Genomic DNA, 60,948 nt, shown 5'->3' on the forward strand with positions numbered 1-60,948 from the left:
AAAGCGGAGAGGCAACCAGAGAGGTGTCCTTTATGGCCAAAGGACTCTGGGCAGGGGGCCTGCAGCGAAGCAGCCGACCCACGCCCGCGGCGGGGAGGGGGCAGCTCAGACGGCTGCGCGGAACCTCGGGGGAAATCCGGGGGGTCCGGGGAGCGCCGGCAGAATGGGGGTCCGGGACTCTAACAAGTTTGCTGGCCTGGCTCTCCCGGGGCTGAGGCGGACAGGCCTATTTCATCCCCAGCCCCTTCTCGGCGCCCGCAGCCCCGCGGAGCCGCCAGAACCGCGGGCCTGGTTGCCTGGCTCGAGTTCTGCCCGCTGGCCCTGCCTCTCCCGCTCCCCCACGTGAGCGCGGCCTGGGGCGCGCAGCACGCGAGGGTGGGGGCGCCGTCTGCTCTCAACCCCTGGGCTCCTCCTTTCTGCCCTCGTATCTGTGGGTAAGGGGCTTCAGGGCGCCCCCTTTGCTCCTGTGAATTGGCACCGGGGACGTCAGTGACCCAGCCGGAGGGCACACACTGAAACACTGGCCCGGGGCTCAGATGCAGGGGGGACGCTATCCACACCTAGACCGAGCTAGAGACACAGAAGTAGTACCGCCAGGCCCCTGGACCCCTTTATACCACCCTGAGCCGGCGGCCCCCTCTCTGGCTCCGCGCGCCCTCTGCTTTCCGGCCATTGGCTGGCAGGAAGGCAGAGCTGGTCGGATTGGCCGGCATCCAGACAGTGATGGATGGCTCCCCGCTGACTGGACCTCGGCCGGGAGGGTGTCTGCTTCGTGGCTCAGTTTGGCAAAGGCGGGACCAGGCAGGATTGGGAGTGGGTTGGTGGATGAGCTGGAGGCCGGGTTAAGGATCAAACTTTCTATGCTCTCAACCTCCCTTTAAACTCTACAGCGGAAAAGAAAAAAATCTTACCCCTGATTTCTCGCAGATACTAATTCCGGAACCTGATGTAGGCAAAATTGAACCATTTACCCAAAGCATTTTGGGCACAACCCTACGGACCTCACTTTCACTCCAAACTGGGCCTCCTTCATTTAATGATGTTCGCGCATTCCTTTCGTTCACTGAAATATTTGAGTGTTTGCCAGGAGCCAGGCAGTAGGGAAAGAAGGGGAGGGAGACTGATAAGCAAGTGATTGAGCCCAGAGGTGGCAGTGGGGTGGGGTGGAGGATTGAAAGGAGAAAAGGGATGACAGATATTTCAAGATAGAAATACCTTTTGTAATCAAATTGTGTTCTTTATTTTGATCTGAGTGGTGTTAAAAATTCAGTTTGTGCTTAAGACTTGTTCTTTCCTGTAGGTAAGTCATAATTCACTACAAAAGAAAAAATAAATTAACCAAATGGCTGCCAGATTTCATTTGTATGGTCCTCATCTGTTTCCTAATCTCTTCCTCATCTCTGTCAACTAAAACTGGAAAATATCTTTGATGAGGATCCACAGAAATGAGAGTTATTGTGAAACATGTGTGGACCTTATATTGTACATACAGACCAGTGCTCTATCCCTCAGAACAGACTCTTTAGTAAGAAAAGCAGTATTGACACAAATAATAATAATAAAAGGAAAATAACATTTCTTTTGAAATAAGTCATTTCAATAGACATTTACTAATTGGCTGTTCCAGTTCATCTTGAAAGCAATTAGAAATGTTGACAGAGGAGACTAGGTTTTGTAGTATTTGGCAGAAAGAAGTTGGAGAAAGAGACACCGTAAAGGGAGAAATCGTGTAAGCAAAGCAAAGTGGAAGAGAATCTGTCTAGGGAACTGCAGGTAGGCACATGTAGCTGGAATGGAGGATGCGAATCTCTGTGGGGAGGCCTGGATGTGTTGAGACTTGAAACTCCTCACTAAACAGGTTGTGACGGGATCCAGGGCATGCTAACTAATTAGTGCCATTTACTGAGTTGACTAATCTGTGCTCCTTAGCAATCCTACTGTCTTCAAAACAGGCTTACCAAGTAGATGCTGTTAGACTTATTTTTACAACTGAGGGCCCAGGAATTGGGATAGTTTGCCTCAGGGCACAGGTTAGATTTAAACCCAGGCTGGTCTGACACCATTGCCCACTGCTCTTAGACCACAGAGTTTGCTTTGTATTCTGAAGGTGAGGGGGAGCCATTAAAGACTTTGAAGCAGTTAAGTGATACCAGCTCAGTATTTTGAGCAAAGAACTCTGCCAGCAATATGGAATGCTTATCGAAGAGGGAAATAAGAATTTAGGGTTAGACCCACAGAAGGCAGTCATTTTCATTATAGTCCCTTTCCATCCTTTATCTAAGCAGTGCCAACCAGCTTGATTGCACATCTTGTCACCAAACAGCTTGCAAAAATCAAGTCCACTCAGAGTTTGAAGAGTTAGTGCTTTTGAATTAATTTAGATAATTGCAGGCAATCATTCCACAAAAGGGCTTCCAAAAGGACCGTTTTGTTAGGGAAAATGATTTAACATTTATGTTATGAATAGTGTATTAAAAAGTAATAAACTGAAAAAAAAAAAAAAAAAAGTAATAAACTGGACTTCCCTGGTGGTCCAGTGGTTAAAAATCTGCCTGCCAATACAGAGGACACGGGTTCGATCCCTGGTCTGAGAAGATTCCCCCATACCGCAGGCCAACTAAGCCCGTGTACCACGAGAGCTGAGCCGATGTGCTCTAGAGCCAGTGCTCCACAATAAGAGAAGCTGCTGGAGTGAGAAGCCTGGCACCACAACTAGACAATAGCCCCTGCTTTCTGCAACTAGAGAAAGCCCACGCAGCAACCCAGACCCAGCACAGCCAAAATAAAACAAATAAATAATAAAAAATTTAAAGTAATAAACCAGTTATTACCAGTGGGAAGAGGAAAAGGCGGAGGAGCAAAATAGGGGTAGATGATTAATAGGTACAAATTACTATGTATAAAATAAATAAGCCTCAAAGATATATTGTACAGCACAGGGAATACAGCCAATATTTTATAATAACTATAAATGGAGTATAATCTTTAAAAGTTGTGAATCACTATGTTGTACTCCTGAAACTTCTGTAATATTATACATCAACTATACCTCAATAAAAAAATTTAAAAGTAATAAATCCACTTAATAGCTTATGTATTTGGTGACCTCTTACCCTCACCTACACCCACTCTAAAAACAGACATATAACTAATGAAAGAAAAAGAAATGTCATGAGAGATCTGATTCCTTTTGACCAGACCCACAATTTCTCTTTATCCAACATCTGACTTTTTTTTATTGAACTTTTTATTTTGTATTGGAGCATAGTCAGTTAACTATGATATGATGGTTTCAGATGAGCAGCAAAGGGACTCAGCCATACATATACATGTATCCATTCTCACCCAAACTCCCTTCCATCCAGGCTTCCACAAACATTGAGCAGAGTTCCCTGTATTACACAATAGGTCCTTGACGGTTATTCATTTTAAATATAGCAGTGTCAGTCTGTACCTGTCCATCCCAAACTCCCTAACTATCCCTTCCCCCCATCCTTCCCTCTGGCAACCTTTTAAGTTCATTCTCTAAGTCTGTGAGACTGTTTCTGCTTTGTAAATAAGTTTGTTTGCATCAAGTCTTTTTAGATTCCACATTTAACATCATGTCATAAAATGCTTCTGCTTCTTCGTCCAGACACCTGATTTTTAAGGCATTGAAAATACGCATCTTACTCTCCTGGCTACAATGAGCCCTCATCCAGGGAAACCTGAGGATGGAAGAAAACTCTGAAAGTCATGGAGGCAATGTCCCTGCCTCCAGGCAACTGCTTCTTAGTGATTGACAGGGATTCCTGGGGGGGTATGTTGGGGACATATGGGGACATATGTGGAGACATGGGTTCACTGACAGAATGATTGAAAGAGACCGGCCTCAGCTGCTCTGAGTCTCGATGGATTAGGGATCATCCCAATCCTTCCAGCTTCCCTGGTGGCTCAGCTGGTAAAGAATCTGCCTGCAAGTCAGGAGACCCAGTTAGATCCTGGGTTGGGAAGATCCCCTGGAGAAAGGAATGGTAACCCAGTATTCTTGCCTGAAAAACTCCATGGACAGAGAAGCCTGGTAGACTACGATTCATGGGTTGCAGAGTCGGACACCTAACACACACACACTACCCCTTCAGAGTATCCAGCCGCATGTTCAGAAGGTTAGAGGTCTCCTGGAACAGTCTCTCCTGAGAACTGGCTCACAAAGTCCAGAATTCAGAACTTGGTTATGGGGAAGCGGATGAGATTTTTTTTTTTTTTTTAGTTCTACCACTTTATTGCTACCAACCCATCTCCCTCCACCCTCATGCACACATGCTCCGTCATGTAATCCCATGGGCTTCAGCCCGCCAGGCTCCTCTGTCCATGGACTTTTCCAGGCAAGAATACTGGAGTGGGTTGCCATTTCCTTCTCCAGGATGAGATTTTTTAAAACATTGAAAACCAAAAAATAGCTGTGTTCTCTGAATGACTGCAAGGAGAATGGACTCTCACAGGTCTGTCCAGAAGATGGCGCCGTAAGACCAACTTCACATCCTTCCTTCCGGGCCCCGGGGATCAAGATGAGGCCTTTGGAAAGGCCGGCAGGAACCAACCAGATCTAGCTGAGCTCTGGAGTCCATTCCTAGAGATGCCCTCGACCACAGAGCAGAACCTGGCCCCTATCGGTGGGGTGGGCGGACCTTGGAGGGAAGAGAGGGTGAGAGACCCTGGGAACTAGGGGCAGTTATGCTGAGAAAACAGGGCCCATGATGAATACAGTGTCCACAAAACCAGACCTCCCTTCCAACACTCCAGATTTGACTCCATTCCCTAGATAGCCGGACTGGAAGTTGGGGGAGGGGGCTAGAGGACTCCGGCACTGAAGAAAGCCTAAACTTTGAGATAGGAAAAGGAAGTTGGGTGATTCTGGGAGAACAAATTACAGCTGAGGAAAGTGAAGCTCAAAGGATGATTTAGTCAATGTCACACAGCTGAGTGACAGAGCTGGGACAGCAGTAAGTGTTCCCTGAAACGCTGCTTACCTCTCCATGTCCCTGTGCTCTCTGCAGAGCCTCAGAATCTAACATTTATACACAGAATTCCCACAACAAGGAGTGCCTTCTTGGGCAATTAAAACAAAATAAAACAAAACAGGGTTTCTGGATTCAAAACCCCAATACACTTTTTCTTTGCACATTTTCAACCAGATTTATTGAGGTATAATCTACACACACTGAAATTCACAAATTTTAAGTCTACATTTCAGTGAGTATTGACACCTGTCTGTAGGTAGGCTGTACAGTTTCTAAGTATAATAACTCCAACTCCAGCGAATTCCCTCCAATAGTGGTTTTATTTTTACTTTTTAAATTTTTTGGCTGTGCCGTGGGGCATGTGGGATCTTAGTTCCCTTACCAGAGATCAAACCCACGCACCCTGCATTGGCAGGTTGGAGTCCTAATCACTGGACCACCAGAGAAATCCCCAGTAGTGGTTTTTTTTTTATATATAATGAAATTAATAAATGAGTGTCATCAACTTTGTTTCCTTTCAAACAAAGGAAGGAGAATTTATATACAAAATACAAGCTAGCTCCTCGTACAGGTTTCTTTAACTAGGACTCAAGTAAATAACTCACATTTGTCAGGTTCTGTAAAAGAATTGTTTACTTCACATATGTAATTTATTTTGCAATCCCAACCTCTGTGAGGTATACAGGTGTGTCAGCCTTGCTTGACAGGTGGGGGAACTGAAGCTGCTCTCTGGTCCTGGGAGCAGAAGCAGAGAGGTCAGAAACCTGTGGGCTTCACTTTCAGTAAAGTTCTCTCTTCTGAAAGAGCACTGCCCCGGACCCAGTGGGCCTGCCTACCTGTTTGCTCCCCAGTGAACCCAGAATGTTTGCTGGAGCCAGCAAGATGGGGTGTGACTGACAAAATGGCCAGGATCCGGCTAATGGGTGTGTGGGTGGGTGTGTGAGTGGAGGAAGGAGATGAACAGACACACCTCCCTAGATTCCAGGAGAAGCTTTGGGGGCAACATTGAAGTGAATCAGAGAAGGTAAGAGCCCGGGAAAGCCTTACAGAACAGAGCCATCAGCCCCCATCCTCCTCCTAATGAGGATTAGGATATAGGGCATCTTCTTGTATGCCACAAGGATGAAACACAAGTGTTTAGGAAGGCTGTAGAAGCATGCCAGGATGCTAGCCCAGGCACACAATGAATTTCTGGGACCTGAGAGTAATACTACTCCATCCTGAAAAATTGAAAGAAAAAAAGTGTGGGTCTCTAGCTTTGAACATCTTTTATCCTCGGGGTACGTTTGGAGTCTCCTTTAAGTTCTAGCTGTATAAGTTGAGAGAAGCCTAGGTGTAGCTGGCGGGAAAGAGACAAAGAGGGCCTAGGAAGGCAAGAAGGAAGTAGCAGGGGAGAGACAGGGGCCTGGGGCTGAGAGACAGCCCAAGACTTGGTAAGGCTCTTGTCTGCCCTGCCTCCTGTGTGCATAAGCACCCCCTCCAAGAAGGGGCCCTCCAGAGGAGGCTTAGCTTAAAGCTGAGTCCCTGGGCAGCAGCAGAGAAGGGGGGTTTGGGGTGTCCCAGTGCAGATCAGCTCAAGGGAACTATTTGTAGAGTCCCAAACTCAGAGTCAACTGTGTACAGGTTACTTAGAGCTCTGGGTGACCAGAGAGATAAGGAGTTTCCCTGATGACAGTCTTTTCTCTTCCTTCTCTTTCTGACTCTCTTCTTCCTTCCACTCTCCTTAAACCTACAGAATCTCTTAGGCAGCTGGGATCAACATAAGCTAGGGACTGATCCGTGTACAAGGGAAATCGGGGCGCCTGGAAACAGCAGAACCTGGGAGAGGAATCTGTGTACAGGGCAAATGAGGGGAGCCTGAAAACAGCTGAATCTAGGGAAATGGAACTGCTTAGTGAGAGAGCAAGGGGGTTCTGGAAACTGCCGAACCCAGGGAGGCCAATTTGTGTACCGGAGAAACATGGGGGAACCTGGAAACAGCAGGATCTGGAGAGAGAGTTCGTGTACAGGGGGCAGACAGAGAGAGAAGCCTGAAAACAGTTGAATCTGGGGAGGTAGATTTGTGTGCAGGGGGAGCAAGGGGAGACTGGAAACCATACAATCTGGGGAGACACAGTAGTGTACAGTGGAAGCCAGGGCAGTCTGAGAACAGGGGCTCTCTGGGGAGGGATCTGTGTGGGATTACAGTTGGGGGGTGGGAGTGGGTGGAACCTAGGGGATCTGATGAGGCAGATGGGGGCGGGGACACAGGCAAGCACAGGAGTGTCAAGAAGGTGGTCGTGTGGAGTGGGGGGCATGATGAGACCCCTTTCCGAGTAGCTTTGAGTTAGATGCCTTTGTAGCCCCTTCTAGACAGGGCAGGGCAAGGGAGCAGATCTCCAATGCGGATTCAAGATTTCACATGGCAAGAAGAGACGGGTCTTTGTGGACAGTTGCTGCCCTGGTCCTAAATGAGCAAAGCCTGGAATTTCCTAGGGGAGCCAAGGCGGGTAGAGGGGGTGGGATGAGCCAGTTGAATAAGCTGCCTTGCCCCCCATCTTCCCCACCCTTCTCTGAGAGGGACAGGCCTCTTTCTCCCTGTCCACCAACCAGCCTGACCTCTTCCCCCGACCGGTTCACTTCTGAGTGACAGACAGACAATGATAGAACTGCAGACAATCGACTGAGGGAGGGCCCACAAAAGCTCCCTTGCCACCCCCCACCCCCCAGAGGGGCCCTGAGCTAGCAAGCCGACGGGAACTGTCACTTCAGTGGAGCGCCTTCAGGTGACAGGCCTTCAGGAGACAGGGTGACGTCGGGCTTAGAAGGGCCTGAGATTTTTGGGATTCTGCCTGTGCCTCTTGGAAACCAGTTTCCCAGGCAGTGGCCTCTGCAAGGGGAAAGGGAGGGGCCACAGAGGCCTCACAGCAGAAAGCGAAGCCGCGTCCACTGTTAGCTGTGGGATCTCGGGCCGGTTATGCTCTCTGTCCAGGTCTCGGTTTTCTCGCCTGTGAAATAAAGGATTGGGCTCCATCTTTGAAGGCCCCATGACTTGAATGTGGATTCCTGGTAGACTCGAGAGAGAGCAGAGAAAGAGCCCAAAGTAGCATTTCTCCTCATTCGTTGGCGCTGCTCAGGACTTCATAGCAAACACACCAGGCGAGGGGCTTGGGGGGGAGACTGGCATTTTGGATGCTGTGGGAGTGTTGGAGCGAGCTTTCCCAGGCCTAGATGAGGACTTTAACACTTCTTATCACTCTGAGGGGCCCCTTCCCTTAAAGCAAAATTATTTTTTGCTCTAAGCCCCTTGGATTTCCTGGCTGGTGAGCCAGCCTGGAAGGTGGTATCCTTACCCTGTCCCACATATTCAGCCCTGCTTCCACGCGTGTCCAGCCCCGATGTCCTCTTTTTTCTGTGGCTGCTGTTATTACCCTGTTTGTTCTTAAGCCAAGGATGTTTGGGATCTTGTCACAAGGCTCAAAGTCTCAGGGAGAGGACCCTCCTTGCCCAAATTTGGAGAGAACTCTCCAAATACCCCAAGGTCCTGAGGTCTCACAACTGCCCCTCGCCCACTGCCAAGCCTGAAGAAGGTTCATGTGCACGACCCGCAGGGCTGCCTGCTGGGCATGTCGCTGAGGCACCCATTGACCTACCGACCACCAGTCTGGATGAGTGGAGCGCATACTGGGTACTGATGGGGAGGGGGTGGAAGTAGCATGGGACTAACTCAGGCCAGGCCTGAAGCATTTGAGTAGCAGACACATGCCTCTCCACTCCTCCTCTTAGCCTGAGAAACCAATGGGTTTAACACAGAGGCACAGCTTGGACTGATGCTCTGATTGTTCCAGAAACCCTCCTCACCTCTAATCTGTGCAGCAGAAATTGTTCCTAGCACTTTCAGAATCAGAACGGAAGAGTCTTGCCCAGGTGGAGGTGGACTAGGGTTGCTTGCCTCGTCTCTCTCAGTCCAGGTGACCTGCCTCCGCATACCCAAGAAGGGAGGGGAGGAGGAGTCTCTGGGGGACGTACTGGGAGCTGGACCCCCGGAATCCAGGGCCACCAAAGATGGTCTCAAGTGTACAGAACCTCTTCCCAAGGGGAGCTGGTCATCCCTAAACACAGGAGAGCTCCTCCTCTCTCTCATTTCTCTTTCCTCGGCACTATCAAGGATGTACCCCAGTTTTTAATGAGCCCCAAGGATGTGGAAACTGGAGGGGTAGTGGGCTGGCCAGAGGAGGGTGGGCTCCGCCAGGAGGCAGGGAGGAGGGGGAGGGGATCTGATTAGAATCCGGGCCGTATGGCGAACGCTGCGGAGATGGAGGTAATCAGTGAGCGGGCGAGACAGCATGCTCAGCGACAGCAGGCGGCCGGGCCGTCGCCATGGCAACCGCGGCCTCCGGGGCGCGCGGCTCGGCGCTGCTCCGCGTCCGCTGCGGAACATCTGCTTTGCACTGGGCTGCTGGGAGCCGGGGGGCGCGGGCGCGGCTGCTCCCTCCACCCCGCAAAAAAGAAACAAATTAGGCCAACTGTCCAATGAGGGGCCGCAAATGTATTTATTAATGCGAGGGAAAGGTTGTTCCGGAGCGCAGTTTGATTAATGTTTGAGTCTTCAGCTTGTCAGTCTGGTTTTGTCTCCCGCAAAAGGGGAAAGGGAGGGGAGGGGTGGGGGGCTGGAAGGGGAGTGGGGAGGAGAGAGACAACAAAGCGGGAGGGGATGTTAATAGCCAAATAGGCTCTTTTTCATGTTTCCCTCAGCCTGCCACCCTTGATGGATGGCTCAGACAGAGACCGGAGCGCATCAGGGAGACGCGAGCCCCTCTGGAGAGCTGGGGGAATGGAGGAGAGAGGGGGGCTGCTGGAGCCTGGTTGGGGTCTGCCGGGAGGGGTCTCCCGGAGGGTTGCAAGGAAAGGAATGGCCCCAGGAAACGGGCAACTCCTGGAGAAACCCGAGGAAATTTTCATCAACTGTTTACAAGTCTGTCCTGTTTGCAACCTCGGCCCCCAGACAACACCGGAGGGGGAGGGTAAGGGTGAGGGTGATGTCCCCTCTGGATTGCCTGGAAGGAAGGCAGAGAAGCTTTTGCCCGTCACTTAGGGAGGGGAGAAGGGAAAACGGTTCCACAGCCTTCTTTTCTTTCCTCTGCTGTGCTTTTACCTCCTCCACCGTATTTGCCTTCTTCCTCTTTGCTCCATCTTCCCTCCCTCTCTCTTTGTCTCTCCTCCTATTGTTTCTTTCCTCCATCTTCCCCTCCTCTCTTGGTGACATCAGCTGGCTGTGATAGGGCCTGCCTTGCTGAGATGTCTTCTGTGAACACGGTCTGAACACACACAATGCATCCTATTTTGTCTCCTCTTTTCTGGAGAAGGAACAGAATGCCCCACTGGAACCCCAAAGTTGACCTAAATTATGAGAAAACATAACCCTACTCCTCCGTCCTCCCCACCAAATTCTCCTCAGCCGCAACACAACTAGGAATGCTGGGTGGAAGCTGATAACTGTAGCTTTCTAGCCAGGCCTGGGACTCGGAAACACTGGAGTCGGTCTGTAAATGTAGACTGTTCTGAGGTTTGAGACTTCCTCTTTACTATCCTTGCCAAAAAATAAAAGGAAGAAAGTAGCCCTTGAAAGACCAGGCAAAATTCAAATATGACTTTGCAGCTTATTTTGTCTTCTTTTCATGAAAGGATTGAATGTGTACACCCAAAGAGTTTTGCAAGAGTGAAGTTACTAAACATTAAAAAGCTGTTTGAGCAGATCAGAGCCCCACTTTCCTTGGAAAAAATGTTTGTTTATTATCATCAGCATCAAAAGTATTATTTAAAGTCTTGGGGTGGGAGGGTTACCTTCTTCGTGGCTGTAGCATGGTGGTTGAGAGCCAGGGCTCCAGAATCAAACCATCTGGGTTGAATCCTGGTTATTCTGCTCACTAGCTAGATAACCATGGGCAAATTAGCTTCTCTAAGCCCCAGTTTCTCGTCATTAAAATGGGGATTATAATTGTTCCTAGATCACTGGGTTGTGGAAGGGATAAATTAGATAATAAACATAAAGTGTAGAGCATTGTGTCTGATGGTTATTGTGTGCTCAATGCATGTTTACTGTTATATTATTTGGTTATAGACCCTTTTAAGCAAGCTCCATGATCACCAATACTGAACATGCAGTGTTCCAACTATATACATGGCATTACTTTAACTATAGGGCTTCCCAGGTGGCCCTAGTGGTAAAGAACCTGCCTGCCAAACAGGAGACCTAGGTTCAATCCCTGGGTCAGGAAGATCCCATGGGGAAGGGCATAGCAACCCACTCCACTATTTTTGCCTAGAGAATCCCGTGGACAGAGGAGCCTAGCAAGCTACAGTTCATGCGGTTGCAAAGAGTCGGACACAACTGAAGTAACTTAGCACATACACATGCACATTAAATATAAGAAGATAGGTAAACATGATGTCTATTCTTCAAGGGCTTACAGTCTTTCTTAGGAGAAAGAGTACATACTTTAAATTTACGAGTCATCTAAGGAGTCATGTGCCAAGTGCCAAAAAAAGTAGTATAGATGCCAAATGCTTTCAACACTGAGCTCTGAGAGAAGAGAGAAGAGTTGTGGGATTTGGAGCTTGGGGTCCCCCGAGCCGTGGAGCCCAGGTCTCTAAAGAAGTGACTGATGGAGTGACAGAGTGGGGTGGTGTGGAGAGGGAATGAATGACAAGAGCAAAGACCAGGAAGAAGGCTGTTTGTGGATGAGAGAGTTTGGCTGCATCTAAAATGGAAACTTGAGGAAAGTATTAAGCACGGACTTGTGGGGAAATGTATATACTGTGTGTGTCAGTGTGTGTATGTGTGTGTATATATATATATTTACAGGGAAAATTAATCTAGTGATAGTACATAGAATGAATCAATAGGAAAGAGACTGGAAAGCAGGGAACCAATGAAGTGGGACCTTGACCAGAATGGAGAGGAAAGAGTAAAAATAAGAGGGACTTTCCTCACGGTCCAGTGGTTTAGCATCCACCTTCCAATGCAGGGGCCACTGGTTCCATCCCTGGTCAGGGAACTAAGATCTCACATGCCACAGGGCAGCTAAACCCACACACTGCAACTAGAGAAGTCCACACACCACAATGAAGACCCAGCACAGCCAGAAAAAAAAAAAAAGAGAGGGAGATAAGAGTAAACGTGAGAAATGTGAAGTAGTTTGATGATGGATCTGAAATTAGGAAGACAGACGAGGAGAAGAAGAGCAATGAGGCACTAACCTCTAAGGCTGTGAACCTGGGTGCAAGGGAGGAAATCCACAGAAGCATCATTTGGTCATCATTAACCTGAATTCTGGTCGGAGACCAAGATGAGCAAATCCCGTACAGCATGCTGCCACGGGCTTGTTAACGTGCTTTCATATTTGTTGGGTGTCCATGATGGAGCAAGTAGGTGGGAAGTCAATGTTATCCATCCTCCATCAGTGTGACCACGTTTTGAGTTGTTGGGAATTGATTACCCTGTACATCTTCATTGGTCCACCTACCTCCCTCATGCCTGAACTTAGAGGTTAAGGGTTCATCCCATGGCAAGTATAAATAGCTCTTTTGGGGAGCAAAACCTGGGGCTCAGCAGTCCAGCAGTCCAGGACTTTCAACAAATGGGCCAGGGAGAATGTATCTATTGTATAGGCCTTATTCTCTGGGAGCTAAAACTCTAAGATGGTGTGCAGTTTGACTATCAAGTCAAGAGGCAAATTTATAAGCAAACGTCCTAGGAGTCATTCCTCTCTTTGAGGAAATTTCCTCCCAAGCCATCTCATCAGGTGCCTACACTTGCTACAAATGCTTCCATTGCTTGAAACATTTGTGATGGCTTCATGGGAATTACCTTCAGAGTCTGCAGCACATTTGTTTTGCTCTCCTCAGGGGTACCAGATCGTCATCCTTGGAAGGTGGGCTGTTTTGACTGTTTTTCATAGGCTGGCATTTAAAAAAAAAAAGCTTCCAAAACTGCCTTTAGCAAAATGTCGAAATGAAACCACAGCCTCCTATAAAGAGCTTGGCTACTCAATGATCCCAGACTGGCTCCTGAACCAGGAGTGAAGGGAGGTGGGGGTGGAAATCGCTGTAAAGTACATTGCTGAGGAAGTTGATGTAATTTGAATATGGACTGTGAATTACATAATAGTCTTGCAGCAATGTTAAATTTCTGAATTTTGGCAACTATACTGAAGTTGTTTGTATAAGAGTATGCCTTTGTTCTTGGGAAATACATACCCAAGTAGAGAAAAAGGGACATGAGGTCTCCAACTTCTCTCCAAAACTCAGAGAAATTATGCATATATAAACATGTGGATAGAGAGGAATAAAACAAATGGAGGTGAATGTAAACAGTGGGTGAATCTGGTAAAGGGCAAATGGAAGCTCTTTGTACTATTTTTGATGGTCTTCTGTACTTGAATTTGATCAAAATTAACAGTTACCAGAAAACCAACTACATCCTCCATTTGAAGGAGAGACTCATTTAGATATTGATTCTTTCAAAATAGTCCTCTCAGGAGGCACAGTACTTATCAACACTTCATGGAGGGTGGATGAAGACATGGAAGACAAGCTCATCAGATCTGAGGCTGATACAGAGCTAGTTAATATTTTAGGTGACAGGTTCAGGATCTGAGACCTCAGTAGGATGGGAATATTGGTCCAAAATCAAGCACAGCGGAACACAGTGTTACTCTATCAGTGTTAGTTAAATTGAATTGAGTGAGATGAAATTTTAAGGGTTAAATGGTAGGTTTTCTATTTATCACTAAAAGCATTAACTCAGTAGAAGTGAGGACGACATGGTCTAAGGGTGGCATATCCCCTAACAAATCAATTTATTCAACTGCCATCTCAGTATGCTGATAGGATAGAAAGGTTACTGTGATCGGTAGTGGCCATAAAACATTATAGATTCTGAGCTGCATTAGTAAAAATACAGTATCCAGAACAAGGGAGGTAATAGTCTTTCTCAGGCCTGTGCCCATTGGACTTTAGAGAATCCAGTTTAGGTCTGGGGCAGTATTTATAAAGAAAGGCATTACTAATGAAAAGGGGTACAGAGAAAGAGAATAGTGAGATTTTGAAATGAGAGCAGTTGAGGAAGAGCTGAAGGAATTAGGGATGTTTAAATTCTCAAGAGTTCCTATTGGTTGCCTTCTAGACATTGGATTGGCATCTGAACTGAGGAGGAAAAGTTTACACATTCTCCATTGCTTCACAAGATAAGAATAGGACAGAAGGATGGAAATTACAGGGAGACTTAATGCAAGAAAGAATTTTCTAAATGTTAAAATAGTCTGAAGATGGAAAAGGGTTACCTTGTGAGGCAGTGAGTTCCCTGTCATTGGAAGTATTCAAAGAAATATATTATCAGGGCCACTATAATAAGAATTTTTGCAGCAGGAATGACTCTGGGTTAGATAGACCTTTCTAGTCCCTTGATATCTTAAATTCTAGGTAATCAAGTTTAGAAGAAAACAACCCAGCAACCTCATTATTCTGTGGTCTTTATTACACATTATTCTGTGGTCTTATTTATAGAAACTGCCTGCAAACCCACTGCTTGTATAAGGCTGGGGAAGCTTGGACAAGAAGCCTCCACATTCTGAGTTCTGCGTTTCTACCCCTGCCTCTATTCCAACCCTTCATCTGCACGTTGGTTGCCTCTGCCCAGACTTTCCATAACTGCCTACAGAATGGCATTTCCTTTGAGAGATTTGTAATGATGACAATTTTAGTCATCATTTAGTACCAATCCCCCTGCCTAGGCTGACTCTAGCCCACGTTTCCAATTGCTTTCAGAGACAGTTCCTGTATGTGAGGAATGTAGTGGGAGTCCCAGCACGCCTGCTTCAGGGGGCAGAAAGCAGGGTAGTCTTGAGTTCTCAACCCCAAGTGGACCTAACCCTGTTGGATGGACTGCAAATCTTAAAACCAAAGAAAGGTAGAAAACAGAGATAAGAAATAGGGTCCCCTTCTCTGCTGTAGTCACCCCCCAATTCTTTCCTGTTTTAATCACAGGAAGAATGATTAGTCAGCCGAGGAAGGACAGGGGAAGAAAGCAGATGAGTTTTATCTGGCTGGGGTCTGCCTGACCGCAGCCATGTGACTACCTGGCGGACCTGGGGTCTCCATCATGTCCCTGCCTGTCCACAAGACGGATCAGGCTGCCCTTCTCCTGCCCTCCCCCCGCCTCATTCCAGGAGAGGGTTGCTAGGATAATTATAGCCTACTTGTTTCTCTCCTTCTCCCCAGCTGCTCCGGGGTCTTAGAAATTTTCTTTCTTAGGGGACTGAGAAACTTCTTCAACACTGTAGCAATTTAGAATCTGGAAGATTCTGTCTAGCAGAAATAGTGAAGTTAGTTTCTCAGAAACCATCCCTAATTTTCACCTAGTGTTAATTGGTAATCTCTGGTTCTGCCCTTCATTTGAGAAGCACAGAACCTTCCCCCTGCCCCCCCACGCCCAGGCCTTCTCTGCTATTCACAGAGCTGCTCCCCTCACAGGCGCCAGCTCTCTTATCCAACATCAGCGTAAACAGACCTGGATTTGAATCCTTGTTCTATCCATTGCGAACTCTGTGACCTTGGGCAAGTTGTAAAAATTTCTCAGAGCATCAGTTATTACACTTATAAATGGGAATACTTAAACCTACTTCACAGAATTTTAGTAACAATTTAACCAAATAATGTACCTAAAGTTCTGAGCCAGTCACTGGCCAGATCCTCTGGCTGACATTTGTCTGTGTTCAGTGGACCAAACAAAAGGAGATGGTAAAGGTTAGGGAAACAAAACCAGAAAGGAAACTCAAAGAAGAGATGTTGAAAGGGATGGATCTGCTTAAACATGGGAGGGATGGCAAAGAAGGAGAAAGAAACTTGGGAGAAGGAAAGGAAAAGGAAGGCTCTCTGGAGACTGGCCTGCAGAGAAGGAGGGCAAGTTGGAATGAACAGAGTAAGACAGAGCCGGGGAAAGGGACGGACAGACAGCAGATAGGGGCGGACAGATGGGAAAGGAAGCTATAATGACAAAGACCAGGGGAAAACCCAGCTGGCGTGAGGCAGACAAGAGGTGCTGGAGAAGAGCGACAGAAGGAAAAGAGAAAACAGGGCGGTGATCAGAGTGAGATGGGGAAGTAGGGGCAGGACAGACAGACTGAGAGCGGGTGCGGAAAGCATAAGACAGACAGACAGATGGCAGGGATGAGAGGGTGCCCTGGGTTGCCTGCATTCTGCTGTGTTTACCAGCTAATTGAGTTAAATTGTTGTCAGAGATGTAATTAAAGGGTAGAGAGAGCTCTCTGGCAGGCCTGAAACAGATGGAGGGGGCTTTAATTGGTAATTAAATTCTTCCCTGGCAGCTGAGGAAGGAGCCTGTGCTTCAGCCTCACAAGGCCACGGGTGGCCTTCCCCCCTTCCCGGCCCCTCTCAGGGGCTCTTTGCGGAGGGGGCTGAGCTCCGCACACCAGCAGCCAGGCGGGCAGGGAGGCCCGGTAACTGCAGGAGAGTGCCAAAGCAGCCCCGCCCGCCGGGGCTGGCTCAGCTCCCACGGGCTAATGCGAGCAGACCCACCCCCAGCCTGCCCCTGCTGACCTCCCCGCTCCCACCCACCGATGAATTCCTCCGTGGCCCCAGTTGCTTCACTGGGGATCTCACGGAGAAAGAATGGGCTCTGGCCCTGCATGCGGATTGGCTTGGGAAGGTTCGTTGGTTTAGTCAGGCACCCAGGCAGACCCATCTGTTGGCATGTCTCCCATGAGCCCCTCAGCATCTGCCCCCTCCCCACTGCCCTCCCTTCCAGGAGGCGCTGTGCAAAGATGCTATTCTGCCTGGCACATCACTGTCTGGCGCTGACTCTGCCCCAGCAGTGAATAAGACAGGATGGGATCAGCAGCCTTGATGGGCAGATTGGTTAGACTTTCTAAGATGTGAGCATTTAGACTAATCAGCTTTCAACTCCAAATCTCAGGCTGACCTGCATTTCATTGGAGAAGGCCCCTTGGGATGGCAGATTTCCCTGAAACCCACATGTTCTCTACGTGTTCCACTTCAAAGAAAGAGATAAGTAAAAAGGGAGCAAAGAGGCAAGGCTTTTAAAAAGAAAGCTGAAAGGGAAGTTAGGCAGAAATAAAACCCAGGGTAGACAATGTGGAATTATTGTAAAATGCATGGCTGACTGTGAGACAGTAATACAGTGCTGCTCTTACAAAAGCAAGCTCCGTGCCGGATGCATAAATAAAGAAGCTAGGGGTCATTCTCTCATTATAGCTCAGCTGATCAGACAAAAGTTCTTTGTCTTGCTCTGGACTCCATGGAGCCCAGATAGTCATGGAGGCGCTTGGAGGGGTTTCTGGGAAGGGCCATAGAAATGACAGAAAGCTTTAGCTGTGTGGACATTCACTCGGTCAATTGAGGCCCACTCTGCTGTCTTACCTTCAGCCCCACACATGCTGTTCTCTGCTGAAAACAATGCTCCCCACCCTTCCATCCTCCTTCCTAGACTATCTTAAGGCCACAGCCCTACTCTCATTTCTTCGGAACTCTCTCCCTCACTCCCTCTTCTCAACCCTGACATCTCCCTTGTGCCGCATCCCAATACTGCTAGTTTCGTTTCGTTCTGATTGCCTCACAAGGCTGTAAGTGCAAAGGTCAAGGATCAAGTCCATTTCACTCATCACTGTCTCCCCAGCATCAAACATAGGTCCTGGCGGTTAGTAGGTGCTGAATTAATTTTTGTGGAATGAAGAAATAAATCCAGAACATTCAGCATGCAGGCAAACTCTGAAAGTCATCAGTAAAATTATTACATAGATGAAAGGAAAAGTGAAAGTGTTAGTCGGATCCAACTCCTTGTGACCCCGTGGAATTCTCTGTCCATGGAAATCTCTAGGCAAAAATACTGGAGTGGGTAGCCATTCCCTTCTCCAGGCGATCTTCCTGACCCAGGGATCAAACCTGAGTCTCCTATGTCTCCTGCATTGGCAGGTGGGTTCTTTACCACTAGTGCCACCTGGGGCTTCCCTGATAGTTCAGTTGGTAAAGAATCCACCTGCAATGCAGGAGACCCGGTTCGATTCCTGGGTCAGGATGATCTGCTGGAGAAGGGATAGGCTACCCACTCCAGTATTCTTGGGTTTCCCTGGTGGCTCAGCTGGTGAAGAATCTGTTTGCAATGCGGGAGACCTGGGTTCCATCCCTGGGTTGGGAAGATCCCCTGGAGAAGGGAAAGGCTACCCACTCCAGTATTCTGGCCTGGAGAATTCCATGAACTATATAGTCCATGGGGTCACAAAGAGTCAGACACAACTGAGCGACTTTCACTTCACTTTAGTGCCACCTGGGAAGCCCATTATATAGATGAGAGGGCTAGAAATGCAGCAGAGATTTAGCTTAACTGTGGGAAAGCACTTTAAAAAGATTCCTTTGCTAACGGAGAATGAAGAGATCTCTTTTAGAAAGAGGACAAAGTCTAATTGATGATTCAGCACTGATTGTAGCCCTCCATCTCTACTGCAGCAGCCAAGAGAGAAAACCTCTCGCCCACTGGAGATTTAGAAATCAGTAGGTCTAGGCGTAGGGGCAAGAAATTGTTATTTTAAACATCTTCCCAGGTAATTCTGATGATTTAGAAACCTCTAGATTAAATACCAGATTTCTTTCAGCTATGAACATTTGTTTTTCTTTTGCTTATCCCCACCTTTCCACCCCCACAAAAATGAGTCAGCTGATTCTAATAGGCTGGAAAGCAGGCCAGCTTTGGGAATATTGACTTTTGTATTCGTCATGGAACTTAGGTGAACACAGGGATGAAGCTTGCTTGGCAGGTGCAAGCACTTTCTCCTTCCTGTGTTGCCTCTGTGGCCTGTCACTTAGACTCACGGCATTTAGAGCTGGAACGAATCTCATCCTTCTGGATTGGGGCAAGGTTTGGTGGGGAGAGGGCACTCCTGCTTTAACTAAAGTGATTCTGCTCCTCTCCGTTTTCATACCTGTCACATAAGAGCGCGCTGTTCCGTAGTGTGTTGGTATAAGTTTAACAGCCAGTTCTTACTGGGGTGGTGATAGAGAAGCTCCAATCTGTAGCATTTTCCAGTTTCCATGGTGTAAATACTCCCACCAAAGACCATTTCAAGCTAATGACTGGAAGTCACCCAGCACAAAGTTAGAAATGCACATAACAGGCTCGTAGAGCCCTTGAGTGGTGGTTTAGTCACTAAATCGTGTCTGACTCTTACGATCCCATGGTCTGTAGCCTGCCAGGCTCCTCTGTCCATGAGATTCTCCAGGCAAGAATACTGGAGTGGGTTGCCATTTCTTTCTCCAGGCGATTTTCCCAACCCAGGGGTCAAACCCCAGTCTCCTGCATTGCAGGCTGATTTTCTACCAACTGATCTACCAGGGAAGCCTTTAAGAGCCAGTGCAAATTAGCCAGTCATAGCACTAGCTTTGGGCCTTCTATTAATATTTAAAAGAAGGGAGGGGCTTCCCTGGTGGTCCAGTGGTAAAGAATCTGCCTACCAATGCAGGAAACACGGATTTGATTCCTGATCTGTAAAGATCCCACATACCCTGGAACAACTAAGCCTGTGAATGTCAACTACTGAGTCTGTGCTCTAGCGCTCAGGAGCCACAACTACTGAAGCCCACATGCCCTAGAGCCTGTGCCCTGCAGTAAGAGAAGCCACTGCAATGAGCAACCCGCACGCCACAACCAGAGAGGAGCCCCCTTCACCGCAACTCGAAAAAAGTCCACGCAGCAGCGAAGACCCAGCATGGTCATAAATAAATAAATAAATAAATAAAATGTAATGCATAAAAGAAGTACAAAGACCACTGTCTAGCACTGCCTTTTAAAGATAAAGCAACTGAGGCCCAGAAAAGAGTCATACAGCTAAGCTGAATCAGAGTCCAAGCCTCCTGAGGCTGCACCACAAACCTGCTCAGCCTGAACTAGATAGCTGGGAGGGAAGCCAGAAATCACTGCAGGTGGTCACTCTGGGGACAGACAAGGTCAAAATAGTGGCCAGAGAGTCTTGCAGCCAACTTTTGCTGGATATCTAGTGAAGACTAAGCTTCTCCTTAGTCTTCACGGGGTTATAAACGAACCCCCTCAGACTCAGAGAGCCCTATTTTCAACCAACCTCATCCCTGTCCTCAAGGAGTGAATTTCTCTCCACTCCCCACCAGAATGACACATGAAGCATGTGTCTGACTGACAAGTCAGTCTAACTCCCAAACCTACTGAAAACCTTTGGGGAACATGTCGTGTGTTGAGCAGGGTGGAGGAGGGGCGGGGCAAAGCAAGTGCTTTCAGACAAGTCCAGGAATGATTATTGAAGCAGCTGTTTTATGTTCTTCCTGGGTATGAAGCAAGGAGGGGTGTGGTGCGGTGCCAAGCTAAGGGCCTTGGCCTTCTTGAACCCTGGATTTTAGCTCTGGCTCCGCCACTCCTTGGGTGGGTCTCTTCCCCTTTCTAGCGGTCAGTTTCCCCAGCTGTGGAATGCAAGGTTAGAGCTGATGCTTTCCAGGATCTCCTGCTTTTAAAATTCCATGAATCACTAAGAAGAAAAATGCATAGGAGACCCCCTCCAATGTTTCTTCTCCCTCACCCCCAACCATCATCCTGCTCTTTACCCTGCTTCAAAAGGGCCCATTCCTTACATCTCTGAAGATGCTCCCCACTCTATATAGGGTCTTGCAGCCAACCTTTGCTGGGTATCCAGTGAAGACTAAGCTTCTCCTTGCTCTTCACAGGGTTATAAAAGACCCCCCTCAAACTCAAAGAACCCTATTTTCAACCAACCTCATTCCCATCCACAGGGAGTGAATTTCTCTCCACTCCCCATCAGAATGGCACATGGAGCACCCTCACCCCTTTCTCCAAGTCAGTCTAACCCCCAAACCTACTGTAGGCAATACCCCACAAAGGCTCCCACTCTCCAGTGTCTCTGCACTTGGATAGGAGACTTGGAGTCTCCCGGGACTGCCTTAGGGCTGCCCCAGCCAGGCAGCTGCTCTCCTGTTTCCTAGAGTTTCTTTGTGTCTGTGTTTCTTCCCAAGGAGCGGGGGTCACGACGCCAAAGAGAAAGAATAAGAGGTGGTGGATCCTCTTTTTATTTTCCCAGGCTCTGCCCATCTCTCCCACCTCAAATCTGCTTGCCAGTGGAGGGGAGGGAGGGCAGAGGGAAGTGGCAACAAAATCCTGTGCCCTCCAGGCCTGTATTGCAGCTTCTCCCTCCACGGTTCCTCCACAGAAGGAGCGCAGGTCATACCCAGCAAGGGCCCTTATCGCCAGCCTGGCCCTGCCGCTGCCTGATAGAGCCCAGCCCTCCCCCCGCAGATCTCATTAAGGGGTCGCCGCTTATGCTTCCCAGCCGCCCCCCATCCATCTTTGGCCACGGTTGACAGACTGGGCCCCGGGGCTGATGTCCGGCAGGTGACAGGGTTAATGGCAGAAGAGGGCAGAGGGCAGAGGCCAGCCAGCTCACAGGGGTGGGAGGGCAGCCTGGGGAGGCCCTGGGCCCATTCCAGCTGGGCAGCCCCTCGAATTACAGCACCTGGGGGAGGAATGCGTCCTGGGCCATCCATCCCTGGGGAAGCAAGGTGGACGGTGTCGGCCATCCTGGGAGCAGACGGTGGGAGGAGAGCCGCTTAGCCTGGGAAGAGGAGGAGTAAGAAGCTTATTCAGAGAAAGGGAAGACGGGCTAGCAGGAGAGGAAAGAGAATCTCTATCTATGTGGGCTCAGTGAAAACATTGCTTCCTGGATCCCAGGTCGCTCCTTGGCAAGAAACGCACATCTTGCCAATGTGGTTGGAGTAAGGTGAGTGTTTGGAATGGCTGCCTGTGACCCCCCTTGCTTTCCCTCTCAGCCGCCTGGTACCGTGGCCCAGCACTGTGGTTAGGAGCAGGCTTCTAGAGTCAGAGTGAGTCCAAACCCTGTTTAGACCCTCCCTCTGTGAGGCCGGGTAAGTTACTTAATCTCTCCGAGCCTGATTTTCTCCTACTGTGTAATGTACCCAGCTCCTGTGAGGATGAAATAATGTGATGCATGGAAAACACACAACCTGGTCCACCCTGAGTGTTCAAAAAAATTTTAGTTGCCCTTGGTAGTAAGTAAGAGTATTGTTACAGTATTGCTATCACTTCTGCAGCCTCCTCCATCCCCAGGCTTTTCCCAGGCCTTCTGCCTCGGGAGCTCCCCTCGCGTGACCTCCGGCATGCCCAGGATCACCCACCTCCTGGCCTGCTTTCCTCACTTCCAGGGAGCTCCTGAATGCTGCTTTGGGGGCAGCTGTCCCCCTCACAGCTCCCAGAGGAGAGGCCCTGCAGGGGCAAGGGTTTGTCCCTCCAGGCCTTTGAAGCCTGGGGAGGGGAGGGGTTGCCCTGTGCTCCTGACCTGGGGGGCCAGGCCCAGCCCCCCCACCTCCCACCGTGGGAGGAGAGTCAAGGAACAATGGGCCATGGAGCACTGGCTCCAACGCAGGCCAGCTGGCATTCAGGCGAGGGGTGGGCTGGGTGTGGGAGCTTGCCCTCCCCACAGCAAGCGGAAAGTCCTTCAGCAGAGCTGGTGGTGGCTGGGGTCTCCCCACAGGGGCCCGGGATGTCAAGGTAGGTAGGGAGAAGCAGAGAGGCGTCACTGCCGTGCCACGTCCTGGGTTGAAGTTGTCCAGAGTCCTCCCGGAGGAGGGTGCTGCAAGCCCCTCCTCAGTTCCAGGGGCCCCCTCAAGTACACCCAGATCTCAGGGTGGGCAAAGGCACCAACCAGCACGTCTCTGCCCTCCCTCCTAAGCCTGGATGGAGTGGCTCCCCCGGTGCTGATTACCTCCATTAGGCCCTCAATCTTGCGAGGATAATGCATGGCCCAGGCTGGGCTGGGGGAGGAGGCCCCTCTGGCAGGGGAGCCAGGAGGCCGGATGCAGGGACCTGAGCAGAATACCAAGCAGCCAGCTTGCCTGCCAGCAAACCTGGGCCAGGCCAGGAGAGGCAAGGAAGGGGGATGCGGGGGAGAGAGGAAGGGGGGTCTGTCCCCACTGTCTACAGCCCCTGTCCACCTCTCTACCCTCGTGCCAGCTCCACCAATTACCCATTATGGTTGAACTCCTAGGGCCTAAGGGGGGACTTCTCCTTGGGGGCCTCACCTTCTCCAGGCCCATCAGTCCTTGGTGGTACCAGATCCTGGGTAGCAGGAAACAGCAGCATCTCCCCCCTCAGCTGAACCACAGCTCTGCTCAACTCGAAGGTTCTGAGGATGACCCAGCGAGACCAGAATAAAAAACACCTTTGTAAGAGTGAAGACTCAGACCATGAGAAATCTCCCCTTTCATTGTCAAGTGAAATCAGCTATCACGTGTTCTTCCAAAGGCAGTATTGCCAGGATGCGGCCTGCTCACTGCTAAATCCAGTCCCCTGGGGATGTTGCCAGCTGCTTCTGGTTGCCCATGCCTCTGATCTCAGTTCATCCCACCCCAACTTCTTCTTCTGCCTTCCTTTGGGAAAGCCTTTTATGTCCCGGCGTCTGACCGCTGTGCAGTTGACAGTGCCCTTCCACCGTCAGGGGCGCATCTGAGTCTCCCCACCCGCCCAGGTGGGAGGACGGCTGTTACTGTCTCCAGCAGGCAGCATAGACTGACAGTGAGGGGCTTTGGCCCCGGAGTCAGGCAGATTGAGGCTGCACACCAGTATCCCTGCTTACCAGCTGTGTGACCTCAGGCAAGCTTTTGAATTTCTGAGAACCTGAGTTTCCTCATCTACTAAATGAGGATTAAACCAGTATTATCATACACACTCGGGGGAGAATTCATTAAATAAGACAATACTGGGACTTCCCTGGTGGTTCAGTGGTTAGGCCTCAGCGCTTTCATTGCCAAAGGCCTGGAGTTCAATCCCTGGGTTGGGGAACTAAGATCCCATAAGTGGTGTGGTGCAGCTGAATAATATTGATAATAATATAAGGCATTTAGCACAGTGCCTGGCACATTATACATGCTTAAAAATGGCAAAGAGAAAAAAATAATTTTTAAAAATCCTTATCTGATAGGTGAAGAAATGAGGTCTCAGAAACCGAAAGATTGTGCTGAATCATAGAACTAAAGATGGTGTTAAAGTGAGGCCTCTGGATTCTCAGTCACGTGTTCTCACCACCACCACACCCGATGGGTGCCTTCCTGCCCTGCCTCAGCTGGTTCTTTCTCACCCTCCAGCCCCACCCCTCAGCCAGACTCCCCAAGTTCTCCTGCTCCCAATTTTGGGGCAGCAGGCCCTGCTCCAGCCTCTGAGGTCTCTTTGCGTGTGGAAGGATAGAGTGGAACTGTTTGCAGTAATGGGAGCAGCAGTCAGAACTCAAGGCCCATAATTCACCAGTGATCAGATGTAGGGGAGGTGCCAGGACAGTTATATTAATAACCGTGTCATTAAAAATTTGCAAGTGATGTTCTCATAAAGCTTGAGTTGGTTGGGGTGGTTGGGTTTGTTTATTTATTTATTTTTCCCTGCAGGAGCAAACAGGGCCACCGAGGGAGAACATTAAATTATCTCCTGAAATGATTCCAGTAATAAGTTGGGCGGGTTAGGAGAGCTGTTGGCAGCTCCCATCAGACCTCCTTCAACCTTTCTGAACTCCTATCTTTTACTTGGCCTTGTTTATAAGGGGCCAATGACTCCCTTCTGGCTTAGCTGTGTCCCTTGTTTAGAGCTGCTGTCTATACAGGCAAAATATGCCTTTTTTTCATCAACAAGCAAGTGAAAGTGACCGTATATTATTCCTTGCCAGAAATCACAATGTACTGTATGACATAGAAAAGAGAGGGAACTTGTAGGGACAAAGACTTTGAATATTTGAAATAAGCACTGTTCGGGAAGATCAGGTCCACAGAGACCCAATAATAATGACATCAATAACCCTCATAACTAACATTTATGTAACGTGGACAACAAACTAGTTTCCCTCTGGGCACTTTGCACATGTTAAACCATTTGATCTTCATAACTCTAGGACGTATTATCTCATTCTACACATGAAGTCAGTCTTACAGTTGGTAGGTGGTAGAGCTGGGATTGAGTCCCAGCCATTCTGACTTCCTAGTCTGTGTTTTCACCAGATCCACTGCCTTGAATATTCTTCTCCAGGGATGGGGATTCCTGGCTTGAGCTAAGTAGATCGTTCCTGAAGCCTGAGGACTCCTTCCTGCCTAATAGAGTCACAGCTCTGCTACCCGGAGAACCTCCTCTGAGCCGGAAACTCAGCTAAGGGACATGTTATGTGCGTGATCTCACTTAGCATGTTACCCACGAGGCTGGTGCTATTAGTTTTCCCATCCTACAAATAAGCACATCAAGGCCCACAGGGGTCTAAGCAAGCAAGTACCAGAGTCAAAACCAGGCTGACTGTCCACACCTGGCTGCCCTGTACAGACAGCTTCTCCCACTTCCCACACTAGGATTTTTATGATTCCGATATTCCAGATCAGGTTTGACTAAGCCCCATTGCCAGGAGTTTAACTAATTTCTAAGATGCCCAGATTCCCAGGGGTGGGGTCCCAGGCCAGGCGACCCAGCCTGAGCTGCAAAGACAGGAAGACACAGGGAGTCTTTTAATTTTACATTAAAAGAGAAGGTTCCCTCCCCCATGCCCGTCCTCCCCCTACACCCCCCACATCCCCCGCCTCAGCTCCCTTCCAATCACATTGGAGACCTCAGAGGGGGCTTGACCCCGTCCTCGGGGGAGGTCAGCCGGGGTGACCCCGCCTGTGTGCAGGGTCCCATGAGAGAGGCCCAGCTGCAGGCCCCGGAGGGTTGGAGGCGCACCGGAAACGAGCTCGGGGTCACTGGGGCGGCTAGGCTGAGGGAGGGGCTTCCCTGGCCTTTGTGAGCTGATGGGCAGGGGGAGATTAGTTCCACAGGCAGCCCCTGTGTCTCCAGAGAAAGGGGCTATTATGGAGCGACTCAAAATACAGGGCACAGCCCACCACACCTCCCCTTTTATCGCCATGGAGATGAGGGAGGCTGTGGAGGAGGGAAGGGGGTTAGGAGAGCAAAAGAGGGAGGGAGAAGCCAAGGCAGGTGGAAAGGGAGACATGGCAGGAGGGGAGTAGGAGTGGAAGCCAGTAAGAGGGGAGCGGGCAGGAAGAGAGAGCTCTGAGCCTTTCTCTACCAGGGTAACTGGTGGGATCTCTTTCTCATCACTACCTCTCACATCCTGCCTTCCCCAGGCCATCACAGACACTGCCTGGGGCTACCAGAGCAAAGAAGGACTTGCCCACTACCCTGCCGCTGCTCCTGTGACCTTAGAGGGTGAGGGGTCTGACCATCTGGGATTACATGGCAAGATGGCCACATGGAAGGCAGCTGGTGAACAGCTGCTAGGCCTTGTCCAGCTTCCAGACATACCAAGTGCCCCAGTCATTGACTCTCAGAATTATCCCACCAACCTCCCATCCTCTGCAGTGTCCCCACCAGATACTGACCCAGTGCCAGTCTAAGGTCCTCAGTGATGATGACTGTCTCACCTGTGTCCTGTGGAGCACCTTTGGTTGTCATAAAAGGCTTCCATATACTAGACAGAAACCTGCCTCCCTCTTACCTCCACCCACAGACCTAGTTCTGTCCTCTGGCCTGGACAACCGAATAAGGTAGGCATGTAATAAATATTATAGAAAGGAAGGATAAAAGTCTGATACTTCTTGACATGAAATATTTGGAGAAAGCTGCTGAGAAGGTAATTTCTTTGAAAACAAATAAACAAACACCTCCCCCCAAAAAAATCAGTCCATAGTTTAGAAAAATATCCAAAGCTAACTAGAAGTATTGGGATGGAAAGTGATTCCAGCCTTCAAACACCAGGTGGGCAGAAGACAGGACATTTCAAGAGGCCAGTGTCCAGGGTGCTGCCCTGATGTCAACGCAGGGCCTTTGTATGTTTCAGGAAACTAGGCATTTGGTGACAACCTAGCCCAACAGACAGAGATGGAGCCCAGAGTCAGAATTTGCCTGGGGATTGTAGCTGGTCTTTGGCTCTATGCCTCAATATAGAGGCATAGAGCTGCAAGCTGAGAGCTGGAGAAACATCCTCCATCCCAAATCGGATGCTCTTGAAAAGAGGGGCCAGCTCGTAGCAAGAAGCCTGAGGCCATGCACGCTTGTGTAGAAAGGAAGGGAATGCCCCCTTGGAGAGCTGGAAGTTTCCAGGCAGGAAGATTTGTGATCCCATAGTTTGAAGAGACTCAGGATTCCGGGCTGACTGGGGTTTTCCAATTGGCATGATTACAAGTTCCATCTGGCACTTGGGAGAGCCTGCCTGGGAAGCCTCCAGCCTAAGATCCTTGTTCCAACGTGGGTCAGTCATGAGGCCACACGGGGCAGGGAGAGTAGAAGAGGGACAGGAGGAAGAAGAACATGGGGCTTTCTCGTTACCTTTTGGTTCCTTCCCACACCGGGCCACGTAGAGAGGCCTAGGAAGCAGGCACACAGGCAGACATATGGAACAGGGGCCGTTTGGGTGCGCCGGGCACCAGATATAAGTTGAGGCTGTGGTCATGCTAACAAAGGCCACATTCTATGTTTGATAATAGTTGTTTCAAGATGCCAGTCCTCAGCAGATGTTGGAGACGGCCCTGATTCTTGCATTCGAGAGAAAAAGGAGAGGAATCCTGGGCTCCCTGTTTGAGCCTTAGCTGTCAAGGAAGGTAGGCGTCCCTGCTGTTGTCTCTTCCCATTCAGCACTGGGGCTCCTGCCCAAATGCTCATGTCCAGATTGTATTTATGACTGTTTTAAGAAGGAGTGACAGAGCCTTTTAATATCCCTGACAGCCCGGGATGTTTTAATAGATGGTGGAGCTGGGCTGCAGGAGTCAAGAGAAGAGAGCTGAGTCGCTGAGCGAGCTGTCAGGCCTGGTTTCTATGACAGACCTACTGATCCACTTGACGACGACAAAATAAAATACGGGGCCGTGTCTCTCCTCGGCCCCGTCAGCTTGACAGACAGTCCGTCACCGTTGTATGTCATCTTTCACCTCCTATTCACTCAGGCTTATGGGACCTTCTTTAACGGGGAATTCCTACAGGATTTCCACCCAACCCACCTCCGGAGCATGAGGCCGCCATTCCACTCACCTGGAGTGCTAGGCACCAGTGCCCTTACCCAGTTTTCTGCATTTCAGACAAAACTATTCTACCTCCAGTTCTGCCTCACTTGTTGTTTATTAGAGGTGATTATAGGTGGCTGGTCTTTGGCACAGAATGAGTGGTGGGGATGGTTGTAGAGCAATGTGAATGAACTTAACACCACTGAATGGTGCCCACAAAAAGGGTTAAAATGGTAAATCATACGTTCTGAGCTGGGTCAGATATCAACACACACACTCTCGGATGGGGTAAGAAACAGAGAGGGCCGCCTTGGACCTTTGATCCCTTCTGACTTGGGTGCTGGACTCTGTAAGCTTATAACCTGTATAACCTGTAGCAAGACTATTCCTAGGGTCTCTAGTCCCATAAATGGGGCTTCCCCGGTGGCCCTAGTGGTAAAGAACCTGCCTGCCAGTGCAGGAGACATGAAATGCCAGTTGGATCCCTGGGTTGGGAAGATCACCTGGAGAAGGGCCTGGCAACCCACTCCAGTCTTCTGGCCTGGGAAATCCCATGGACAGAGGAGCCTGGAAGGCTTCTGTCCATGTTCCATCGGGTTGCAAAGAGTCAGATATGACTAAAGTGACTTAGCATGCTCTACTTCCATAAAAACAGTCCCTGACCTCCTGCTTCTTTGCCTCTTCCCGCCTCCCTGGGCCCAAGGGCATTTTCGGAATTGAACTTCTGGAGGTTCCTCAGACACACATTTTCAGCCCCAGGTTTGGGGCTAAAGGCACTGTGGTCACACCAATAGTAGGTCCTGGCAGGGGAGGCCAGGGAGTCCTCACACTTTTGTTGTCGAGGAACAGAAGGCAGCAATCCAGGGCCACTCCCTCATTCTTAGGGCATGGAGTGCTCCCTTTCCTATGTGTTAAGTTGCGCTGAATCTCCCCACCTACCCAATTCGGGGCTCCCCTCCCTCCTACTCCACGAAGGCAACGACGACGCGGGTTAAGGGTCAGACTTCTCCTGGATCCCAGCCCCCGGGGACTGCAGCTACACACCAGCACCTCCCTCCACCTGCATGGCCCAGGGCTCTGCGTTCGAGTCCTCTGCCAGGACAGAGTTAAGGGCTCGGGTTTAATTTGCCCGTTAATCACAGTTAAAAGAAGTAATGAGCGTCTCCCCAAAGCCTGGGTGTTTCTCTGCAGATTAAGCAGCAATTTGCATAGCCCCTTTATTCATCCCCGCCTCCCCCTGCGGGGCGCTTGTCCTTTCAGACACAGCCAAGCGCAGCCTGCAGCGAGGGCTTTGACAAATGGCTTCGCTGCGCGGGGTTTGGGAGAGAAGGAGGGAGGGGAAGGCTGGGAGGGAGAGGGCAGCTCCCGACAGTAATGGATAGCTGGGGCGTTAAATAGTGCAGAACTTTTTATTAGACACACAGGAGAAGTTTAAATATTCACACTGGTTTTCTTTGGAGCCTGGGGGAGGAGAGAGGGGACAGGTATGAGTTTACTCAGGGCCCATGTACCCAGAGGGGTCCTGCTCACCACCTGAGAGGAAGGGCACGTGGAGGACACAAGAGATCTTCGTCAGGGTCAGCTGGCATCCCGGGCTTCTTTGCCCTGGAACAGGCTGAACACCCTCCTGCTGCCCGCCCCTCCCGGCACCGCCCACCCCCGGATTTGCTAGGAACCTGGGAGCGGAGCCTGGGGCCTGATTACTCGGGGTGCTGATCAGCTTGTTCAGAACGCGGCATGTGGGCAGCATTCAGTAAGCAGCGGCAGACCTGGGTCAATGAAGCCATGAAACCTCCAAGAGGTTGAACAGAAGCTCTCTTCTCTGAAGAGACCTCAACCAAACGGGGACAGGACAGACCGGCCCAGAAGCTCCTCAGGGCGGGCACTATCCCTAGACAACTGTGGACCAGACTTAATCTGACCATTGGTTCATTTTAAAACCTAATTAAACCCAATTTTCTTCCCAAACTTCTTTATGGGACTTTGTTTTTTTTTAACTTAATTGTGTACCACATGATCGTTAACACGTCATAAAATGTCATAAATGATCTGACATTTTAGAAGTCAGAGTCAATTGAGAGATCACTAAGACAACTGAAGTTCAGAAAAGTTAAGTTTGAGATTCCAAAGCATGCGTGCTCACTCAGTTGTGTCCAACTCTTTCTGACCCCATGGTCTGCAGCCCTCAGGCTTCTCTGTCCGTGGGATTTTCCAGGCAAAAATCCTGGAGTAGGTTGCCATTTTCTCCTCCAGGGGATCTGCCTGACCCAGGAATCGAACCCAGGTCTCCTGTACTGCAGGCAGATTCTTTACTATCTGAGCCACCAGGGAAGCCTGAGATTCCAAAGGGACAGGCACAAAAGGGAAGGAGGCAAAAATGACCAAAAGCCAGCCCCTGCTCTTAAGCCATTCCGTTTGGGGCTCAGCCCATGGGAAGTCAGTCACGTCGTCGAGAGATGTTCCCTGAATTCAGGACATCTACATACAGCGTCAGGGATGCTGCTGAGGAGGAGGAGGGGAACTCATTCTGTCTGGGAACTGGAAATGAGTGTGGGTCTCATCAATTGGGTCTAAAAGGAGGGCTAAAGGGACCCCAGAAGGGGTTTGGGGTCTTCAGTGGATACCCAGGCTGGAAAGGCAAGTGGACAAAGGTGTCAAGGGCTGCCCTGTGACACTAGGAATCTGGGCGAGCTGAGGGGGCATCCGGGTTTCTAAGTAGGGAAATGATTAGGTCAACAAGGAACATGGAAAAGGTGGATTGGAAGTGAACCAGCAGAGGCTGAGAGCCTGTTGACAGAACAGAGATAGGAGATGAGAGGGATGCAGGGTGGGATGGGGATGCTGATGGGGGTGGTTTGGGATGTGTCGGAATATCCAGGATATATGGAACCAGGACCCGAACGGAAGTTTCTAACCTAAGTCCAGGATGTTTGCATCCACCACCCCTCACAAGCTGCCAGCAGTCTTTCTGCACCAGGTACCCTCTGGGTGTCGCCCATACTCACCACAGCTACCCACTCCGAGGTTGTCTTCCTTTGTCCTCATTTCACTGGTGGAAAAAAATGAGGTGCAGAGAGGTCCAGGGACTCACCCAAGACCACACAGGTGGCAAGAGTGGAGCTGGGATTTTACCTGGACAGTGTAGCTCTAGAGAAGTTGCCAATCACCACTGTTACTGTTATTAGACTGTATGTGTGCACACATTCATGTATGTGTTTGGAGTAGTGGGGAGAGGAAAATAAACAAATGGCAATTAAAAGATGAAACGGGAATTCCCTGGCGGTCCAGGGGCTAGGACTCTCTGCTTTCACTGCTGAGGGCCAAGACCCTGGTCGGGGAACTAAGACCTGGTGGTGACCCAGGCAGGGATAGGACATCTACATACAGCGTCAAGGTGTCAAGGGCTGCCCCGTGCCAAGGGTGCGGGGGGAGATGAAATAGAACTTAGTAACAGGACAGGCAAGTGTAAATGAAAAAGCAGGAAGAGCTGCAGGATCCAAGTTTCTAGGGGAGAAACTGTAAGGAACACCTGGGGAATTAACAAGGGAGACAGACACAACCAAGCAGAATTAACTCCTGTTCCCCTAGGGCCTGGGGTCTGCTTTTTCTTTGGTCCTCCACTCCAGGTCAGTCCTCTGGAGCAGACCATACTCAGAGGAGTGAGATTTTGGTCTCAATGATACAGATCACCCCTGCCCCACACAGGCCCTGGGACACTAGTTCTGGGTGTATAGGACCTATCTCCCTGTCAAGCCCTTAGTCGAGTGGCTGGAACCCAGAGGAGCAATTATTAGCACTCTACTTAACCCACCTTCATGGTCGGCCATCACGGACTGCAGTGCAAAAGGATCCTACACTTTGAGAACCAGACTTGGAAAGGACAGTCTATGCTGGAAGAAAGGCTTCATCTGAACAGAATCATGGTGAGTGGGCTTGATTTGAGTTGCCTGGATTTGGCTGGGTGAAAGGATTTTGGAAAGGTGATGCTTTCCTTATCTGAAGCAGGTCTTAGCTAAACAGTGAGCACCTTAAATCTTCTCTGGAAAGAGGTGGTGCAAAAGCAAACATAAAAGTAGAGTGCTCTTGGCAATACAATTCTCATCTAACGAAGGATTCTGAGTGTGTGATCTGGGCCCATCTCCTCTCTCCCTGAATGTTGTTTTGGGAGTTCCAGAAACCTGACTGCTCAGAACTTGGGTCTTCAAGCTCCACAAGGAGCCTCTTTCCCCCCACCCCCACCTCGCTTCAAAGAAGGAAGTTAGGACTGGAGGAAGCATCCTTAACATTGTTTCACAAACCCAAAATAAGAGCTCACATATGTCCAGCGAGCACGTACGCTGTGCCAGGCACTGTTTTAAGAGCTCTGCAGATGTTAACTCATTTAATCCTCACAACCACCTCTGAGATGAACAGGCAGGAAGCTAAATGCAATCAGAGTGATGTTCTGGGAAATCTGGGAGCAGATCGGAAAGACACAGAGCTGCCCTTCTGCGGGGTCAAACAGCCAGGTGGGCTCTTCAATGCCATTGGGTGGCTGGGGAAAGTAGGACCCAGGAAGCAAAGCACAGGGTCACAAGAAAATAGGGCTAAAGGCTCTGAAGAACAAACCCAATGTTACGGTTCTTTTAAGAAATCAGTTACATGAACCTACAGCTAGATGGGCCTTCACTTCACCAGATAAGCAGTGAAATGGGCCCAATACCCCCTGAGAGACGTCCCCTAGCCACACTGCTTACCAAGGTGACCAAAATCTGCTGAAAAAACCTATTAAACCCACTTCTTGTCTCCTGCGGCCAAACAGCACATCCAACATCCCCTACTGGCCCCAGGCAGGGTGGAGGCCAGCAAGGTGCTCCCGAGGGCAGCAGCAAGAGCTTAGGAGGCCTGAACCCAGCCTGCCATGGTCACATGATCACAGGGTTCTCCCCAAAGCCCAGTGCCTGTGAGCAAAGAGCCTGTGTAACAGCTGCTGATTGGCTGAGGGACATTAGAGTGGGCAAGGGTAGCATGCCTCAGTGAGCTGATGGCGGCCGCAAGGGGTAGGTCAGAAGGCCAGTGGAGCCAGCAGCCAAACAGGTGGGGCAGGACGTGGCTGACATTCTCTCAGAGAGAAAGGACCCCAGAGCTGCAGACAGCTCCCCAGCCAAGCCGTCACAGCGCCTGAGGGTGGGACACGGCCCGCTCAGGCCCCGATGCCCTTCTATTCCAAGGACAGTTGTACCTCGACATTCCACACCAATGTCTTTCCTTTTTCAATTCCTAGACTTCCAATCCCCCCAAAAGGAGGTGAACAGGCAAAGATTGGGGGGAAGCGATGGGCTGACATTAATTGATAGGAGCGGCTTCGAGCAGTTCATGCGGCCTTATCTCTCTCTCCTCTGGATAGCGTGTGTCCGCCGGAGTCCGCGGGGTCGGTGATTAATAGGGGCCATCACTCACTGTCCAGGACGGCTGAAAGGCAGCAGGGAGGGGGCGGCCCTCCCCAGAACTGAGATAACAAGCAGCAGGAATAATGAGTGGTGTCACTCCACTTTTCATTTTGATGGAAAGTCATTACGGGAGTCAACGCCAGCGACAAAGAGCCATGAATCAACTGCTCTGCTATGAAATTAAAATCGAATTGCTGGCCACCCCCAACCCCTACCCTTCCTGGGAAATGGGGATGGGTAGGTGGCCAGGGAGAGGGGTGCTGGCCTGGGGTGGGCTGTACCCAATCACAGAGCAGGCAGTTATGGGTGGGAAGTGGACAGGCAGCTAGCGAAGGTGACAACTCCTGTCTCCACCTTGTTGATCAGACCCTTCCTCCCCAAACCGCATTTTCCCTCTGCCTGGAGGTAAGCTGTGATTAAAAGGAAAATACAGCTTTGCTGGCTCCAACAAGGCTGCCACTTGACTGCTCCCCTTGGGCTTCTGGCCTGAGTGGGGCAGTCTGGGCCTGGCTCTGGAGAGAAAGGGCCCCAGGTGACTCAGCTACCCCAGAGTCCCTTGCTGAACTGTTTGTAGACACTCATCTGTGGGGCCTCCCTGCCACCAGAGGCAAAGAGGAAAAGTCCCCAACCTGCTACCTCAGAGGATCAAGAACCCCATGCAAATGGGCACCCAGCCTCAACCCCAGGCCCAGAGATAGGCACTGTCAGTAGGGAAACAAGAATCTCTTTTATTAAAGTCCAACTACATTAACAAGAAGGGCCGGAAGCTGTGATTTGAGGCTGAGGGGCCACAGGACCATCAAGACAGCCTCCTGCAGAGAGTACAGAGAGTGCCGAGGTCACCCTCCGGGTGACAGTTCCATCACAGGGCCTTCCTGCCTCCAGTCGGCTTAGTCTCTCACCAGGAAGGGCCCCGCGCTGTCCCTCCTCCATCCTGAATGCTGAGAAGATGGGCAGGAAGAACAACGGCAGTAGGTCACAGAGAGGTTCCCATCAGGTTCACGGGGCGCCCATGGTACCTCTTGGAAATGTCGGCTTCAATCTGAAAGACAGTGATACTGAGTGGGCGGGAGGCAGAAGGCAAAGGGGCCTTGTTCTGCGGAAACTGGGCAGGTTTGCCTCTCTGGTCTCACCAACTTCTGCAGCTCCTTTGTCTTCTCCAGCAGCAGATCCAGCTTGGGCTCCAGAACCGCCTGCTCCTGGAGGGCTTCCTGTTGCTTCTGCACCATCAGTTCTTTCTTCAAAGCCAGCAGCTGGGACTGCTTCAGCTTCTGCTGGAGGAGCTCAGTCACTCGGTCCACATACCTGGGCAGGGCATTCACGTAAGTGTTCAGTGTCTCTGGGCAGCCTGGGTGTCCCCATCCAACTGCTGCAACAGGGGAGGCTCGGTCTCTGTCAGCCTCTCAGCCTCCACATCCTTCAGTCCTTCCTTATATGGAATGCCACTCCCACTTCCCCATCCTACCCAGGAAGCAGATTTTGCCTGCACATTTCAAGCCACCCCATCTTGCCCCAAAGAGAACCTCCAACCCCAGTTGGGGTGGTGCAGTTATGGAAGCATGGATGAGGCCCAAGGGGTCACGGAGAGGAAGGAACAAGGAGGCAGGGCCACCCAAGATGGCAGAGCCCTGCAACATGCCCTGGAACAGCCCAACATCAGGTGGAAAGCCAGACCTTGGTGAGGCCAGGATCATAAACAGGTGCTGCATTCGAAGATTGGTGAGCCGGCCAATCAGATCCTGCAGTGCCGACACCATGGCGAGCATCTTTGCCTTGGTCTGGCCCTGCAGGATGGCTGGAGCCAGCTGGAACTGGCTCACAGACAGGATGTCTGCCTCCTCACTCATCTCCACTGCTCTCTGGGACAAGAAGATTTCTAGCTGAGGACGGAAGAGGATTTAGTTCAAACTGAGAAAAGAACTCAGAAGCTAGGCCCTCAGCCTGTTCAAAATATAGAATAAGGTAAGGGTTGGATTCTGGAGGAGGGACAGTGGGGACTGCCTGGTGTGGTACAGTCCATGAGGTCGTATAGAGCTGGACATGACTTAGCAAATGAACAGGGCTTCCCTGGTAGCTCAGACTGTAAAGAGTCTGCTTGCAATGCAGGAGACCCACATTCGAACTCTGGGTCAGGAAGAGTGCCTGGAGAAAGGAACGGCAACCCACTCCAGTATTCTTGCTTGGAGAATTCCATGGACAGAGGAGACTGGTGAGCTACAGTTCATGGGGTCACAAAGTCAGACACGACTGAATGACTAACACACCCCTAGTGAATGAACAACAACGGAGGAGCAGTTATTTCCTCCAAGCATTTTTATTGCTAGAAACTCACCAACTATAAGGTGGGAGTTTGGGGCAGCCTCCACCATCAACTTTCAGTCCCTCATTGCTGTCTCAGGCCTTACCTAGCCCAGGAACACTCCCTCCTCCTCCCAGGCTATGGATCAGATAACTACAAAGCGATTCAAGGGGTTCTCTCTGCTCAACGAAGTTATTTTCTCTCCATGGGAAAAATGAGATTCAGGGAACAGGAATCCATGTTTGAGAAGCCCTAGATTAAGAAAAGGCTAGGAAGAAATCTGAGAACCAGCCAAATATCTTGTCACTTTTATTCAACCATGGAAACCTGAATTAGACTGGTGCGGACAAGATGTTCCATGAGCCCCAACCCTGCCAGCAGGCCTGAGAAGTGGACACACTCAGAAATTAACAAAGGCAGGCCCCCAGCTTCCCAGTCCCACAAAGAAGGTCCAAGAACACCAGCTTTTTACTGTGGGCTGCCAGACACCTCAGCCACAGAGATGACATGAAACACAAATGAGAACGTGGTGCTCCAAACCTCCAACAGCTCCCAGTTCCCTTCAGCTTTCTGAGCTCTTCTACTCCCCCAGCTCCCCTGCTCGGCCTGCTTGTCCATCACGTGTGCCGGACACACTTCTGCCTCAAAGCTTCTGTGCTGCTCCCCCTGCCTGGAAGACTTATTCTGCCGGACATGGGCTTGGCTCTCTCTGGATCCCCTGCAGGTTTTGGCTGACTGGTCACCTTTGCAACAAGGCCTTCTTGACCACCAACATAAAAACACAGGCCTTAAAAAAAAAATAAAAACAAACAAACAGGCCTTCCCAGCAACCCCATCTCCCTTTCCAGCTCTTCTCCATGGCACTATGTTAACACCTAACATGCTGAATATTTAACCTGTTTGCCTTGTTTCTTGCCTGTGTTCCCCACTAGACTACAAGCTCCACGAGGTCAAGGATTCTGTCTTGTTTTCTGCTGTCTCCTCAGACAGCGCCAGGGGTTTAGGAAGGATGATAAACATGATGAACACTGTTGACTGAATACGTGCTCACTCGCTTCAGCTGTGTCCAACTCTTTGCGACCCTATGGGCTGTAGCCAGGCTCCTCTGTCCATGGGATTCTCCAGGCAAGAATACTGGAGTGGGCTGTCATGCCCTCCTCCAAGGGATCTTCCCGACTCAAGGATCAAACCCATGTCTCCTGCGGCTCCTGCATTGCAGGTGGGTTCTTTATCACTGAACCACCGGGGAAGCCCACTGAATGAATGGAATGAATGGGAAGCATACCAATGCTCCAGAGTGAATGGGAGTGCCCCTGCTCCAGAACACTGACAGCACTCGGCATCCTTCACACAAACAGGAGGGTCAGGTCAGGTGGCTAGAGCAATACCGCCTATGCTGGTGGGGCCTCCCCGCACATCACCCAGAGACAAAAGTACCTCCATGAGCTCATCAATGAACTGATTCCGGGTCTCAGGGTATTCAAGAAGTGTCAGAGCATCCGGGCCCCTGGCAACACCTTCGGGAGCTGCCAGGAAGAGAGAGAAGTGATAAAGTGGCTAAAGACTATACAAGAAGACCATTGGTTTGAGAAGTCCTCGTGCATTAATATGGACACAGACACTACACTAAAGCCACTTCCTGTTCCAACCCAAGAAGGAAGGGTCACCCTTTCCCATTTGTTGCAGCCCTAATCAGGCACCAAGAGCCAACTGCAGTCTGTGAGGAGGACCACAGAGCTGAGTTCCAAAGAACCAAGAGTTCCTTCACTTTGGTGGGCATCAAGTCTCATCCTGCACTGCCCTCTAGTGGCTCAGTCACAGCCTCTCGGCTTGTGGGGAAGCGGGGGCCAGGTCAGCCCTCTTGGAACATCCCAGACAAAGGCTGACCCACATTCAATATCCAAAGCACTGAGAGTTTCTAGGCTTCATTTTAAGAACTCTTCTCTATCCACTACACTCACATCATCAACAAGATTTTGAAAAAAACAGGTAACTGTATGAGAAGAAGAGCCTTGGCAGTGTACTTTTTCTTTGCTTCTTCAGACACAGGGGTACCCTCTGCCAGGGTTGCAGGGAGCGACACACTCACCCTGGGTTCCGGCTTCCAGCACGGTGATCTGCAGAGCAGTGGCATCGTCTCCCCAGTCTATCTCATCACCCCCAGCTTCCTGGGTGGAGAGCAAAGAACCCCTGCAGTGTTGGGAGAACTTTCCCCAGCAAAGGGAGCCAGAATAAACTACAGCCCTCAGGAAGCTCAATGATGGCACGTTTCAACTATATGAAGGACCTGCAGCCCTGATGGAGGTGGCAAAGATGGCAGTGTGGGCCCATGCATATAGGTACCACCTGCCTACACCCCCACACCTGCCCCAAACACCAAGAGGTCTAAACTCTGACATGTCACTTTGGAAATTCTGCCTCCCCCCAAACTATATGTGGTCCAAGAGCTATGAACTTCAAGTGATGTCTTTAAAGAGAGAGAGAGAAAACTTTTTTTTTCCTTTTGCCACACTGAAAGGCACCCGGGATCTCAGTTTCCTGACCAGGGACTGAACCCTTGCCCCTTGCAGTGGAAGTGCGGTGTCTTAACCACTGGACCACTAGGAAATTCCCAACATGTTTCTTATCACCAAAACAGCAATCACAGAAAGTCCTCAAGAGAGACGGACCGAGAGAGCATCCCAACCTTTGAATCCGATTCCAGGGAGATGCCCCAGTCAATTCCAGCAGTCTGGGCAGAGATGCCAGAGTCAGCCCCTTCAGACGCCACCTCCACCCCAAAGTCACCCCAGTCAATCTAGAAGGGAAAAAAGTATTAGCTCAAGGAAGATGGGTGAGAAAAAGGGGCCTGCCTTCCTCTAGGTCTCAGCAGGGAACACTGGCACTCTGTTTAAACATGATGGCCTCCAAGCTTCCCAAAGGAGAGTCTGTCTTCAGAGAGCTCAGGGGACTGAAGGGTTCCCAGTTCAAAGCTGACCAGCCTCCTGGGCCTCTTCAGTGCTTATCTACCCTGCGGTCTCAAGAACGCCAGAAAAACGGAGTAGGGCCTTCTGGGCCGTTCCACCTGCAGTCTCCCTCACAGGAACACCCCTTTCTTCCCTCTGGACTCTGAGTTCAAAGGGGACGGGGGAGGACTGAACCGTGTATGAGGGGAGGAAGCGGCTCTCACTCGGCCTGTCTTACCGCGTCTTCTTCCACCTGCTCAGGGGGCTCCTCAAGGTGTGGCCTCTCCACTACCGAGGGCTCCGTGCCCGTCCTCCACTCGTACACCGTGCAGTTCCCCCGCGTCTGCACAAACCGCAGCATCGGCAGCACCTGCTCTGTGGGGCTGCAATGGAGCGTGCCACTGACCCTCCTGCTGCCCACTTGTGAGGCCAGGCCCAGGGCTGGGCCCGGCACTCAAGCGTCACGTGGGGAAAGTACAAGTGGGTAAGAGAGCGCAGCCGGGGAAGTAGCTCAGTGGTCCCCGCCCCCCTCCACCGGGGAGAAGCCGGGGCCCTCAATACCTTTCACACACGAACCCCACACAGGCCTGGTACAGGTCAATGGCTTCGCCCAGGGTCTGGGCTGCTGTCCCGATATCGGCCAGCTGACTGGGTAGGTCCTTCACCAGGGCCAGTAGTTCTCTTCGGACATTGTCCCCCTAGAGAGGATCCACGAGGTGGGCTCAGACAGAAGTGGTGGGAAGTGGAGTCCAGCGGATTAAAGAAAATGCCTGAAGATTCAAGATGGGCAAGAAACTGGCCCAAGAAGGGCCCAAGTGGCAGAGAAGGAAAGCCCGCCCCAGAAGCAAAGGCACTGGGCCCAGGAAGACAGACCGAGGCCCCAGGCATGTGTCCCCCCCGCTGCGGGAGAGCCGGCCTGCTCACCGTGAGGCCGTACTGCTTGCACGAGTGGTAGAACTGCTCCCTCATCTCGGCAGCCCCCGCCTGGCCCTCTTCCTCCTTGCGGCTGTATTCCTGCTGCAGCTGCTGGCACTTGGCGATCTGCTTCTTCAGGGAGGGGATCTCATAGCTGACGTTCCGAACCAGGAGGCTGGAGAGCTCCACTGAGAAGGATGGGCCCAGGAAGTTCACTCCAGACCCCCACCTCTACGGCAGGCCTGCCCCAAGGACGTGCGCAAATATACCCTAGCCTGGAGGCGAAGAGCATGGGGTCGACCTCCCAGTTCCTCCCCTTCCTGGCTGTGGAACCCAAGACAGTCATTTAAGCTCTCCAGTCTCCAACTATAAGACAGGGGTAGTAATATTTATCATGAGAATTAAGAGAATCCATATAAAACACAAGTATAATTCCTTGCATTTCATAAGTACTAATATTTGGTCAATATTAGCTATTATAATTATTTACACTGTTAGCAAATACAACCCAAACTACAGTCAGCCTTTTAGTTATTCTCTCAGGCACTTGATACAGGCCCCAGGTCAACCTGTGCCTCTTCTGCCCAGTGGAGCAGAGGGGTGCCAGGGGCGCTAGTCATCAAGAGGTAACTGGCAGAAGACCCATAAGCACCCGTCCAAATGCCCACAACCTGCCTGCTGGTCATCCTCCTCCCAATACTCATTGAAATTTATTTTCCCACCTCACAAACCTCTACACACCAGCCTCTTCCCCTACATGAACTGTACCTCCTAGAAGTCCAGTGTCTCAAAATTCGAGGAGGGAGCCCCCCCGTGGACACTGGGACTCCCAGGTTGGGCCCCTTACCTAGGTAGGTGTTGTCCTTCTCATATAGGGCTACGATCTCCTGCCAATCCTAAGAAAAGAAATAGGAAGTGAGCCAGGAGAGCAGCCACATCCCAGCTCAATCCCGCAACAGGGGACGCTCTCCCAGTCTCTGCATCCTCACCCTCCTTCATAATGCTGGCTGGACCACCCACTTTAAGAAGATGGTGCCAACGAGCAATTCCCAAAGCAAATGTAAACCCAGGGGTAGAGGTCACAAAGAGTTGGACACAACAGAGCGACTGATACTTTCGCTTTCAGGATCTACTTTTGGCATAAACTATGGGGACAGAGAGAAAGTTGAGGAAATATTACATGGGGGCATCTCCACTGGATCCTCAGCGAGATCAGACAGCCTCTGACCCCCTGGACTGGATGCCTCCAGCTGCGCGTTACCACCGTCACCCACACTTGCCTTCATTCTCTGTGAAGAGTACCGGCCGAAAATATTTTTTGTGGAGGCTTCAGTGCCTTTGAGAAGCTCCACAATTCTTAGGCAGTGGAAGTAGTGAATGTCTGGAAAGCAAAGAAAAACAAAGACTTTGGAAATAACAGTCTCTAACCCACCACTGCGGCCACCGCATATGGCTGACTCATGTATATGCCAGTAACTTTAGAGGGCACAGCTCTCCCCTTCATCATTTTGTGTTGAAATAAACCAGCATCTATACCCCAAATAAAAGCCTCTTTTTCTTTAGAGGACAGTCCTATATCTAAAGAAAAGGGAACAGCTCAGCAGATATATACCACCCCAGGAAAGAGGGGGGTCCAATAATGCAGCCCTGAAGCACTCACAGGATCCAGAGAGCAGCTGGGCGATCTCTTGGCTCTCTGGCATGTCCTGGATGGCGGCGTTGATCTTCTCTCGGATGGTCAATACCAGACTCTGCCATTTCAGGGTGCAGTGCCTTCTGTCTACCAGCCAGTCTGTAGCAGAAACCCAAATCATAGCATTCCCATGGCCAAAATTCCATCACTGATTCAAGTGAAATATGCTAAGGCATTGGCTAAAAGTTGTACTCATATTGGTTAAGGTGTGGGGGTCACAGGAAGATGGGAATGAAGACAGGCTCAAAGGGATACCTGGGGCTAAACAGATTCCAGCAACCTAACTTTATCCATAATGTGACTTTTATAAAGTAACTGCCTCAACACAGGGTAAAGTAAAGCTTTCAATTGGTTCTGACATCAAAGTGCCACTTTGGACCACTCTAAATTCTCCATCATATTTTTGCTTCCACAGACAACTATATCTTTCTTACTGACAGAGGATGCCATTCAATTTCTACTTTCTCAGGGCTGGGATTAACCATGACAATGAAAATACAAGATGGTTATACCAAATACCAGATGAAAGAACTGCAAAGCCCCTAAGGACTAAATAACACTGGTCTACTCTTACCAGTGTAGCACCATCCTGCACACGTGAATACCAATGTGACTGACCTCCTGGATTCTGGGCCAGACCTGCTTTGAGTTGAGGGTATAGGTGAATGAGAACCATGTACATTTCCTCATAGGAGAAGGCTAAGATCTAGACTTTGTGGTCAGCTGGTCCTGGCTCTAATTACCAACTTTCTTGGGCAAGTCTCTCAACCTCTCTGTGCCTCAGTTTCTCTACATGTAAAATGGGGATGATAAATATACTGAGTACAAAGGCTAACACTGAACGCTGTGCCTGGCACATGGCAAGGGCTCAATAAATTGTAGTGATCTTCATTTTCATAATGTTAAGCACATAAAACAGCACTTGGTATAGAATAAACCCTCAATAAATGGTTGTGTTTTTATTGGTCCTTTTCGGGACCAATACAAGCATATACATCAAGAGTGTACATGTCCTGAAGAGCTAGGACAAATCCGAAATGAAGTTAAAGATGCTCCACTAAGTGGCCACCTTGCCCTTGTTAATAAATCTGCTAACTGGTCAAATGCTGGGAGCCCACATTAGTTATGAGTTATATTCCCATTGCTGCACTCCACTAAAATCTTCAAAAACAAAAATTATGTAGATGTCACAGAAATAGAAGCAAAGGGATGACATAGTCAAACCGACGTCATCTTAATGATACAACTGGCATCAAAACAATTAACTCAAAGACCATTTAAAAATCCAGGAGCTGTGCACTGCCCTAGAGGGGTCAGAGTGAAGAGGCCCTTCCCTGGCTCTGACTGGAGAGGAGGTATAGACCCGATACAGACAGCAGGGAGATGGCCTGGCCACTAAAAGGCTTTCTTTTCAACTGGACCTACGTGCCTTTTCCTCCTAAAATCAAAGGAAAAAATAAAAAGGAAGAAAGTTTTTTTTTTCCAGCATAATACAATAGTGGAACCTGACAGACTTAGGTTCTAACTTCAGATCCGCCATCCAGCAGCTGATCAGCTTTAAGGTAAGCCTTCAACTCTCCTCTGTCCCTCAAAGATATGATTGACAACATGTTATATACGTTAAAATAGAAAACACAGGTCAAGTATAGAGTCTCTGCATGGTTCCTTCCCGATCCTTTTACTGAGGCAGGTCCAGCCACAGATGGGAGCACAGAACAAGAGTGGTCGGCGCTTCCGCTGTGGGTGACGAGGGCAAGGAGGCCAGGTCTCCCCTTGACAGCTAGTTGAGCGGGGGCGCCCCTCCTACCGAGTAGCTTGCTGGTCTGGATGTCGATGGGCACGTGCTGATGGTCCTGGAGGGAAGCACGGCGGGGAAAGGTGCATGAGTGCGGCGAGCGGACAAGCCACTCGCGCGCTCCCTTCATCGCCCCAACCGCCACCCTGAGGGGCCAGCGCAACGGGCGGGGGAGGGCCGTTCCCCCGGAGGGAGCCTGAGGAAGCAAGTCAGGAAAGGACCGGCTGAACTCAGCCCAGGGGTCCCAGGGCAGCCCCCCATTTCCCCAGCTGCTGTTCCCCCACCTGCATCTTTCCTTCACTTCCGTTTCCGGCCTCCGACCGGGACCCGCCCCGCCTATCACTAATCCAGTGCTGTTGTGGCTGAGCCTCGGGTTAGGCACAGACGGGTCTTCTCTGGCCACGTCACCGCCTTCCTCAGAGCCAATCGGGGCGCGCGCTCCATCCCGGGCCTCAAGCCCCACCCACCCCGGGGTTCCGAGTGGCTGAGCCGGGGAAGGGCGGGAGAAGAGAAGCCAGCCAATGGGAGACGCGAGGCGGGCTCAAGACCTGGCAGGAGCCGGAGCTCCAGGAAAGGGCTGCAGCGGCGGCGGGATCCCGGCAGGCGGCGCTCTGGAGCTGGTCCCAGTCGCTTCCGGCCAGGCAGGCGCGGAGCCCTCTGCTTAAAGATTAACGAGTCTGCGAACAGGGTCCTAGCGCCCACTGAGAAACTTAGAGGTCCTTGATGTTGTTTAGACGCTCCGTCGTATCCGACTCTTTACGACACCATGAATAGGAGCACTCCAGGCTTCCCTGTCGTTCACCATCCCCCGGAGTTTGCTCAGACTCATATCCATTGATTCGGTGATGCCATCCAACGATTCCAACGATCTCATCCTCTGTTGCCCCCTTCTCCTCCTGCCCCCAATCTTTCCCAGCATCAGGGTCTTTTCCAGTGAGTCAACTCTTCCCGTCATGTGGCCAAAGTATTGGAGCTTCAGCATCAGTCCTTCCAGTGAATAGTAAGGGTTGACTTCCTTTAGGATTGACTGGTTTGATCTTGCAGTCCAAGAGACTCTCAAGAAGAGTCTTTTTAGGAACGCCCTCTTTGCCTCGCTTTACCGTGGATCATGGTTTAAAAGTCTTTTGTGGCACTTTCGTCACACATTACCTTCTCACTGAATTTATGTAATAGACAAGTGTTGAACACCTGCTACGTGTTATGTGATTAGGGCAGGGATCGGGAGGGAGGAGGGTCAAAGGAGGCATCCCAAAGATAACACCTAAATTGAGTGTTAAAAGAAGAGTTGCAGAAAGAGGAGTAGTGGGAGTGGTGTTCCGGGTGGAGTAGACTGTACAAAGCTTTACAGGCTTTGCAACGAGGTGCAGGGAACAACAGGCAGGCAAGACTAGCAAGATAACTGCAGGAGTCCAGTGTATAATTAAAATGCCCCTGTTAAAAATTATGAACTGGACTTCCCTGATGTTGCAGTGGATAGGAATCCAGCTGATACTGCAGGGGACCTGGATTTGATCCCTGGTCTGGGAAGACGCCACATGCCTCAGAGCAACTAACCCGTGTGTCACAATTACTGGGCCTGTGCTCTAGAGCCCGGGAGCCACAACCACTGAGCCTGTGTGCCTAGAGCCTGTGCTTCACAAGAGAAGCTACCACAATGAGAAGCCCCTGCCCCACAACTGGAGAGAGTAGCCACCACTCTCTGAAGCTAGAGAAAGCCTGTGTGCAGCAACAAAGACCCAGTGCAACCAAATAAATAAATAAACTGCATAGATCTCACACTTACGGAGCCGGCCCTTCAGATAGGCCAGCCTCTGTGCTGTGAAATGTTTGAGGGGGTGGCTGGAGAAGGGACTGTAAAGGCAGAAGGGTGGTATCATATCATATCATCTCGGGAAGGAACTTGGACTTCACCCCTGCAGGGAGAGAGGAACCACTGGAGGGTTTCAAGGCTTTGAGGCTTGAGGCAAAGAGGGACCTGTACAAACTGACTGCAGAGAAGATGGATTCGTGGGAGGTAAGGCTGAAGGCATGGAGTCTGTTAAAAGGTTATTACGCAAGAGTTAGAGCTTGACCTGACACAGAGGCATGAGGAGAAAGAGAAGGACTGGATATCAGAGATAGTTTGGAGGAAAATGGACAGGACTTGGCAGTTGGTTGACTGTGTGGGTGGGGAGTGGGACAACAGGATGACACATAGGTGATTGAGTGGGAGTGCCCCACCTAATTCAGGGATGCAGGATGCTGAGCAGGGGGTGAGGAGGAGGGCATCTCAGCTTTGAACTTGTGGGGTTGGTGGCCCAGGGAAACTCCCTGTGATAAGTTTGCAGGAGGCACTTGGGTCTGCAGCTCTGGAGTTCAGGGGGCTGGAGATACAGCTTTGGAGAGCTGTAGGCTGACTCATCTGCAGTCCAGGTTGTGGCTGAAGCTGAGGGAGAGCATGAGATGGGTCCAGAAGTACAGAGGAGAGAGGGTGAGAGGAGAGAGGGTGGACAGGGGATCTCACAGGGCTGGATGTGCCATTTTGCACCCTTCCCCTTCCAGGTTGTTAGCTCCTCCAGGAGGCTCTGCTTGAGTCTTTCTAAGTGACGCCCCCCCCCCCCCCCCAACAGCCACCTCTGCCCAGCACATCACTTGGGGCTTAGTAAATTTTTTATTGAACTGTGTGATGTGATAGGGCAGTGAGAAGACCTAGATTCCTGCCCAATGAGATCTTGGACCATTTTGATAAGCTCTCTGCCAGCCACGGTTTCCTCAACATGGAGATAAAACATCCTGACCATCTCAGGGTATTTCTATTTACAAGCTTAAATAAACAAACACACTAGATGTAATGTAACTCTTTATAGTTTAAAACATGCTTTCATAGATTTTTTTTTCTCGTTATTTGCAAACTCTCTGTGTGTGTCTATGAAACATTAATCATTATTGTTATAAAAGGGGTTGAAAGTCTTTCATAAAAATGGCTCATAGGGCAGAACTAAGGGCCTCTTCAGGGCTCTCTCATGGGAATTTGGCTCCCATCTTCAAGTCCTGACTCAGACTATAGGAATGGCTGGAGCTTCCCCATGATTAAACAAACTTACTGGGTTCCAACTATGTGTTCCCGGTTCCCTGGGACATCCCAAGAAGCATGGCCCTGCCCCACCCTCAAGGTGCATCTCTCCTCCTTGAACCAACAGGTAGGGCAGGGCAGGATGAGTCTGGAAGGCCCAGCCCTGGTAAGGTGGTCGAGGCAGAGACCACCAGCACTTCACCCCCACCCCCTCACTGCACCCCAGGTGACTCATGCGGAAAGAAGGGTGTTTGAGAACAGCTCTGCCCGGGTGCTAGCGTCAGGGTGGTGGTGTAGGGGTGCAGATTTTGCGCAGTATCTGCACCGTTTGTCCTTTTCTGAGGCTATCGAGAGGCTTAGGGCCGATGGGCAGGTAAGCACACAGGTGGTCTGGCCTCTAGGGCATCGAGATCCTTAGGGCTCTCATCCTCTGGAAAGTGGCAGGGAGAGGCTGTGAGAGGCTCTGACTGTGAATCTCAATTCTCTGCTGATTTAGCAGGTGGGGTGCTGTCGGGGGAGGGGTAGCACTTAGGAAGGTGAGGAAAAAGACAGGAGGCCTGTGGAGGCTTTTGACAGGAAAACACAGGGCCCCGGGGTGCTGTCTGTGCAGGCTGCCTTGCCATCCTTTGTTGTTAGCTTGCTTATTAAGTGATAGTCTGTGCCGTGTGCCAGTGTAGATCTAAATGTTTTACAAGCCTTATCTAATTTGATCCTTCCAAACAACCTTATAATCTGGGTACTGTTATTAGCCAGGTTTTAAAGGCAAGGGAGCCAAAGCTCAGGTAATTAAGTAACTTGTCCAAGATCATAGAGCTGGTAGTTGGTGAGGCTGGGATCCAAACCCAGGCCTGTCTGGCTCCCCAGCCCGAATTCTTGTTCTCCGTGGGATGCGGCTTCTCCGGCAGCCCTGCCTGCTGCATTCACGCAGCTCGGCCACTACAGCCTCAGGCCTCTTCCTCCCTCCTCTTCGGCCTGATTCCCACTTTCTCCCCTGATGTTGTGTCAGACAGTCAGCACCCCCACCCTGGCAATTCCTGGCCTTTACCAAAGTTCTTTCTTACCACACCCCATTCTGGGCAAGAAGGTCCATTACTTATGTTCTTGCAATATCTATAAAAGGAAGGCTTACCCTTGACATTCAAATAATCCATTTATTTTATCTACCATATGTTTATGAGTTTATGGTCCTTGTGTTATGTGTGTTTGCTCACAGCAACACTGACTGTGTTGTGTGTCTCTGTGTGTGTGTGTGTGTGTTTATGTGGTGTATCTGCCTGCTGGGCTGGAGGCTCTGAAAACACAGCGTTCTCAGCTGGGCCTCTTGCTGGTTGCAGTGTAATCTCTGGGTTGGTTTTTGCAGCCTGTCTCCCTAGCTAGTCAGTGAGCACCTTGTGGGCAAGGAGTACAGGCCTGTTCATCTCTGTGCCCCAGCCCCTGGTATGACCCTGACACCGAGTGTCAGGTGCTTAATGGATGCTTGTGAAGGAAGGAAAGAGAAGATGCCGCAGGTGCAGTAAGGTATTTAGTGATGAGTGGGGAGCATGATCACTTGGTCTGGGGGGAGGGCTGTGCATTCCCCAGGTCTTTTCTTCACCCCTCCCCCTACAGCTCAGGACTTGGAGTCACTTGGAGCTGGAGGGAGGAATTTGAGGCGAAGATATTAGGGCTGGTTAACTTCCTAAGTTAAGCATAAGCCAGAAGGCCCATGAGGTGCCAGTCACCTGGGTGGTGCTCTGGGACCCATGATAAACCCTGGCCACCAAGCCTTCTCCTTCCCTTCACCTTTGTTAGTCGTCTAAGGGAAAATAACTCACCGGGTAATTTCATGAATTGGGTTCAAGGGGTCATCTTCGGAGGATTGCCCCTGCTTTTCATGGTCTCTTCATCCCCATCATGGCAGGTGGAGGGAATCTGCTCTTTCACGGGGAGGAAAAGCAAGTCCATTGCCAAGCCTCTCACCTCTTAGCCTCCCTTCCCATTCTGTTCAGTGTTAGTTACCCTCTATTTGTCAAGCACTATTTGCCAAGATGGGCCTTCCAGGTGGCTCCGTGGTAAAGAATCCTCCTGTCAGTGCAAGAGAGTCGGGAGACGTGGGTTCAGTCCCTGGATCAGGAAGATCCCCTGAAGTAGGAAATGGCAACCCACTCCAGTATTCTTGCCTGGAAAATTCCATGGACGGAGGACCCTGGAGGACTACAGTCCATGGAGTCACAAAGAGTCAGATGTGACTGAGTGACTGAATACATTTGCCAAGGTGTTGGAGACTTTAACATGAAGACACGGTCTCAGCCCTTAAAGAAAATGACTATGATAATGTGAGAGGCCCACCACATTCTAAACCTCATGACAGCATGTCCAGAGCCTAACTCTGTGCTCATAGACAGTAAGTGCTTAAAAAATCCATACAGACAAAATAAGAGGGATGCTTAGAGGGTTAAGGAAACAGAAAAGGGGGAGTATCCATCTCAACTGGGGGGTAAAGGCATGAGAGGGGGATGGAAAACCATCAGAGCAGACTCCTGGGAGAAGTAATGCTTGAGCTGAGTCTGGTAGGATGGGAATGAATTGTGGTAGAAGGGAGAGGAGGAGAGGCATGTTAAGTGATGGGTGTCCTTCTAGGAAGAGGGAGTAAGTAACATGGATAAAACACATAGGTGAGAGGCAGCATGGCTGTTCCACAAGAAGTCTTTTGTGGGATATTTATGGGAAGAGAAATCAGCTTGAAGAGACTGGCAAGATGAGACCACGAGGAACACTCAGGTCCCTGACAAAGGGTTGAAATTTTATCCTGTAGATCAGATTTCCCAACCAATAGGCAGCTGATATCTGTCAAGCTATAGAGTTGTGCAAAGAGCCCAAGAATCCATACAAGCAGTTGTATTATTTTAGTGCTAGAAGGACAACAGTGGGCAGGTGGAGAAGTTTTTCTGTGTTGAGAAAGGATCTTTTTGGAGAACAGGAAACCCAAATGGCCAACACATGTGTGAAAAGACTCTCAGTCTTACTAGAAACTCAGTGTATGGTTAGCTGGGGCTGCTTTAACAACTTATCACCAAACAGATGCTATAAAGGGCTTCCCTGGTGGCTCAGATGGTAAAAAATCCACCTGTAATGCAGAAGACCTGGGTTCGATCCCCGGTTGGGAAGATCCTCTGGAGGAGGGCATGGCAACCCACTCCAGTATTCTTGCCTGGAAAATCCCTGTGGACAGAGGAGCCTGGTGGGCAGTCCATGGGGTCACAAAGAGTCAGACACGACTGAGTGACTAAGCACTGCACTGCACTTCAGGTGCTTTAAAATAACAGAAATGGGGACTTCCCTGGTATTCCAGGGCTAAGATTCTGGGCTCCCAGTGCAGGGCCCCGGGCTCAAACTTTGTTCAGGGAACTAGATCCCGCATGCTGCAACTAAAAATACTGCATGATGCAACTAAGACCCAGCACAGCCAAATAAATAAATAAGTAAATATTGAAAAAAAGAATAAGGACTTCCCTGGTGGTCCAGTGTTAAGAATCTGCCTGCCAATGCAGGGGACATGGGTTTGATCCCCCATTTGGGAAGACTCCACATGCCTTGGAGCAACTAATTCCATGCGCCACAACTACTGAGCCCAAGCTTTAGAGCCTGTGAACTGCAACTACCAAAAGCCCTCACCCTGCAGCTACTGAAGCCCGTGTGCCTAGAGCCCATGCTCCCCAACAAGAGAAGTCACCGCAACAGGAAGCCTGGGCACCGCCTCTGCTCATTGCAACTGGGAAAGCCCACACAAAGCAGTGAGGACCCAGTGCAGCTAAAAATAAATGGATAAAATAAAATAAAATTTTAAAATAAATTAGAAATGTATTCTCTTACAGTTGTGGAGTCCTGAAGTCTAACATCAAGGTGTCAGCAAGGCTGATTCCTTCCACAGGCTCTGAGGGACAATCTGTTCCTGCCGCTCACCCAGCTTCTGGTGGCTGCAGACAATCCTTGCTCTTCCTTGAGTGGCAGCTGCATCACTGCGTTCTCTGCTCGTGTCATCGCGTGGCGTTCTCCCTTCATGTCTCTCCTCCTGTAAGGACACTAGTCCTTGGATTTAAGGCCCACCCTAATCTAGTATGTTCTCAGCTTAACTAATTATGTCTGCAAACACCCTATTTCCAAATAAGGTCACACTTCGGGATTCCAGGTGGACCTGAGTTTGGGGGACACTTCAGTCCAGTGCACTAGAGCATGCTAAGTTGCTTCAGTTGTGTTCGACTCTTTGCGAACCCATGGACTGTAGACTGCTAGGCTCCTCTGTCCATGGAATTTTCCAGGCAAGAATTCAGGAGTGACTTGTGATGTCCTTCTCCAGGGGATCTTCCTGACCCAGGGACCAAACCCACATCTCTTATGTCTTCTGCATTGGCAGGCAGGTTCTTTACCACCTGGGAAGCCGCAATCCAGTGTTCTAGGGAAAGGCAAATATATAAGACACAAAAATGATGACTTCACTTCCATCACACTGGCAAAAATGTTAATGTCTCTATCCTGGGTTGTGTTCTCCAGAGTGGGTGAAGTTTAGGGGACAGGATGCTTACTGGGGATCACTTACTATGAGAGGAACCAGACAGACGTAGGATTGGGCAGAGAGAGAAATCCAGCTGTAACGCAGGCCTTGCAGAACTTCCGTCAGTTTGGTGAAGTGAATACGGCCCCTCCACGTGTCCTTCATGGGGCTGAAGTGGCTGGACCTTACATCCCTAGAAGGGCAGACCCTTGGGAGAGATGCTCTCTGCAGCTGAGGTGGACCTTGAAGAACCAGACAGCTGGAGGCCATCAGCTGAGGAAGCGGTAAGTCCTTCCTCGCAGGATATTCTGGTTGCACACACTCACTACCACAGTCTGACAGTACAGAAATGGTCAAAATGAAGAGTGTGGTAGGACAAAAAACTCATCTTCCAGTCCCCCGCCCCCCGCCAAGATCTCCACATCAAATCACTTGAACCTATGGATATGACTTTGTTTGAAAAAAGAGTCTTGGCAGATGTGATTAAGTAAGGTCATCCTGGATTATCTGGGTGGACCCTACATACTCTCCCAAGTATTCTTTTTTTTTTGGCTGTGCTGGGTCTTTGTTGCTGCCCCTGGACTTTCTCTAGTTTCAGAAATCAGGGGCTTCCCTCTAGCTATGATGCACAGGCTTCTTTGTGTGGTGGCTTCTCTTGTTTCAGAGAACCGGCTCTAGGGTCTGGGCTTCAGCAGGTGTGGCACACAGACTTAGCTGCTTCATGGGAATCTGGGAATCCAACCTGTGTCCTTTGCAATAGCCAGTGAATTCTTAACCATTGGGCCACCAGGGAAGTCCCTCTCCCAAGTACTCTTATAAAAAGAGAGAGAGAGAGATTGGACAACATGGAAGAGGGGAAGGTGACCTGAGGATGGAGACAGAGAAGGGAGTGATGTGGCTGCAAGCCAGGGAATGCCTACAGGCACCAGAAGCTGGAGGAGGCAAGGAACGGACTGTCCCTGGAGACTCAAGAGTGATCATGACCCTGCTAAGAACTTGGTCTTCGCCATTGAAACTGATTTTGGGATTCTGACCTCCAGAAATTTTAGAGAATACATTTCTGTTGTTTACATCTATCGAGTCTGTAGTAATGTGTTACAGCAGCCATGGAATTAATTAGCCAGGGAACTAATACAAAGAGTAATAGGAAAATTGCTGGTGGGGATGCAAGTTGGTGAGCCCACTCGGAGGCTCTATCTTAGGGTGCAGTGAGGATTCAGCGTTCTAAGTATTTGCACAGTCCACATGAATACTGGCTGCTTATATTCCCACTGCCCACTGAGGTCTCCTGGAAGGAGAGCAACGGCAGCCCCTCCAGTGGCAACCTCAACACCCCCCTCAGACCTGCCTTGCCCTCTTCCCGGCTGCACCTGCTATAGCTTCTGGAGACCAGTCTATGGCCTTGTCCCACTTGCCTCTCAACCAGGCTGGCCACCCCCAGACTCTCTCATCTCCTGGCCTTCCAAGGGAAGGGGAGTGCTGAGGAGGATGGCAGGCCCTCCCTTCTCCCTGCTTTGGGAAATAAATATCCCTGGAGCCTAGATCTACCCTCTGGGCAGAGGTCAACAAACTAGGAATGATCCTTCAGGCCAGATTAGATCTGCAACCCAACGGGGCCCCCTGGCTATGTGTCTAACAGGGCACCAAGGTCCTTGAGACTCCCTTAGGTGTATTTTAACTTGCTTGACCCAACAAGGATGCATTTCTGAAAACTTGCGCATTTCATGTTCGTGTTTGAAATATCACACTTGAACCTAGTTTTAAGAAGGTGTGTTAAAAGGTGGAAAATTCTAGAAAACAATACACCAGCCTTGTGGGGGTGATCTGTTTAAGGGATAGTCATAGTTTATAGCCTTATCTCAAACTCTCCTCCCAACCCTGCTCCTCCCAGAAATAAACCTACTAAAGGTCAGGGGTTGGGCCTAACTTCCCAGGCTGGTCCCTCCCAGGATGGGGAGCTGGGGCGGGCCTCTGCTCCTGTACCTGGCCCTGCTGGCCTTCTCTGAAGGGCAGGTCACGTAGGCATCCGCTTAAATCCCACCCACTGGGGTGCCTCCTCCAGAGTGGAGCTGAGAGAACAGAATTCTGCCCCCTCTGGATCCCACACATCAGAAAGGCCTGGATTTTGAAGCAGGGTGGTGTGGGGTGAGACGGGGGAAGGGAGTGAGTGTTTTCAGCACAAGCCCCTTCCTCCCGTACAGATGGAAACGGTGTCCTGACCCTTGGTTACAGTCCCCAGGCTAATGCTCATCCCATCATCCTTCTACTGTTTTCCCAACACCTCAGTTAAGTTTTTAGCCTCTTCGGTATCTTCTGGACTGGACACTGACTCTCAACCAGGCTTTCGGAGAAAGTGACAGATCTAGAAATCTTCCTGGGACAGCTGTGTATACCTCTCACGAGAGTCAGGAGAACCTTACAAAATAATATCCTTAATTCTCATAGATCCCCAGGGAGCTGATAACATACCAGCAAGTGTGCTGTAGCTGAAACTACCAGAAGTGAAATAAATGGGTTTTCTCTCACATTTACCTGGGACAAGTGGCTGCACTAAGAATTTCTTAAAGACAATACTTATATTTCTTATTTGCATTTTAAAGTTTGCTTTAAGTACAGACTGTATGCCAGGTCTGTATCAGTGACTGACCACTCTGGGCTCAAGGAGCTAACATTCTTTTTTTTTTCTAACTTTTTATTTTATATTGGAGTATAACTGACTAACAATGTTGTAACAGTTTCCGGTGGACAGCAAAGGAACTCAACCATATACATATACACACACACGCACACATGTATCCATTCTCCCCCAAACTTCCCTCCCATCCAGCCTGCCTCATCACCTTGAGCAGAGTTCCCTGTGCTGTACAATAGGTCCTTATTGGTTATTCATTTAAAATAAATATAGTGTGTACATGTCGATCCAAACTCCCTAACTATCCTTTCCCCTCATCCTCTTCCTTCTCTAAGTCTGTGAGTCTGTTCTGTAAATAAGTTCATTTGTTTCATTTCTTTTTAGATTCTACATATAAGGGATATCATAGGATATTTCTCTCAAGGAGCTAACATTCTCTAAGGGAGGCAAATACGTGACTGGATCATTACATTACTATATATGTATATGTGTGTATGTGCACACTTAATCAATCATGGCATATGGTATGTTAAATAGAAGCATGTGAGTAAGCCCAGTAGGAGTAAGACAATTCTCTAGGGAGTAGGGGGCATAATAATTTAGGCCTTGAAGGATGAATAGGAGTTTGTCTTGGTTTACTCAGGGGGTGGGGAGACCATTCCTAATCTCATCCTCTTAGACAGCTTCCTTACTAAGGAAGGTAGGCAGAGAAAGGCCTTGTGTGCACGTTCAGGGAGAGTTTGGAAGAGAAAGTGCAGACTGAGGGCCAGGCCAAGTGGGTTCCATTGTGGGCCATGGGGAGCCTTGCAGGACTGTCCACCTGAGGCCCAGGGACACAGGGGCTGTTTAGGATGGAGGCCAACACGAACTCCAGAGGCCGTGAGAAGCTGAACCATGTCGACTCAGTGCTGAAGATGTGGGCAGGTTTGAGAGTTGGTAATTAGAATTTAGACTATAACTTGGAGGGAGTGCCAAGGATGGGGAATTATACGCTTTTCCTCTACCCAGTGCCCACCCCCCACCCCACCCCCACCTCCGGATCTCCTCGGTCCCGGAATGGGACACAGTCCATGGCGGAAGGCAGAATTTCAAGGTCTTTGAAGATTGCTTCTAAGCGAGGGAGGAGGGGATGTAGACACTTGAGGTTGCAGTGGGTCTGGAGAACTGGCCTAAGGAGGATCTGGTGCCATTCAACCCCCTTCTAGGGAGAACTTGAGGAAAAGCCTTGGGGTCAGGAGGGAACCACAGCCTCCCACCCAGCACCCGCCTGAGGCTTGGGGTGGAAGCAGGCAGCCTGGGAACCGGTCTGCCAACCAGTTTAACCAGGGACTGGTTTCGACTCCGGAGTTCAAAGGAGCTGGGTGCACCCGTTTCTCCCGCCAACGGGAGCAGCGGCCCTTAACCCTTTCCGGATTGTGCCTGGGGAAATGTCCAGGTGGCAGTTCATGCTGGAGAGGGGTCTGGCCTCTTTGGGGCTTGAAACAGGTAGGGGTGACCTCAATTACGGTTGGGGGTGCAAACAGGCACCCGAGAGTGGCAGAATGAGGCGGGAGGCTCCCCGGTTCTCCCCACCCCGATTTCCCTTGGGGTTCCCTCCTCCTGGCCAGGCGGTCCCTGGAGGACCCTGGCTTCTGGGTGGGTGCAGGGGCGCTGGGATTGGATTTCTGGGGTAATGAATATTCATCAGCTGAGCCGGCCTCTGCTTCTGTTTACTTAGCCGGGAGGGGCTGGGTTTCAGGTTCACCTTGACTCCCGGAGCCACAGCGGAGCAGGTACCGCTCCTGCACCTGTTTCTCCTCACCTGCTGCACAGCTGCTCCTACCCAGCTCTCCCAGCCTGAACCTTGCCTGGCGTGGCAGTCCGGAGGCACCCCCACCTCCCCCAGTCTCCCGGGGCGCAGCTCCTGCACTCAGCTCCTTCTCTAGAAAGCTCTCGCCTCCAGCCTCCCAGCAGTCGGGCTCACAGGTACCGGCAGAGGGTGGGCGGGAGGGGAAACCAAGGCATGGACCTCTGTCCGGGGGCTCAGTTCTGCTTCCATGGCTGATACGCCCAGCTGGGAAGGGGGACCAGACATGCCAGCTCCCATCTCTCTCTAGGTGGGCAGGCAGAGCTCGATTCATCCCACTGGCTTCTTGGAGTCAATCCAGGCCTCCAACAGAGCTCCTTCTGGGAAAGCTTTACTCCAGAGCAGTGATCTATTAACTCTTGCTGGACAGGAGCTTACCACTTGCTACCCCCTCTCCCACTGGAGGATGTTTCTGGCTGTCTGGTAGGAATATATCCCTGTCCTCTCCAGGGTACCTGAGTGTCACGCAGAGTGGAGAAGTACCACAGGGGCCGTGCAGAGATGCAAGGAATAGAGGCTCTGAGTTTTGTCTTACTGCAGGAAGCCGACTCGCCCCTTTAACCCCCGCTCCAGCCTTCCACCTCCACCCCAGTCAATGGTTAACTTGTTCCAGCTCAGAAGGAGCCCAACCCAGTCTGGGCAAGGCCCTTAGGGCAGTTCACAGAACCCAGCTGGCATGGTGGGAGCTGTCCTGGGGTGCCCACATGCCTGCCAGGGTGCTGACCACCATAGGCAGGGGGTGGCAGGCTATCCTGTGAGGCCCTTGTGGATTCCTAAACTGTGCAAACAGTGGAGGTGTAACTTGCATCTTCAGGGCTGATTTTTATCATTCGATGGATTGCAAGGCTCTGGGGCAAGGGCCTTGCCCTCAGTGCGCCTGCTCAGGCCCTGCAGAAGCAGGTATATCACCAACTGCTGAGTCTGTTCAAAATTCCAAGTACATCCCCTCCCCCAGGTCCCTCTAGCCTCCTGTGACTACACGTGGGCATGTGACTGTTGGCCTCTGGCTTTTTGCAACTTTGGATACCTGGGAAGTTTGACTGTTGTGTCACATTTTTTTTCTCTAAAATCAGATTTTACACTATTTTGAGGTAGCTCACGATTTAAAAGAATCTTGTAGCCCCCTTATTTTGAAAAACAAAGAATAGTCTGCTAATTTATCTGTTCTGCAAATTCAGATTTCCATAGATTAGCCTTGCTTAAAGGGCTAAACACCTGCTTACTGGCGTGTCATGTCCTCCTGGACAGAAGGGACAGCAAAGCCTAGCAGAAAGCATTTTGGAGAGACCAGAATTCAAGGCTGGGAGCCAAGGGCACCAATAAATTGGTGCCGTGGTGAAAGCTCCAGGGCAGGACCCAAGGGCTACTCTGACCTCTCTCTCTGGTTTTCTGACAAGTGGCTCCCTTTACTCCGAGGAGAGTTAAGACCCATGCATGCCGAGTTCTAATACCTGTTAAAGTGGTATATTTTAAGTGGCACAAGCAGAGGGTACTCTCATAGAGCAAGGCAGTTTGGTGGTTACTGTTGTTTCAGGAGCTGAATCCTCCATTCCCCAAGTTCCTTAGCAGTCCCAGATGGGCCGTGGTGGGGTTGTGGGTTTTGCCCCAGATCAGCTGGTGACTGGGGCAACCATAGGCCAAGCAAGCACCCTGTCCCTCCTTCCTGGCCCTCCCCACAGCTCCTTCCAGAAACCCATTCTGGAACACCAAGTTCTGTGCAAGGCTGTGCTAAGCCCAGGTGGGGCAGGCTGCCAAAGCAAAGCTCTCAGGCTGTCTCCTTGGTGCACCACCTCTCCAGGGTGCCCTAAAAGTATTTACCTGACCACTCACCCCTCCTTCACTTTCTAAGTGGGAGCTGCACTAGATATCCTTGGGATTTTCTTGCTTCTTGAGCTCAGCTCGAGGGACAGAGCTGACAAAGTGGCATCTGCTTCCTGGACAGAGAGGTGGGGAGGAATCCCCTTGCTCTGGGCAAGTGGATGGATATATGCAGGGCCAGGGGACAACCACAACAAGGAGGCCATGGACGCAGGCACTCAGTTCGTTTCAAGCTTAGGTCAGCATTCTGCTTTCATTTCTTTCTTTATTTTTCTTTTTAAATACTTTTTTGGCTGAACTGCACAGCATGTGGGATCTTAGTTTCCTGACCAGAAGTCAAACCCATGCCCTCTGCATTGGAAGCATGGAGTCTTAACCACTGGACTCCCAGGGAAGTCCCTCTTTCATTGTTTATGAATTTGACCTGCTCCCCCTCTAAAAAAAACCTCCAGGCTCATTATGGAAAATCTGGGAATCAAAAAAAAAAAAAAAAAATATATATATATATATAGAGAGAGAGAGAGGAGAAACCATCCCATATTCCTACTACATAAAGAAAACCAGTATTAATCATTTGTCATATTTCTTCAGGTCTTTTTAGAAAATGTAGTTAAGACCATTAGTTTTTAAAAGTGGGTGATACATTTGCCTGACCTTGGGCTGGTTGATCATCGAGCTTTCCGGTGTGCTGTGGCTATTGCACCCTCCTCCTCAGGACTTGCACAGCTCACACTGATACTGAGTCCAAGCTTGCTGTGCTCGCTACATGACAGGCCAGTGAGTCGGAGAGACGAGGTGTTGAGGCAAAGGAATAAGTTTTATTCAGAAAGCCAGCTGACCAAGAAGATGACAGACTAACGTTTCAAAATAACCATCTTTTCAGGGTCTGAATGCCAGGTTCTTTTATGGATCAGAGATGGCAGGGAGGAGGAAACAGTAAAAGGGCCATTAATTTTGCAAATATCTCCTAGAGTGGCAAGCTTCAGGCAGGGGATGTGTGAGGTTCTTCCTTCCTACCATCTATGGGTGGACAGGGTTCTGAACAAAGGCACTTTAGTTTAACAGTCAGGCAGAGGGGCAGATTCTCTGAGACAGGCCATTATGTATGATTATAATAACAAAAGCAATGGAAAGCAAGTCAAGGAAACAGTTTCAATATGGAGACAGTATTGACTTCTCCCTGCAACAATACCATGGAGTTCTGAAAATCAGACCACCAACCTCTCCAGGCCCAAAGATGCTTCCATTTCTCATCACTCTGCCTGCTCTTTCATTGATCTTGATATCTCTAGCCTATACTCTCTTTTTCTTGTGGTGTCCAGATAACTTCATCTGCCAAAATGTACACCAGCTCAGGCAGCAACTTCATGGAATAGTAAAAGGTGAGGCCACTACTGTGTCAGGACACATCACATTGTCAGTGAAGAAGCTTGGCTTTCAGACCCCTGCCCCATCTCTCATGGGGTATCCTTATGGAGGGTCCAGCCTGTGATAACCAGACCCCACATGTACCTCTTGGCCCCACCAAACCTCCCTCCAAGTGTTCAGTTTCCCTTCGAACTCCTGTCCTTATGGAAGCTGTATGGGGAAAGGGAACCACCCCTTAATAAGTTTTACTTTGCAAAGCACGTCTACCTCGTGGGCAAGGATGAACATTAGAGCTGAACGTTAGGTCTGGAAAGGACAGGTGCGGACACTGAGGTCCAAAGATGTACCTTGCCAGAGGTCACGAGGCTGGAACGGTTCTCGGGACTTCCCACTCCCAGCCTGATGTTTCTCTCCCTTAGAAAAACCCCAGCTGCTTCTCCAGCCCCGGTGGTGACCACAGGGAAGTCCAAATTACTCTGAACATCACAAATCCTGTTTAATTTTGTAATGAATTCCAAAGAAAATGCATAGGGTGTTTCTGTCCATCTGATACCAGCTGATCGCCTGTCTGCTCCTGGCAGCAGGGCCTGGAGGCATAGCAGGAAGAGCTTGGGAAGGTGGCCAAGGCCCAGCTGCTTATGACCCGGCAAGTTATTCACCCTCCTGCAGCCCCAAGGGGCCTGGAGTGTCAAGCTGCCCGGCAGCGGTGTGTAGCTGTCCCACTGTCCCGTCTGCCTGGCTCAGATGGCGTCCCCGTGGATGTTTTCTTGACCGCCTCTTCCCCAGACCCCTCTCTCTCCTCATGTTCACCAAAAGGATTGCATGGCTGACCTGAATCCTGGGTTCACTTGGCCCTACCTTCAATTCTTTCAAGCCTGGCTGGGAGACTAGAAAGGGCTGCTCCAAGGCCCCTACCCCTTCTCCCCACTGACGGCTTTCTCTACACCCCCTGCTCCTGCAGGAAGCCCCACCCTCAGGTCTGGGAACGCCATGACCGAAGTTGGTTGGTGGAAGCTGACCTTCCTGCGGAAAAAGAAATCCACTCCCAAAGTGCTGTATGAGATCCCTGACGCCTACACCCAGACTGAGGGTGGTGCGGAGCCCCCGAGGCCTGAGAGCGGGAGCCCCAGCAGCAACTTTAACACCCGCCTGGAGAAGATTGTGGACAAGAACACCAAGGGCAAGCACGTCAAAGTCTCCAACTCAGGCCGCTTCAAGGAGAAGAAAAAGGTCCGAGCCTCGTTAGCGGAGAACCCTAACCTCTTTGATGACAGGGAGGGCAAAGGACAGTGAAGGGGGCTGAGGAGGACACTACCACCTGCCCGCTCCCTGCCATCAGCTGGGTCTGAAATGGGAGCTCACCACGCTGGCCTCTTTGGCCACAGCTGAAGCCGGGGGGACTTGATGCCTGCTGGCAGGAAATGTCTGGTTTTAGGTTTGTATTTATGTGCTCTGGCTTTCTGGAAGGCCTGAGAGATCCCAGGTCCTCCTGCCCTCCCCCACCACATACAAAGGCACTTCAGTTCAAGGTTGAAAAGTCCCACTTGGGAAGAACAGCCCTCCTCAAGGCACTGGCAGCACCAGCAGGGAGGTGGGCGTGGAAGGAATGGAGCAAGGGATCCGGACAGACCTCACCCCCTGCTGGGGCACAGGGTCAAGGGTGAGTTTAAATGACTGCTCCCTCTACTTTCTCTACCTGTGATTATTCTCTGGATCAATTCTGAGTGCATTTTCCAGAAGCCACGTGATGGGGGTGGTTTCCTGGAGCTGAGGTGGAGATGATGAACTTGAGCTCACCTCCTAAGTCAAGTGGGAAACTTCCTGGAACTTTGCCCCCAGGTGTGTGCGGGGAGGGGACACTGGCACTCCCTAGGAGGTGCTGCAGAAGGCCGGACCAGGGACCCCACAAGTTCTGCATGCACCCTCAAAGGGAAAGTACACTGCCCCTCGGGTCCAAACTTGGAAAGGGGGTGGGAAGTTCTGGCAGGAGCCCTCCTACCCCTACTAGTATTTAAGATGGATCAGCCCCAGAGATGAGTCCTGGAGCCTTGAATTTTCTTTAAAAGAAAAAAAAATTGTAGGTTTCTTTTTGTAATAAACAATGCTGCAAAAGCAGAGAAACTATGTACGCTCTTGTCTTACATTTACTGAGATGCTGTTTTTCATGACTTTACTCTTTTTTACTTTGTGTTAAAACTGTTCCTTTTGAGCATCAGGAAAGGCCCCCAGGTGAAAAAATATAATGCATGGGGCCCTAACTTCACCACCAAGCCATCTTAGCATCTGGAGATGGAGAGAGCAAAGGAAGGAGCTAGTTACACCTCAGCAACAGAAAGGCTTTCAGGTGCTCCAAGAGAATGGAGCCGACCTCTGGTGACTGACCCCCAAATCTCAGGGGTTTAGTTTGGGATCCAGATTCAAATTCTGGTTCCTCCTTTAGCAGCTGGGTGATTTGGGGAACATTGAAAAGCAACAACAAAATCCCTGAGCCTCAGCTTCCTCTTCCGTAAAAGGGGCTGTACTAAAATCTATTTCACAGA

General features: G+C 50.3%; 2 protein-coding genes across 3 annotated transcripts; one reads left to right on the top strand and one right to left on the bottom strand.

Moving 5' to 3' along the window:
• Nucleotides 1-34,222: 34,222 nt before the first annotated feature.
• CDK5RAP3 (CDK5 regulatory subunit associated protein 3) lies at nucleotides 34,223-43,557 on the bottom strand. The gene is made up of 14 exons (XM_043904326.1): nucleotides 43,446-43,557; nucleotides 43,174-43,219; nucleotides 41,334-41,465; nucleotides 40,954-41,054; nucleotides 40,521-40,569; nucleotides 39,683-39,861; nucleotides 39,320-39,456; nucleotides 38,997-39,141; nucleotides 38,500-38,610; nucleotides 37,903-37,981; nucleotides 37,251-37,339; nucleotides 35,189-35,394; nucleotides 34,648-34,819; nucleotides 34,223-34,556 (listed from the first exon to the last, which is right to left on the bottom strand). Exons 1-14 carry the CDS (start codon nucleotides 43,449-43,451, stop codon nucleotides 34,491-34,493), a joined length of 1,518 nt encoding a protein of 505 aa, XP_043760261.1. The 5' UTR covers nucleotides 43,452-43,557; the 3' UTR covers nucleotides 34,223-34,490.
• An 11,214-nt stretch (nucleotides 43,558-54,771) lies between these two features.
• Nucleotides 54,772-60,532, top strand: PRR15L (proline rich 15 like). 2 transcript variants are annotated; one of them, XM_043904331.1, is made up of 3 exons: nucleotides 54,772-54,861; nucleotides 55,115-55,341; nucleotides 59,370-60,532. In XM_043904331.1, exon 3 carries the CDS (start codon nucleotides 59,399-59,401, stop codon nucleotides 59,699-59,701), a length of 303 nt encoding a protein of 100 aa, XP_043760266.1. In that variant the 5' UTR covers nucleotides 54,772-54,861; nucleotides 55,115-55,341; nucleotides 59,370-59,398; the 3' UTR covers nucleotides 59,702-60,532. The 2 variants fall into 2 exon arrangements, with proteins under 2 accessions (XP_043760266.1, XP_043760265.1); XM_043904330.1 differs by lacking the exon at nucleotides 54,772-54,861 and having other exon boundaries at nucleotides 55,102-55,341.
• Nucleotides 60,533-60,948: the final 416 nt, after the last annotated feature.

Source organism: Cervus elaphus, chromosome 5 (assembly GCF_910594005.1).
Source record: "Cervus elaphus chromosome 5, mCerEla1.1, whole genome shotgun sequence".
Taxonomy (NCBI): Eukaryota; Metazoa; Chordata; class Mammalia; order Artiodactyla; family Cervidae; genus Cervus; species Cervus elaphus.

Bases quoted from the DNA above. Each gene is read 5' to 3' on its own strand.
- PRR15L (XM_043904331.1), top strand. From the start codon at position 59,399: ATGACCGAAGTTGGTTGGTGGAAGCTGACCTTCCTGCGGAAAAAGAAA.
- CDK5RAP3 (XM_043904326.1), bottom strand. The intron at 39,457-39,682 runs GTGAGCAGGCCG...GATCCTCTCTAG, and splicing joins GCAAGCAGTACGGCCTCACG to GGGGACAATGTCCGAAGAGA. The intron at 34,820-35,188 runs GTCTGGCTTTCC...TGCCCTGCCCAG, and splicing joins ATGATCCTGGCCTCACCAAG to GTATGTGGACCGAGTGACTG.